At 46.8% G+C, this 72,089-nt stretch overlaps 1 long non-coding RNA gene across 1 annotated transcript; it reads left to right on the top strand.

The window, feature by feature from the left end:
• The first annotated feature begins 25,873 nt into the window (after positions 1-25,873).
• On the top strand, positions 25,874-40,205 carry LOC123775445 (uncharacterized). The gene is made up of 3 exons (XR_006775071.2): positions 25,874-26,369; positions 29,107-29,292; positions 37,008-40,205. It is a non-coding gene; the product is annotated as an uncharacterized LOC123775445 (long non-coding RNA).
• The last annotated feature ends 31,884 nt before the right edge of the window (positions 40,206-72,089 follow it).

Raw genomic sequence — 72,089 nt, 5'->3', positions numbered from 1 at the left:
TGGTGGTGATGGTGGCGGTGGTGACTGGGACACGTGGCCTGTCAGATGGGATCGCTGCCGGCTCCAGAGTTCTGTGACGCTACAGCAATCAGCGGGGAGTTTGGGGCGAGTGTACAGGAGGGTGGGCGTGTCGCAGGGAGAACACAGCGGGAAGAGGGAGAGAGGTCCAAGGCAGAAGCCGGAGCCCAGGACATGGCTCAGAAATGAAGAACGGAGGGAAACCAGTGATGAGCGCAGCTGGGTTGTTGGTAAGAGCAGATGCTGCGTGTGTTTACGGGAATCTGTAGTTGGAGGACGGCCGTGTGGACAACTTTGTGCGGCAACTGGACATCCGAGAAGGGTCACTCTGGAGATTCTGCCTCCGAACTGTTTTGTGCAGGATCATCCCTGGAAGCAGAAAACCGGGTGTTAGTCGCTCAGATCACGAAGCATCTGACTCTGAAGACAGTTCGATAGGCCTCTACACACAGGGGACGTTCGTTCAGCCACAGGGAAGTCAGATATTAAAAACACATTTTAAATCTTAAAAAAAAAGAAGAAGCTGTGGTCCATATATACAATGGAATATTACTCAGCTATCAGAAAGAACGAGTTCTCAACATTTGCTGCAACATGGACGGCACTGGAGGAGATAATGCTAAGTGAAATAAGTCAAGCAGAGAAAGACAATTATCATATGATTTCTCTCATCTATGGAACATAAGAACTAAGATGATCGGTAGGAGAAGAAAGGGATAAAGAAAGGGGGGTAATCAAAAGGGGGAATGAAACATGAGAGACTATGGACTATGAGAAACAAACTGAGGGCTACAGAGGGGAGGGAGGTGGGGGAATGAGATAGACCGGTGATGGGTAGTAAGGAGGGCACGTATTGCATGGTGCACTGGGTGTTATACGCAACTAATGAATCATCGAGCCTTACATCGGAAACCAGGGATGTACTGTATGGTGACTAACATAATATAATAAAAACATTATTATTAAAAAAAAAAGTAGTGATTTGTACCCAGACCTCAGAGAGCACGAGGAGTTCAAATCTGAGTCCCCAGACCCTGCCCATCAGAAAACATTGTTTCGGTTTGGCGGCATATATTTTTGTTACTTTTATGTCAACGGTATCTGGAGAGGTACCTGGGATGTCTGAGAAATGTCGGAATTAATCTCAAGCTGCAGCTGCGGCGTGCAAGGTCCTGTGGGGAAGGCGCGGGTGCCGGCTCTCCGTGCGGGCGGGGATCGCCGTCCCATCCCCTCAAGTGCAGAACCAGGGCCCGGCTCGAGCAGGCAGACGGGCACCCTGACACACGGCAACGGGAGGAGACACTGGAACAGCACGCTCGGAATTGGCCGCGCCGCGGAGGAGGGGAGAGGCGGCAGGGAGCCGAGGGGCACGTGGAGCGGGGACCCAGCTGGGGGACGTTTGGGCGCAGCTGCGTGACCCAGGAGATGGCCCCCGAGGCACAGAAGGGACTGTGGCACTGTCACCCCGTCTGAGGAAGCCTCATGTGGCGCAAAACTCACTCAGTGATAATGGCTTTTGTTCCTTACAACCAGTTTCCAAAAATTTGCAGGTAAGTCTCATTTTTGGCTTCGTGGCCCAAGCCTCTCTCTCCCCTCAGGAGCCAGGGAGTGACCCGCGTGCACAGCGAGGCTGGCACGTCAGATTCACTTGGGAGGGGGACATTCGGTCCTGGTACCGTCGACTTGGGGAGAATGCGTGCTCAGTGAGCCGCGCCAACACCGAAGCCAGGTTTCTCTTGGAGCCCAAGACCCGTCTTCACAGCTCGTGAGCCGCAGATTGCATTTGTCCAAAAAGAAACGTTTGAAAGACTCCTGAATCCAGAACGAGGTCCATCCCCTTGGGTGTCGTCATCCCTGAGCGAGGGGGCCTCTCCCGGGACCTGGGGGCACCATCTGACGGCTCGGACCTGGCCGAGGAAGTAAACCTGGGGCGCACCCCCACGATCCATGAGTGAGCTTGGTAGCCCCTCTCAGGGCCACACTCAAGTGGAATGATGCAACTGGCCAGTTTTGTGCAGCTGCTGGTGTCCCTGCAGGGGGCTGGAGAGCCAGAGCCCGCAGTCCCAACCCCTAGCACTGGTTCAGGGTCTTTCTCTGTTTACACAGACGTATCGGGGACCCCAACAGTATCAACAGTACTGACAACTCATAGTAGTAATGGGGCAAAGTAGTGGAAAATCCACCAATCTATTTAACTGGCCTCATTCAAATTCACCAATTTGTTTGATTTCAAAGCATCCTCTGAACTAGGTGTCCTTTTCTATATTTTGAAGACGAGAATATGAAGATTCCGAGTTTGACTTCACAAAGGGCACGTGGCAGCAGGATCTGCGTGCTGTCCCTGAAAGTACAGGATTGTGTCCACATCACACAACCACCTTCTTCGCCAACTTCCAGAATGGTGTAATTTAAAACATCACAAAACCATCGCAATGAAAAGTTAAATTTATGGTAGGTAGAACAAGAACAGAGAGGCCAATGGAACAGAAGAGAGAGCCGAGGACCACAGCTGGCTCGTGCAGCACAGTAAGAATTCTGTAGCAACGCCATCTTACGGTCATCCCCAACTAGGCTCTCACACGCGGTTACTGGCATGGGCGCAGACACAACACACCGCTGAAAGGCACACACGTGTGCACACCCACACCCACACCCACGTGCACACACATGCTCGTGCGCACACATGCACACACGTGCTCGCACAAGTGTGCACACACGCTCACACGCGCGTGCAGGTACACACACACACACACACACACACATCCATAAACACAGCTGCACCGTCTAAGGACTCGGTGGCGGAATGAACAGACGACCGCAGAGGCAGCTCATACTCTCTTCGTGGGCTTCCAACGTGTTATTTCTCATCCTAGAAACGTTACCTTCTGCAGGGTTGGTTCTAAGCCTGACTTTGGAACCAGATGGTCTGGGTTTGAATCCTGACTCTTATACTCTCATTGTGACCTCAGGAAAGTTAATCTCCCTGTGTTTAATGTCTCATGTCTCGAAATACATTAAAAAAATAATCGTATTAGCTCCCAGGGGTTTGTGAGGATTAAACAAGCAAGTACTTAGAACAATGTCTCGAATATGTGTTAGCGGTCATATCTTGTCCTGACGAAACCTGAAAGTTCTCAAAGAAACTTAGAATTTAGACAGCAGGGGAATTAAGGGTACAGGTGTTAACTAGAATTGAGTCCTAACCACGAATTCTACTCACTTTAGTTTTTAACCATATTTAATGGTACAGGTTAGTGGCATTAAGTACGTTCACATTATCGTGTAACTCTCACCACCATTTACTTCCAGAACTTTTTCGTCATCCCAAAGTGAAACTCTGCCCATTAAACGATAATTCCATTGCCCCTCCTCCCAGCCCCTGGTAATCACTGCTGGATTTTTTTTGTCTTTATGAATCTGACTATTCTAGATACCACATATAAATTGAATAATTTGGTATTTGCCCTTTTGTATCTAGCTTGTTTCACTTAGTATAATGTCTTCAACGTCCATCCATGTTGTAGCATGTGTCAGAATTTCCTTCCTTTTAGAGCTGAATAATATTCCATTATATGTATATATATACTGCATTTTGTCTGTCCATTCAGCCATTCATCCATGGACACTTGGATTGTTTCCATCTTGGGCTGTGAACAAGACTGCAGGGAACGCCGGCACACAAGTATCTATTGGAGGGCTTGTTTTCGGTTCATCTGGATAAGTACTGAAGAGTGGAATTGCTCAGTCATATGGCTACTCTGTGTTTTTTCTGGAACGCAACCATTTTCCGCAGCAGCATCTCACATTTCCAGCAGCAGTGAATGAGGGCTCCACTTTCCCCACACTGTCTCCAACACTATTTTTTCACTTACAGCCATCCTAGCCAGGTGTGAAGTGGTATCTCATTGTGGCTGATTTGCATTTCTCTAATGACTAATGATGTTCACATATTTATTGGTCCTCTGTATAACTTCTTTGGAGAAATATCTAATCGAATTCTTTGCCCATTTTTCAATTGAATTGTTTGTCTTTTTGCTTTTAAGTTGGATTTCTTTATATATTCTGGATATCAACCTTTAATTAGACATTTGATTTGCAAATATTTTCTCCCATTCTGTAGCTTGTCATTTCACTTTCTTGATAATGTCCTTTGATGTACAAAACTTTTTTTAATTTTGGGAGAGGTAAGTCCCTCCTCATCAGTAATTACTTTATTTTTTTATTATGTTCAGTTAGCCACTTTACAGTACATCATTAGTTGTTGATGTAGTGTTCAATGATTCATTAATTACATATAACACCCAGTGCTCATCACAACATGTGTCCTCCTTAATACCCATCACCCTGTAACCACTTTCCCCCACACCCTCCCTCGGAAACCCTATTTGTTTCCTGGGGTCCATAGTCCTTCGTGGTTCGTGTCCCTCTCTGATTTCTCCCCTTCAAGTGTCCCTCCCTTCCGCTACGGGCCTCCATGCTATTGCTTATGTTCCACATACAGCAAAGGAAACAGTCAACAAAATGAAGAGGCAGCCCACGGAATGGGAGAAGATATTTGCAAATGACATTACAAATAAAGGACTGGTATCCAAGATCTATAAAGAACTTCTCAAACTCAACACTGAAAAAGCAAATAACCCAGTCAAAAAATGGGAAGAAGACATGAATAGATACTTCTCCAGAGAAGACGTACAAATGGCTAACAGACACATGAAAAAACGTTCAACATCATTAACCATCAGGGAAGTACTAATCAAAATCATAATGAGATACCACCTTACGCCAGTTAGAATGGCAAAAATTGACAAGGCAAGAAACAACAAATGTTGGCGAGGATGTGGAGAAAGGGGATCCCTCTTAACACTGTTGGTGGGAATGCAAGCTGGTACAGCCACTCTGGAAAACAGTATGGAAGTTCCTCAAGTTGTTAAAAATAGAGCTACCCTATGACCCACAATTGGACTGCTATACAGATGTAGTGAAGAGAAGGGCCATATGCACCCTAATGTTCATAGCAGCATTGTCCGCAATAGCCAAAGTGTGGAAGGAGAGCTGAGATGCCCTTCAACAGACGGATAGATAAAGAAGATGTGGTTCATACATACAATGGACTATTACTCAGCCATCAGAAAGGATGAATACCCACCATTTGTATGGACATGGATGGAACTGGAGGGGATTATGCTAAGTGAAGTAAGTCAAGCAGAGAAAGACAATTATCATACGGTTTTTACTCACTTTAAACACATCAGTAAGTCTTTCTGAGCCTAGTTTTCTCTGATATAAAGAAAAAAGATTTTGGGGCGTCTGGGTGGCTCAGTCAGGTAAGCATCTGCCTTCGCCTCAGGTCATGATCCCAGGGTCCTGAGATCGCGTCCTGCATTGGCCTCCTTGCTCAGCAGGTAGTCTGCTTCTCCCTCTCCTTCTGCCCCTCCCCACCTCATGTGCATGCACCCTCTCTCTCCCTCTCTCTTTCTCAAATAAATAAATATTTTTTAAAAAAACAAAGAGTTTAATCACCTCATTTTGTCATAAAATTTATAATGTAAGAGTATTCACAAAAAGACTTTTAAAGGTCCATGTGTGTTCTGTATCCTTTTAGTTGATTTTATCAGCTTGTTGTAAATCTAGAGAAAAATCTTAATGATATCTGTCCATTTGCACTCCATAAAATGGTCGACGATCACTTTTTTTTTAAAGATATATTTATTCGTTTTGGAGAAAGAGCTTGTGAGCAAGGGGAGGGGCAGAAGGAGAGAGACAGAGAGAGAGAAGCAGACTCCCTGCCAAGTGCACATGGAGGCTGATGTGGGGCTCGGTCACATGACCCTGAGATCACGACTTGAGCAAAAATCAAAAGTCAGACACTTAACCAACTGAGCCACACAGGCACCCCAACAACCAAGTTTTAGAAAATGGATTTGGGGGCGCCTGGGTGGTACAGTCGTTAAGCGTCTGCCTTTGGCTCAGGGCGTGATCCCAGCGTTACGGGATCGAGCCCCACATCAGGCTCCTCTGCTAGGAGCCTGCTTCTTCTTCTCCCACTCCCCCTGCTTGTGTTCCCTCTCTCGCTGGCTGTCTCTGTCAAATAAATAAATAAAATATTAGAAAAAATAAAGAAAATGGATTTGGCCACTAATAAGAAAGCATGAATTTCAGTGGGACTTTCTCAAAGATAAGACAAATGTATGTACTAAATGTGTGGCTGAGCTCACACTCCATCTAAGATGAGAGTCAAGGGCCAGGAAGAGAGTACTTTAGTGTTTTCTACCATTAAAAGGAAGCCAAATCTTACTTAATTTTGTCATGTATTATAGAATATTCAAGGATCTTTTCAGGGCACAGTCTAGTCAAGCACTTACCAGAATTTGGACTATTGTGTTGAATGTGCAGGAAAGTGGCTCCACTCCTCTTGAGGTGCCACTGAGTCCCTGGAGTCAGAGCCATTTCTGAAAAGTTCCTTACAGGTGTTCTGTTCCCAAGAGGAAGACCCGAATGTGAACAGACTTCCCCAGACAATGGTCAAACCCACCTGCACTCTCTGCCCCTTATGAGCAGCCTTGCTGCTAAGGTTGAGTGAATGCCATTGCCAAGGATAACATCCACATGCAGCTCCCATTATCTGCTTTCTCCATGGGACAAAGCCAGGCATGAAGTAGATACTCCGTAGTATTTACTGCAAGAACCAAATGGTGAAGCTAGAGTGGAAAGCATAGAAGAGGAGAGAAAGAGTGTGGAGGTGTCGCCCACCCTCGTAGGGATATCCAGACATGACACAGTGAATTGGAGACCCCCTGAGTGTAGGAAAATGGAAATTAGTACCATATCTACTGAACCAAATGGAAAAATGTGTTCAGTGATGCAGAAAATCTGACATAATTTACTTTGTTTTGAATGAAAGTAAGATGAATGGCATTGTTTTGTCAAATAATGAATATAAATCATTGGCAAACTTCAAAATGATGTCATGGTGCCCTTAACTTTGTCTCTTTAAAAAATTCCTCTTTCCTGGTTCAGGTCGCATGTCTGATAGAGGTGGAGACTCTAAATTTCAGCTATTTTTGTGTTGTTAATACCTTTTATCCAGCCCACTGTCTGTCATGCTTCCACGTTCCTGCCAGAGATCTGCACGCAGTTCACAGAGCACTGTTCCGCCCCAGGATCCCAAACTCAATACGTGGTTTTCTCACTCTGCAGTCTACACCCTACGTGATGTTATCCGTTTGCAAGGTCTCAGCTGCGACCCGTGTACACCCTGATCTCCCCAGTCTAGCTCTACTGCGATCCCCTCCCAGAATTTCGGAATGCAGAGCTACATCTAACTTTTCTCTGATGTAAAATCGGCTTAATATTATCCATCTCCGAGAGTTTCCTCAAGATTAAATCAGTTCCTCTCTGTAAACTACTGGGAAAAGCACCTGGCACATTATTAACAACAGCAGCTCACAACTTGGATGCTCCGGGAGCATCTCGCACTCAATATATCCCAAATTAAATTCCTCACTATCCTCCAGTGGTTGCATACCTACTGGATTATCCGGCTCAGTTGGCCATGACCCCATCCCTAGTATGACCCCGACTCCACACTCGCGAGCTATCATTGGCTAGTCCCCTACTCTGCATAGGCAATAAATTACCAAATCCTGTTAGTTTTTGTATTACATGTACTTGAATTTGTCTCTCCATCTCCATCCTTACTACCACTCGGGTTTCTTCATAATCTTCTAGACTCTCAACAACCTTCCAGTGAGTCTCCTTAACCCAATCTAGTCTCTCTCTCATTGCATTTTTACAGACACAGAGCCACGATCTGTGAGAATGTCTGATCCACTTACTTTCTTCCACACTTTTTGACAATTTCCCACGATCTTCTGGATAAAGTAACAGCTCACTGACATGGCTAAAGGGTCGCTCACAGCCTGCTACCTCCAGGGCCTTGACCCTTAACCTACCACTTCTCATTTCCACCCATGGTTCCACCCACCCAATCTGCTCATGGGTCTTTTTTTTTTTTTTAAGGTTTCATTTATTTATGAGAGAGAGAGAGAAAGAGAGCAGGCTCGCGTGCAACAGAGAACACAAGCATGGGGGTAGGGCAGAAGGAGAGAGAGAATCAGGCTCCCCTCTGAGCAGGGAGACTGCCCAGGAGCTGGATCCTAGGACTCTGGATCATGACCTGAGCCAAAGGCAGAGGCTTAACCGACTGAGCCACCCAGGCGCCCCTGCTCATGGGTCTTTAGCTTTTTACATTTGATGCTCCTATCTATAACATGCCTCTGGTCTCTTCCCTAGCCTTGCTAGATTCCTACCACGGTCTATTTCCTCGTAATGCCTATTCATTACAGATCCAAAAGTGGGGGGTGTATTGCTGCCCAGCTAAGCAGAGCATTAACACTGGAACTTTATTATAGAATAACAGACATCTTTGCTCTTAAAAGTAAATGTTTTCTAATGTTCTCTTCTACTTGGAATGTGTCTTCCAGCTGCGTACGGAGATCCTTTGCCTTTTAGCCTCTGCCAACACCCTTGTCCCACTGCTTAAACTTCTACTTTTCCCTTATGCAGAGCATTCTAGCCACCAGTTCATTTGATACAGGCTCCAGGAAATACTCAGAAAACCTCACAGTCTTAACCAAATACAGCAATCACAGAACATTTTTTTTAAAAAATCAGTTACTTTCCTTAAATACATTCATAAATCATTCCCTTCTCTTTTCCAAGATATAGGAAAATATATTATTTTATTTTATCTCCTGGTATGATGGGATTCACTGAATTATCTAAGGAAGATTACAGGTAGAGCTAGTCCAAAACGCAGCTCCTCTCCCGAAGATTCAGGCGGGACAGGTTTTATGAAACAGGTGAACAAAGTGGCAAAGCCATTTCAGAAATAACTGTGATATGGGACTAGAATGGGGTCATCTATCACACTCACATTCTACAAAAATAAAACAAAATCAAGTTAAGTGACATCAAAAATAACACAAAACAAAAATCTCAGAGAAAAAAGAAAGCCGGAGAGACTGAGAAAGGAAAACAGCTCGGTGGGAAAATGTCCAATTGTAGATAAGAGTCTCAGTTTTGATTCTCATTGTAAATTCCAGTCTCAGTTTTGAATGAAACTCTTGGGAGGTGGGTCTGATCTTCTCTTTGGAACCAGAGCCATTTTTAAAAAATCGCCTATTCTAATGAATGAACTTTCGCAAATATTTCACATCTAAAGCACACAGTCATCTTTCAAAGTTGAAGTTTGGGAATATTTCTAACTATGTCTATATAGTATTTTTTTTCTTTTCTTGTCATGGTAGTCTTAGTAAACTAATTAGGAAAGGACTTTTTAAATTTTATTTAGAGGCGTGTGTGTGTGTGTCTAAAGGAGAGAGCGAGAACATCCTCCTAGGAAGTTTCTGGAAATGTACCAGAATTTGGGCTCTTCGTTCAAAATCTGTGTGTACCACGTAGCTACTTCAAAGATGCCAAAAATGAAACAGAAAGTTCATCCTTATATTCACTTCTTTCTGAACATAATAGGAATACTAAACTTCTGTCATAGTTCGTTAAAACAAGATTCAGTTCGGATTCAGTTCTGAAACGTCTGGTAGCACCCTAGTTCACATTAGTAAACTAGCTTGTAAGTTATAATACCTTTATCTTGGCACCAATATTCTCTTGTTTATCCTAATTAAGTAACAGCTCAGCTATCACTTTAAAATAATTCTTCAAAGATTAATGAGTAATTAATCATAAGTATATGTATTTAGAGAAACAATATCAGTTCAACAACTATGTGATGAAGATCAAGTACGCATTAAGCCCCTGCATTCTTTATACAAATGAGATTTAACTCTACGGAGAAGATGCTGCTGTGGGTGCAAGTGCTGTCTCTGTGTCACTGGCGTGGACCCTCACCAACGGTCCTGTGCTGCTGCTATTTTATGTACAACTGGAGTCTTGAAGGATGAGTTAGAACTCGACAGAAAAATGTCAGTTTGTGTAAAGACATGGGTGCAGGAAGGCACAATTCACAGATGGATTCGTGCTGGTCCATCTACGTTCTATCACCCGGTGTGTCAAGCAGAAGGGCAGCCAGGATCATGGGAAGGAGGGGGATTCATCTCTGACCTCAAAGCAAAGTGAAGCTAATTGGCCACACGTGGTAGAACCATAACCGGACCTTATCACCATGGTGACAGCCGATTGAGTTAGCTGGCCACAGCTGTTCTGGTAAATACTGACACACTCATAGTCATCCACGATTATTTAAAGTCTATTTTAATAGCAACCACACACTCTATGCTGTCACCCACCAACCTCGCAGAGTGTCTAGGGTTAGTAACATTGTACAGACCAGGAGATTAAAAGTGCATTCCTTCTTGCTCAGAATATTAAACATAAAACAGATGGTTAAAGGCATGGCCTATCTCCATAAATGGACAATTTTATTACATAAAATATTTAATGTTAGCGTAGACTGTTGCATTCCTTATTGATATTTTAAAATAACACACACTGATAATACTTGATAATGGAAGTAACAAAGAACATTAAAGAAGAATGGATACAGAAAGAGCCATGCTTATGGGTGAGAACTTCCATGAGCGGTGGATACTGGAAGACGTTGTTGTACTGACACAGAGGAGAGGGCCCTTCGCAGGTGGTCAGAGAGCCATGGAGACTCCCTGGGGACAGAGCCCAGGTTTCCCAGTCATGGCAGCAGCAGGAGGAAGCAGCTCCTCAAAGAACATCGGACTCTTCAAGGTCAAGGTGAGTTCAGCCAAGCTATTAGCAATGGTGGAGATGGTGGAATGAATCGGAGTCTGGAAGAGCACCAAGAAAAACGATAAGTGCTTATCCTGAAAATTATCCCAGGCCAAACCCTAACTTTCTGGGAAAAAAAAAAGGAAAGGAAAGGAAAAGGCAATGACGTAGAGGCTGAGAAACAGAATTCACACAGTTTCCTTCATTCTCATGGATCCCGGGATTGAGAGCCCCAAGACAGCTGAATCGAACCTCCTTGTAGACCCAACACACAGATGGTAAAGCTGGACTGCCCCCCTCTGCTGTGGCCGGAGGTGTGGGTCACTGGAAGTCAGCCTAACGGGGGACCAGCTCACTGCTATTTAAGACGGAATGGTCCCAGTTCAATAGGACATTCAGTAAAATACGATCACTTGATCATTTAATCAGCAGACACAGACAAAAAAGAGCTCACATTCTCTGGAAACAAACAAGTCAAAGTAAAACATGAGGCTGTTTCATATACCAATGGCCTTTCATAAGTAATGTTTCATATGCCATCAAGAATCGTGAGATATCCGGAGTACCATGAGGCTTACAAACAAGGGGAACATCGCTCAGTGGTTTGCTGGTTCTGGGACTGGAGCTAGTGAACAGGGCTTTACAAACTGCCATTATGAAAATCTTTGAGGACTTATAGGGAAGAAGGAGAGAGTGTGGAGGACGAGGTAAGAGGGCAGAGAAAGGCAAGTCAGAAAAAGGAACCAAATGGAAATTCAACATCACAAGATTATGATATCTGAATTAAAAATATAATTGGACAGTCTCAACAACAGAAGGTGGAATGCTGCGGAAAGATGAGTAAACTTGAACAGAGATCTCTAGATAGAAACTCTCTAAACTGAAGCCCAGAAAACACAGATGGACACAAGCTGGCCGTGTGACATATCAGGAGGTCTAACGCACATGTACTCAGAACATCAGAAGGAGAGAAGAAGGACAGGAGCACAGTCATTTCAAGAAAAAATGGGCAAAATGTCCCAAATTTGATGAAAAACAACCTATGCATATAAGACACTCAACAAATCCAAGTGGAGGATATGCAAAGAAATGCACACCTATGCACACCATGAACTGTACAAGATAAAGGAGAAGTAGGAAACTGTACAGACAGCCAGAGGAAAAGCCCTTACATACATAAGACCAATGGTGAGCAGGACAACTGAGAGAAAATGTCTCTAAGGATCCACCACCGGCCTATCCCATTCCCCACCCCCCTCCCCTCTGAAGCCCTCAGTTTGTTTCCCAGAGTCCATAGTCTCTCATGGTTCATTCCCCCTTCTGTTTACCCCCCCTTTCTTCTTCCCTTTCTTCTCCTACTAATCTTCCTACTTCTTATGTTCCACAAATGAGTGAAACCATATGATAATTGTCTTTCTCTGCTTGACTTATTTCACTTAGCATTATCTCCTCCAGTCCCGTCCGTGTTGCTGCAAATGTTGAGAACTCGTTCTTTCTGATAGCTGAGTAATATTCCATTGTATATATGGATCACAACTTCTTAATCCAGTCATCTGTTGAAGGGCATCTCGGCTCCTTCCACAATTTTGCTATTGTGGACAATGTTGCTATGAACATTAGGGTGCATATGGCCCTTCTCTTCACTACATCTGTATCTTAAGGAGGGCACGTGTTGCATGGTGCACTGGGTGTTATACGCAAGTAATGAATCATGGAACTTTACATCAAAAACTAGGGACGTACTGTATGGTGACTAACATAATATAATAAAAAATTATTGTTAAAAAAAAAGAACAGAGGAATACCACCTGGGAAGCAGTAGGTGCCAGGGATGGAGGCCAAGGTGCCTATTAGCAGGAGAGGAGCGTGGGGTCCATAGATGTCCTGCCACTGTCCCAGCCTGGGGCTCTGACCGAAGAAGCTCTGTAAAGGCCTGAGATAAAAGGAAGCCACTTCTGACTTTGTGTGCACAAAGAGAAAACTGTGTTCTTGTGAACTTTCGTGGCTCTGATTTCTGACACTAAATGGATTTCTGTGCCTTGCACTAACAGATGGCTGAAAGCTGCAGCCGGAGAGCCTGGGCTCTGGAGCGAGGTTGCTGGCATCTCCAAAGGTCACACAAGTGGTTGGCTTTGTCGAAACACAAGTGGGGTCCCTGCCTGATTGTGTCAGATTTCACGGGTGAGAGGAGGGACGTGCGCGCACTGAGTCAGAATGCTCCGCTGCTATTTGAAGACATAACAACGCAGCACTCGACAGCAGTGACTGTTCTTCACCCGCTTCCGGGAATCTGTAGGCGTGGGCCCCCTCTCCAGGTCTGCTTCCCCGCCTGCCCTAAGCAAAGCCACCTCAGCCTCGGTCTGAAGTGTCCTGATGTGTGAAGTCCTTTCAGGAGACGTAAGGGACTGGAAGAATGGGAACCACCGGAGGCCAGGCACTGTTGTTTCATGGTGAGATCCACAACGCTGGGGACAGCCCCCAGCACACAGTAGGACGGCAGGTCCCCTGAGTGCTTCTCACCCGGCAAATGACTGCTGTGTACATGTGTGGTCTTCCCTGGGCAGTGAGGCTGGGACCCGGCAAGGCCGTCCTCATCCTTGACCTGACTCGGTGTTAAAGGCTTACAAAACGGGCCGGTTCTCTGTGTCGACACTTACTGAAGGCAGCGCGCATCGCCAAGCCCGAGCACCTTGTAGTTTCTTGTTACTGTTTGAACAACTGGGGGACTTAAAAATACAGATTTTCCACCGACGGCCAGATTGTTTCGGACCTCACCGTGGACACTCGGCTCGGGTGTAGACGAGTGGGTGAATTTAGAAGCACATCTACAAATGCACTTTGCAGAGGAGTCTTTACTGGGGGAGCAGGGGTGTTTGCTGACCGGCTCCGGCACGCGCACGATCAAGCGCCCGCGCCTGAGAAGGGAGTGTGCGGGTGTGTCCTCGCCGGCAGTCACCCCTCCGGCCCGGTCTTGCGACGACAAGCTTGCTATTGGCTCTCGACAAACAGCAGCACACTCATCCGAAACGATCCCCTCGAATACACTCGAAAAGTACAAACCACCCAACTCTTCTCCCAGCGGCCTTGAGCGGCTTATTTGACGGTGCACGGTGTTTGTCTCAAGCCCGTGTTCACTGTGCGTTCTCTGCTGTCATCGTGAAGGTGCCACGGGCTGAATCGAGAGAACATTCCACCCGGGAGGGTCAGAGTCTCGTGGAGAGCTCGACCCTTCTGGAAGACACGAGGGCGGCGATGTTCCATTCTGCAGGGCGAGCGCTCATCCAGATGGCAGGTCCTCCTCAGTGTAAGCCAAAATGACACATCCAATTCCCTACCCCAACTCCTGAGTTTTTCCAGGGAAAAATGTGGTTTTGCCCTGCTTTTAGCAAGTTAGAGTTTCAGTGCTCTTGCTTTGCTAGTGCATCTGAAAACATATGGACATTTTTGGCAAAAAAGAAAAAAAGAAGAAAAAAGCCATTTCTGATTCATTTGGCTAAAGCATGAATTTTTCCAAATACAGTAAAAACTCTTTTATGAAATTCTTTCTTCTACCATGGATTTCATTCCACCACGGAGGAAGCTTTTTCTCTGGGTGCACAGGGTTTATTCCTGACCCCGTGCTGTGATCTGTTCCTCTGGCGGGAGAGTTCATCTCCCACTGCCTGGAAGGAACCTCTGACCTTCCCAAGAAGGACCCTGCCCTCTCCTCCCGGGCGGACAGAGGCCCAGGAGTAGGAGAGCTCAGGATGGATCAGGAAAGACGTCTGCCGCCCTAAGGGCTGTTCAGCAGAGGTTGAGGGATGGCAAGTGTGTAGGAAGGAGGGGCGAGCTTCCAACCCAAACTGTCCTGTGTCAAACTGGGCGGTGTTTATGGAGCAGTAACTAGGGACTCGCTGGGGACACCTAAGAAGGAATAGGGTGACAGTTGGTGCGTGGCAAGCAAGGCCATTCCTGTTTTGTGTCTGCTGAAACCGGGCAGGCCCCCACGGGATCCAGGGAGAGGCGTGTGGTCTCCAGAAAGATGGTTTGAATCAAAATGCTGAAGCCTATCAGAAGTGAAGCCTGTTAATCCTACGAGGACCGTATGGAGAGCTGGAGATGTGACAGGTTTGGACTCGGGCTGCAAACACCGGCCTCTCGGCCGTGAAGACCAGCTGAGGTCTCCACACCCAGCTCGTCCTGGTCCGTGGATGCCGCTGTGTCTGGCTAAGTCAACCCACTTCTCCAGTCTCCCTCAGCCTGATTGCAGAGACGGTGCCTCTGTGTTCTCACCAAAGGAGCCCAGAAGTAAAGAGCTCAAGTCACTTTGGGTTAAAAACATGTGGAGACACACAGACAATCCAAAGAGAAGTGGCTCCTTCAGACCGGACACCAGCTGTAAACCAGGGACCCGTAGGCCTTTCCCCCGGAGGGTCAGAAGCAGGGTGACTAGCCTCAGGATGTGTGGCTCCGGGCCAAGCTCACGGACCCACAGCAGCTCAGAGATGTCCCCAGTGGGCACCAGAGGCTTCGTGGCTGCGCATTAGGGATGCATGGAGCAGCAGCAGTGTGGCTGGCCTGTCTGTGCGCTCTGCCTCCTCAGGTGGCCTGTCTGCTGGGTGGCTGCAGGAGCGTGTGACCTGGTGGGGGAGGAGGACGTCCGTGCAAGGACGTGCCAGTGTAGGCGTCAGGGTCAGGCATTTGGACACGGGTCTCCACACCAGGGGGCTGCCGCCCAAGGAACAGACGGGGGACCTGGGGCTTGAGGGGGTGAGGAGGGGGTTCATGTGGGGACAGAGTAGAAGCCACACGGAGACCGAAAGCATAATGGGTACACACATCAGAGGAAGCAGCTATGGACACAGAAACCAGGAGGGGAAGAATCCAGAAGGAGCCCTGGGCGAGCGTCCGCGTGAGCTCAGAGATTTCAGTGACACTCGCGAGCAGGTATGCACGCACCTGCGTGTGCATTTACAGACGTACGTGTGTGCACACATTAAATCCTCTCTGGATGGAAAAGCCGGGAGCAGCCACGTGCCGGTGGACGTGAGCGCAGTGGCCCGTGACCTGCACTTCTGCAGCCAGCCTTCGAGAGAAAGAGGCAGGGCGTCCAGAGCGGGGACTCCAGCCCTGAGGAAGGAAGGGGCCAGGAAACAAGAACACGCTCACACGGGGATGAATGAGACACACTACGGTCCCTGGACGTCCACCTCGGGCCTGGACATTGCTTCCCCCTGGCTGAAGAAGAAAGGCACAAAACGCACGAAACTAGGGTGTTTAAGACCCTGAAAATGAGGCCACACAGGAGAAGCGTCCCACAGAGACGGAGCTGCTTGCCTGACAGCTTCCCGGCCAGGCCGGACTCGGTCCCAGGCCGCGCCCTCCGAGCCAGGCGTCGGTGGGAGAGGAGGCGGCCCAGTCCGCTGGCGGAGGGCAGCGAGGGGGGCGCCGCACAGAGACCCCAGCTCCGCGGGCTGCCGAGCAGGGAGACGGTGGCATCGCGGGGCCCATCCAGCAAAGGTCAAAAGCAAAAGCCTTGAGAGGACCAGATGGAGGGAAGCTCAGTCACATTGTTGTATTTACAAGAATATTTAAAACAGAAAGTAACTTGTTGTAGGGCTTTTCAGTAGGTGAAATGTTTGATCACGATTATGTGGTGTAGATAAGGAAAAGACACACCTTATGCTGGGCAGGAAGGGCCCCTCCCCGGAAGGCAGGTGCTGTTAGCTCAAGATAAACCCCAGCAACCATCACGTGACGCCACGAACACTTAAAAACGAAAAGGTAAATAAGGAACAAATGGAACAAGGAGAAAAAACGTTGTAAGAGGATAGATTGAAGGCCAAACCTATAAACCATCACAGTAAATTCAGTTTAAATGCTTTAAACACACCAAGTAAAAGGCAAAGGTGGTCGGATCAGGTATATTTAAAAACTCAGGTCCAGCTATCTGCTGCTGCAGGAAACCCACTATAACCATAATGACCCAGGGGGTGCCTGGGTGGCTCAGTCGGTTAAGCTACTGGCTCTTGATTTTGGCTCAGGCCCTGAGATCGTGACCTGGGCTGAAATCAGGAGTCAGTCTGGTGTTGGGCTCCGCACTCGGGGAGGCGTCCGCTTGAGTCTCTCCCTCCCTCTGCCCCTCCCCCCACGCTCTCTCTCAAATAAATAAATAAACCTGTAGGCGTAAAGACGCAGTGCACGGGGAGTAGGAGGGTTAACCGCGCTCGCCGCGCTGCCCTCAGTGGGAGGACGCTGGAGGACAGCGGTAACGAGCACGAGGATGCTCAGAGTTCGCGCCTTAGCGGGCTGAAGGGCCGGGCAGAGCGAGCAAGCGGGGTGAGCAGCCACGCATGGAAGGGGCCCGGGCACCGTGCCAGCCGCTGGGCCTCGAGGGCCTGCCCGAGTCGCTGCGCCACGGCCGCTCCCGCCGGGCCCTGTACCCAGGCCGACCGCCGCCAACAGGTCCGATGTCCATGAGCTTGGGGAGCTTCGAAGCCTCCGCACTTGCTCTCCGCAGGAAGACAACCGGATTAACCCAGGCCTTCCTGGCAGAAAACAGGATCAGAAGGGTACCTAGAAGGCGAGTTGGATAATTCTCAGTAATTCTAAATCCCCCGCGCGGCGAAGAATTGATCCAGCGGTGGACAGGAAGTGCTCCCACCCGAGCGACGGCACAGCAAGCCCAGCTCCACCGGCCGCGACGGACAGGCCAGCGCCCAGCGCCTGGACGCAAATCGAGGACGTCGGCTGCCGGGTTAGCAGTCTAGAAAAGCAGCTGGAGCTGAAGTAGACTGAGGAAGGCAACGCAGACCGGAGTGGAGATTGCTGTCACAGAAAAGCAAAAGCAATGGAGATGCTAAATGACACCCAGAGCTGGTTCCCCGAGGACTTCGGTGAGACCGATCCACCTCCAGGGCGGCTGAGACCCGAAACAGGAGAGAAGACACGGCTCACCCATACTGGGAGTGACGGAGAGCTGATGGGAATTCGATAGGTAGCAGAGACGACTATAACCAACGTTATGCAGTAGAGTCAACAATCCAATGAGGTAAAACCATTCCTGAGACATACTGCTGAACATTCAGGGAGAAACAGACGCCCCCATCCAAGAATTTACATGCATCTTAACAACCCTCCTACAAAGGAGATTTCTGGCCAGGTGGCCTCACTGGAGAGTCCTGCCACACACTTGGGGAAGAGCACACCTTTCCACAGACGCTTGCAGAGACCTGAGGGGAAGCGGGACTCCCCAGTTCATCCCGTGCGGCCAGCGTCGCTCTGCCACCAAACCACCGCAGGGAAAGAACTCACAGACCAACGCTCTTCATCCAGACACATGCAACCTCTGAGCACGGTCGCAGCAATATGAAAGTACGGTCGTGCCAGGGTGAGGGTTAGTCCAGGAACACAAGGCTGTTTAACACCTATCAATACAAGTCCCCTTAGAAACAGAGAGAATAGAATAAATGGAATATAATAAATAATTATCTCAATAGATGCAGAGAAAGCATTTGAAAGCATTTATTCTAATGAACACTCTCAGCAAACGAGAGAGGAAAGCACACCCTCCCTGTGGAGGGACACCTCCGTAGAACCCACAGCAGCGGCGTCCCGAGTGACTGAAGGCCGAGCGCCTCCCCGAGGCTCAGAACAGCGGCGAGGACAGCTCCCTTCATCACTGTACCGAACGTCCCGGTGGCTGGTCAGGTAGGAGGAGAGGTAAGTGGCACCCAGACTGGAAAGGAAAAAGTAAAATTCTCTGTATTTACAAATAAGATGATTATCTCTGCAGATATCCTATGGAATCCACCGAAATGCACCTATAATACATGAGTATGAAATAGGTGAAGGATGTAAAATAAATACATACAATTATACGCTAGCGATGGACAGCCGGAAACTGAAGTCGAACACACATATGTACTGTTATACTTTATGACAACACTGCAGGATAAACACTCCGGGACACATCCGTGAGCAGATGTGCAAGACCTGTGTGCTTGCTGAGGAAATTAAAGAACAAATAAATGAAAAACCCAACACATTAATGATGCTGAGACTCAATATTGCTAAATTCTTCCCAAATTAGCCTATAAGTTCAAGTCAATGCAATTTCAATCAAAATCCTGGATGGCTTTTTTTTTTTTGGTAGAAATTGAAAACTTATCTTAAACTTTATTTGGAAATGCAAAGTATCCAAATTAGCCACATAGCTTTAAAGAAGGACAACATAAATGCAAGATTTAGCCTGCTTAATTTCAAGGCTTGCTATAGAGATCTGGTAAAGAAAACCGCGTGATGTCGTCGCAGGGTAAATAGAATACACACAGTCCAGGAATAGAACCACATATATGCTGTCTACAGATTTTCTAAGATGCAAAGATAAGGTAGTGAAGAAAAAAAGAGCCTTGCAACCAATGTTGCTGGAACAATTTATCTCCTGCAAAAATTAATGTGCATCCATGTCTCACACTACGCAAAAAAAATACCTCAAAATAGATTGTAGCCATAACGTAAAATACAAGACTATAAAAGTTCTAGTAAAAAAATCACTGGAGAAAATCTTTGTGACCTTGAGTTAGGTAAAGGTATCTAAAATTTGAGAGCAGAAGCAGGATCCATAAAAGACAAGAATTCAGTTCGTTCAGTCGGACGCCGTCACAATGAAGAGTGTGCTTGTCGAGACAGCAGACGTCACAGACCGGGAGAGAACATTTGCAGATCACATCTCTGAGCAAAGGCTTACACGGTCAATGAAAAAAGGACTCCCAAAGGCATTAGTAAGAAGTCAAACAACCAAATGCCAAGTGGGCGAAAGGTTTGAACAGATGAGCCACCAAAGAAGAGAGATAGGTGGAAATGGAGCGCACGAGAAACGACGTGGTCAGGCTCGGAGGGAGCGGAATGAGGACCCCTGCAGGTCTGCCGACCGGCTGCAGCAGAAAGCCTGACCACACCAAGTGCTGGTGAGGACAAGTGGAAGGACGCCCACGTGCAGGTGCTGCCGCCAAGCCCGCCTGGCTCCGGGACAGTGGTCTTCAGCGGACAAGCAGCCCTACCTAAACACCGTGAACGGGACAAGAGCCACTGCACTCCGCCGAGCTATGATTTGCAGAGAAGGGGCACTCTGCTGTGTCCACGTCCATTTGAGGAGCAGGACTGCTTGTTAAGTAAGGAAAACATCCATCCTTCCTTTTCAAACTAACTTCTCAGCTTCGTGCCCGAAAGCGTCGCATTGCAACAGTAGAGACTGGGGAACTTCCCTAAGTCGTGGGCTTCTGAAGCCTTGGAACGGCTCGTTCAGGGGATGGACAGATGCAGGACCTTCTCCATTAACTGCTACATGAGAGGCTGGAGCTCGCATTAGCAGCTCGCTGTGCCGAAACGAGAGTTAATTATGACTTGTGGCTCCTCCACGCGAGATGGAAACCATATGTGCTTACGGTTTCTTGTTGAAGTTGCAGGTGAGAAATTTAAAATCTCCTTTTCTTAAGCTGCCTCTGTCTCGGAGAGCAGCAGGCCTGGGAGGGACGTCAAGGGCCCTGCATGGAGGGTTCACGGCAAGCCAGGCCTCGCCTAGGAATTCACCGCACTAATTAGTCATCACAAGAGGCCTGCAAGTCCTCAACCGCTGCCTCTATTTCATAAATGAGGAATTTGAGGGTCAGAGACCTCAAGCCACTTGTCCAAGATTCAAGAGTGAATCTGAAGATTAAACCAATATTTTCTGATGTGCGTCAGAACATTCCCCACACTCCTGTGGTTCTATATTTAGACTGCGTGAAAGAGGTCTGGGAAATGCGTTAACCCATTTGGAGACAAGTTTGGTACGTTCTCACTTGTCCTAGAGGGTCAGGGAACAACCACAAGACGTGGAATTGCGGGGTGGGGGGAGCACCAGGAAACCCGTAGCCTCCTTGTAACCCCTTCATCCTCTTTAATTTCTCCTACTGGTATTTCTATAAAGTTTGTTTCCCCAGTAAAACTGTAATTCTTAGGACATGCATGGATTTAAACATTTTGTCTCCTAAAGAAAAATCTGCTTCCCGTGCGTGTACTTCATAAATATTCTCATGTATCCTCTTCAAGATGCTCTGTGAGGAGCATTTATGCCCTTTTATGTGTGATCAGGAATTGCTTCTCCTAATAAGCGCCTTCTCTTTCTCACCACGTGAGAGTGTAAGCTAGTGTCTCTCTATCCCGTGTTACTTCTCCGTTAGGCATTTTCGCTTCCAGCAATTGGGCTTTTCAAAGAGATTTTATTTATGGACAAATTCTTTTCAGATGCTGTGTATTATTCTTTCTGATAATAGTAACTTGAGACTTTTCTTAAAAAGTATTTCAAAGGTTTCATGAATTCAGTCAGTAACATGCTTAGGGCAAATACAAAGTTTGGAAAGATTTTTTAAACAATCAGTCCAATGCAGACAAAGGAGCTATGATTCAGGCTATAAACGTGGGCGAGCCTTGAGAACATGACGCTAAGTGAGAGAGGCCAGCAACAGAGACCGTGGATTGTAAGATGACATTTGTATGAAATGCTCAGAGTAGACAGATCTGCAGAGATGCAGAATAGATTAGTGGTCGTAGGGGCTGGAGGGGAGGGCTCTGGGGGGAGTGGAACGGATGATCATGGGTATTGGCTCTTTAAGAATAAAAATGTTCTGAAGTTACATTGTGGTTGTGGTTGCAGAAGCCCGAGCACATGCTAAAAACATTGACTTGGATGGCGTGTGCATGATAGCTCAATGCTGCTATTAAAATATTGATGTGTGGTATGTGCAGTGTATCTCAGTACTGCTATTAAGTACTCAGTTACCAAAAAAGACATTGCTCCATGTAATTTCAGTATTTTTGGATCTACTGGAAGTTCCTGAATGAGATCTAATCAGTAAGGTCTATTCAATACATTTCCATTGAATTTGAGTTTTACATAAATTTGAGTTAAATTTATAAATTCTTTTCAAATTTTGTCAGGTCTTCAAAAGGTGTGAATTCTAGTTCTTCAACTAATTGTGTGTCCTTGAGCAAGTTATTTACCCTTTCAAGCCTTATATTCTTCATCTGCAAAGGAGGCTAATCCCTCCACCGCCCCGCCCGTCACACGGATACGCCAACGCACACGCTCACAGGACCAACGCACGGAGCTTTCAGGGAAAGGCTCGTCAGGAAGACAGAAAAGAGAAACCTGCTTTTGCATATAACACACAATGACTGTGAGACGTGTACACACATGTATGCTATGAGAAGTAATCAATAAAAGAAAACAATAAAAAATGTTTATTGTAGCTTCTTAAGAATCTTTGGGATTTAAGGTTTCTCCAGGGATGGTCAGAACACCCGGAACTCCACGACGCTTCTCTCTATAGAGATGGGTCTCAGAAGAAGCAAAATCATAATGGAGGGGATAAAAATAAAAAGCGACCCAATCCATGCCGTGAAAATCACCTTAATTAACAGTTTTGTGAGAATTATGTGTCGATTATCACTTCCACACAAGATGACAAATTTTTGATCAAGCAAAGCTGAGTTTATCTGATTTACTGTCCCAAGGAGAGATACCACCTGGCAGAGTCTTAGTTTACGGTGTCAGAAGGAGAAAGACCCTATCGGTTGCAGTGACTGGGGCTGGACAGTTTGCGCTGTGCTAACTTGGCGCTGGTGACACACTGAAGCAAGAGTCGTGAGAGGGTCTTCGTGTGAACGCTGCTACTTGACAAATGACTGCCTTGCCCATGCTGGCGACTTTAGTTCAAATGAGCAAACTGTTTCTCTTGATAAACTGGTTTACAGGAATTTCTTAAAACAATCACTAATGCTGCATCTAAAATATCACTGCAGGGCTGAGCGGAGATACGCTGGAAACCTACGGGTTTCATTACCAGACACCAGAAGAGTCTGGATGGCACCCGAGGGAAGTGAGAATAAACCTGAGTTGTTTAGATCGAAGGAATCAACTGAACTATGAGACTGTTTAAACCAGAAAGCAGACCCATAACAAGAAGTGACGGGATGAGAAAGGCATATTACCGACAAGAACGTTAGCAGGCATCATCGTTGAGAGGTAACTAGTGTCTGTTAACAATACAGAATCTTGCACAAGCAAAAAGTAATGAAAATCCACACAAAAATTGAGATTAAAAGCATGCAGATTAAAACATGACAATCTTTAGATCCAGCCTTCTGGAAAATATTCAGTGGATCCTGGTTGGAAACTATTTACTTCTTACAAACTTATTCTACATCTGAAGGTCTTGGGGGTAAGGTGTCTTCTCCCCAAAATCATCTGTTCCACCCTAAAATTTCCTTGGGAAGGTGATCCAAGGGATTCAGGACCAAACCCTCTGGCTCTTCATCTGGAAGACAAGTGCCAGGGGTCTAGGCTCTGGAGTCCAACTGCTCTGCTTGCGATCGTTGGCAACTGACAAAGTTGTTTCCAGCTTGGGTTCAAGTCCTGTTCTTTTCTTTTCACTCGTTTGAAAAGACAAGATCTCCAAGTTCTAGTTAGTAGAAGCTTCTTTGGAGCATATGGGAGAAAAGGCAGACTGTAACCATTGGCTAGCAGACTGAGTATAACACACAGAACTCTTTGAAGGACTTTGCTTTGTTTGCCTGAAGTAAGGTCAAGTTGAAAATTGGGAGGTGAACCCCTTACATGATAGGGAAACCTGGACGAGCTCCTATGGTGAGAGCTCACGGCTGCCGGAGGGTCATGAGCCTGACCGTTCTCCATCGAGGAGACTGAAGAGCACCGAGTACGCAGGTGGTGTGAACTCTGCAGGCTGGTGGGCACATCTAGCCAAGGAGGGTGGTGGGCATCCGCGTGGCAGGTCGCATTCAGAGCTCTGTAATGACAATCCAGCAACCATGGGGAGATTGACTTGTTCTGCACGTAGCGAAACAATACGATCACATGTACTCACGTTGTTGCCTTTTTTAATGACAGTCCGTAGATCTCTGACAAGTCAAAGTTCCAATCAGTCCGAGAAAAATCAATGACCAGGATGTCGTCCAACCTCGTAATCCAGAGTGATTCTACGCGACCCTCAAAGGAGCCCTGGGGCCCGGGCTCTGGTGCATTTCCCATTTTCTCAGTTTTGCTACTAATCCACTCTCAGCAAGTTTAGTAAAATGTCCTCACCCGTGCTGCCCGAGTGGCCCATCCATCCAGGTAATAGGTAATTTCATGTGTGTCTGCAGGATTTCGCCTGAGATCCTCTGGCGCCACCACGCGGCTGACCTGACAGCCCCTCAGGTTGTCGTGACCTAATTTGCTGCCAGACTCTTCCCACCATCTCTTCCAGAGTTCCGCAGCCAACGCTGTGAGCTGGGTTATCATTTGTAATACAGTTAGATTCGTCTGTCAGAGTCTGCTTTCCATCTTGGCTCCCTTCAAGTCCTGACGGATTTTTTTTAACTTTGCATGCAATAAATTTTACTTGTGCATTTCTACGGCATTTGACGAATAGGTAGTCATGTACCCAGCACCCAGCACCACAGGGACGATTCCACTGCTCCAAGCATTTCCCTGCTTGGCCTGTCTGTACTTAACGCCTTCCCAAACCCTGAGAAACCACTGATCTCCTTTCCATCCCTATATTTTTCACCTCCTCCAGAATGTCATATAAATGGAAAAATACAGTCTGTAGTCCTGGGGTCTGGCTTCTCTCGCTCACCAAAACGGAGCTGAGGCTCACGCAGCTTCCTGAATCAACTGCTCACTCCTTTTCAGTGCCTTGTTCTGCCGGGCGAGCAGACCGCTGCTTATCCAATCTCTGTTAAAGGACAACTTGGCTGTTTCCCATCTGAGGTGTTATAAAGTAGATAGAAAGGTTTATAAACAGCTTTTTGTGGGAATGTAAGTTTTCCATGCACTTAGGTGACGAGGCAGCTCTGGGCTCTCCGGACCGTGCGGTGAGCCCGCGTTGGTCGTCACAGGAAAGAGCAATCTGTTGTCCAGGCTGGCGTTACTGCTTCCGCTGTCCCGCCAGCACAGACCTAGAGTGCCTGCGGCCCCACACCCGCGCCAGCATTTGGCATTGGCACTTTGACGAAAGTGGATTTTAGCAATACTTATTGCTGGGGGGTGCGGGGGAGAGGGAGAGGAAGGCAGAGAGGGAGGGAGAGGGACAGAGTTCTGGATACAAGTCCTTTATTAGATTTGTAATTGGCAAATCGTTTTTCCAAGTCCCAGGCTTATCTTTTCGTGATATTTACAGTGTCTTTTGCAAAGCAAAAGTTTAAAAAAAAAATTTTTTATTAAGTCAAATTTAGCAAAATTTTCTTTTATGGTTCATGCTTTTGCTATGACACATATCTACAAACTCATCCCCAAAACCAAGGCCATGCAGATTTCCTCTGGTGCTTTGTTTTGGGACTTTTGTAATTTTTCATTTTACATTAGGTCTATCCTGTGGCTTGGCTTGATTTTTGACATGACTGTGGGAGTGCAAAGTCTCTACCTGGTAGTGTTTGCACAACTCAAACATTTTATTTTTGGGGAGATTTGTTTTTCAGGAGCAACATTTCTTCCAGGAGCCGGAGAAGTCGCTGGAATAAAATGACCCTCGTCTCCCCCACCCAGCCTCTAATCCCAGCAGCACCTGTGCAGCGACACCCTCCAGGAGGATAGACCTAGCGGGAGGATGGGGCAGGGCTGGCCACCCCCTGTGAGCCTGACACGGGGACTGTCCCCAGAGCCGTCCCTCACCTGCTGTACCTCAGAGCCCGCATGGAGCTTGTGGTGAGCTCTTCTGCGTGTCCAGAGGTCCTTAGCTGTGTGCCAGCTGCTGTAGGACTGAGCTGTAAGGACGTATGTTTTCCCACACAACGCAATTCCACTGGAATCAGCAACAGAAGGCAACTAAAGTAATTGCACCTCACCCTCTGTCATTACTGAGAAGCAGAAGCACAGTGGAAATCAGAAAATATTTGCAATTGAAAAATAATCAAAACATGGCCCATCACAGCTGGTGGACGCTGCTGAGCATTGCTGGGAGAAATCGGTGTAACACTGTCGCGTAGATGACAGAAGCAGGACAGTTGCAGATAGAGGATCTCAGCTCCCAGTCCCGGAAGTTAGAAAAAGAACAGCAAGTGAGCTCACAGGGGAAGGAAGGGAAATGTGAGCTAAGATGAGAAATGAGCAGATAGGAGTTTCCAGGGGCACCATTTTCCTAATTAAAGACCAACCAGCTCTTTTTTTGACTCTGGCACTTCAGTGTTCCAGGCACTGGTACAGCTCTGAACACAAGGTGCACAGTCCACCGGGGCGTTAGACCAGCGCATCAGTAATTCAGCACAAGCACAGGAGAGCAACACTTTCAGGAGGGCAACAGTTTTCAGAAGGCTGACAATGCAGCAAGTCACGTGTGAGCCGCCCGCCGGTCCGGCAGGTTTCGTGAGCGGGCATCGGGGAGCAGGTGCAGGGCCTCGCTCCGTGTGCGCGCCTGACACTGGGCTGCGCGCCGGCGTGATGCCTGCACCACAAGTCCGCGGACCCCTTCCCATCTTCAAGAGCCAATGTGCGGTCGTGCGGTCTTCCCGTGACCACCCCGGCCCCACGCCCCCCGGCCCAGGAAGCTGTGCAAGCGCAGATGCAGACAGGGGAGGTGAGTAGCGGTCCGTGGCGGGTAGTTAGCACCGCGGGTGCAGTGCGGGCCTGCTCCTGCCGCCACCGCCGTGAGTACCCGGGGTTCGGAAGGGGTCGGGAAGCCGCTGGAGATTCCTGTCTTGGGCCTGACCTGAGAGCGGCTGGGTGCTTGGGGAGGGACGGTCCCGCACGCGGAGCAGCTATACAACTCAGGCAGGACAGGAGTCCGAGGCACGGGGGCTCCTCCTTCACACCTGACATCCCAAGTCGCGCACAGAGCATTGTTTTCTTTTGACACCATTGCTCATCCGGTAACAGTCTCCGATTGGGCTGCCTACACTTGCAGGACCGCTGCGAACTTAGCAGGTGCGGGGCGGGCAGGGCGGGCAGACCCCCCCCCCCCCCGCCCCATGCGGGGCCTGCGGGCCTGTGGCGGTGTGAGCTCCCCTCGCTCGGAGCCCACCACGGGGCAGGGGAGCGTCCAGCCTGCTTCCAGGGGGCGAGGCCTTCCTCCCCGGCTCCGAGCGGCAGCGGCAGGGAGCCAGGGCTAACCCAGCTCCGCGGCTGTTGTGAAATGCAAAGGCTCGGTTTTAGAATGTTTTTCAACATAAAGTCATGGGAATGGAAGTTCAAGCACCAAAACAAAGTTATATAAGAGGAATAATAAATTAAAGATGTCCAGCGGCAGCTGCAGGAGGAAAACAGGCCCACGCAGGCTCCCCACCCCCTGGTGGGGGCCACAGTCCGCCGAGGGTCGGTGAGCGCCTGCCTCCCGGACCTCGCAAATCACCGCTGAAGCGTTTGGACAAGAGTTTAGATAAGCAGAGAGAATGAACTGTTTTAGCTCATTTTTTCACAATTGGCTCAGCAAACAAAAGAAAAACACTGCGAGCGTTTGCGGCCAAGGCTGTAGTGACCAGGGCAGTGATAACACTCCCCATTGCCTCAGCTCTCGTGACTCAGGGAGGTCGCAGCACGAAAGCACCCAGGGCCAACTCCAAAGAATGTGTGTTCAATTCCGTCCCCTCCCGTGCTCCAATGTACGAAACTTATAGCTGCTTTGAAGAGATGACACACTTCGGTTGTATGTTTCATGACATTTTAAAGGAGTGAGTTTTTCCAGTCCCTGCCCCGCCGCTGTGGACTCCTTGAGTCTCGGCAGTTTGCTCTCGCAGCTTTTGTTTACTCGTTTCTAAAGGGAAATAAAAATAGTGCCTACCTCACAGGAATGGCATGCATATTTATGGAAATAATGCATCAAAAACATCTGGGTATGGTGCTTTCTAGTTGAAAGATCTTGGTAGACTGAGCTTTCTTGCAGGTTACGGCAGTGTCGAGCAAGTCACTCACTTTTAAGTTGTAGGTTGAGGTCTAATAAGCCAGGATACAGGGGAGCAAGAGTGTTGGGGTGGGAAGGGGGTATTGCAACTTTAAATACAGTGATTCAAACCTGGGACTGAAGGTGTCCCTGATGGTTGTGCTTGGAAAGTGCAGGGAGTGGTCCATGCAGATGCTGGCTGGTCTGGGCAGAGAGCAGATGCGCGGTATTGAGGTGAGAGCATACGAGTAGGAAAGGGACTACCTGGCCAAAGCAGAGAGAACAAGGGACACAGTAGGGAACAAGGGGCCCCCGCTAACTAGCTAACTGACCACTAACAACAATGGCATATTCTATGAAGGTGTGGTCAGATCCAAGGTGAATCACCCTGTGTCAAGGTCTGAAGGGGGGAGGGGAAGGCACAGTTACTAACCAATGAGACCCAGGCTCCTGATGAATCACTGGGCATCAGTAAAAACAGGTCCTGCCAACCCCCGATGGAGAGAAAGAAAGGACAGTAGCCCACCTTTGCTCTTCTCCTCATCCTATTTCTGGTATCACCCATTTTAACCAAGCCAGAGGGAAAGGGACCCTATAGATACAGGTCATAAAGGTCAGCCTCCTGGGCACAAAAGGGCGAAGGGTGGGGAGTTGAACAAGATGGACAAGCAGAAAATATCCAACATTAGGAACATGAGAGGTTTTTTGGGGGGGGAGGGGAGAGTACATAAAGTCTTGCAGATACTGCAATGGATTTTCCTCAGAGAAGGGGAAGTCAGAGGAGCCCGAGTCGGGGAAGTGAGTATGTCTGACTTAACTTCCAGCAAGGTCATTCTGGCTCCCGTGTCAACAAGGTCAGAGGACGAGGCAGGGAGAGCAGTCAGGGGCCATCACACTAGTTAAATGTTAGACAATTATGAGACGTTCAGGATGGCTTGGAGTAGGTTGTCAGCACTGAAAATTCAGAGATGTGGTCAGATTCTTGAAATGCTCTAGTCGCAGCACAGCTGGATTTGTTGATGGACTGGATCTGGGTGATGAGGGAGAGAGGGGCCAGACGATGGCTCTGGGAGAGTGACCTGAGCACCTGGAAGGCAGCTGTGCTCACTCACAAATGCGAGATGTCCCCAGGAGGGTTGGCTTGGTTTGGGGAGAAGATCACAGGTAGGTTTGGACGTATTCAGTTTGGACTATATCTATGTCCAAGCAGGGGTTTCAGTGAAGAATTTCCATACAATCCTGGGATTTAAGGAAAAGGTTGGGTCTTGAGATATGAATCCTGGAATAATCAGTGAGATGGAAACTAAATCCCTAAGAGCTGGAAGAGCAGGTGGATTTGTATGTAAGAGCGTATGCATAGTGTACAGCTGGCACCTTATAAGTTGTCAATATCGTTCTTATTCTTAATTCTTTCTTTTCCTTCATTTTTCTGTTTTAGGATTTGTCCATTCTATTCCTTTGCTGAATTTTACCTTGACTTTGTGTAAGACTGTAGCTTAAACTATATCTTGGACAGAACTTCTGATCTGGAGAAAATGGTATAGACTTGTTTCTTCCTGCTCTTGCCATGAAGGACAACTGGAAACCCTGGAAGTCATGCAGGAAGTGACCAGAGAACTTTGAGGTATGGCTAGAGAAAGGGAGGGTGGTTTGTTACCCCAGGACTGGAGGAAGAGAACAGCATAGGGCATCTTATATACCCACACTGATCTGAAGAATTTCCAGACCCCAAGCCTAACACCACAACAAAGTCAAGAGAGGCTAGTTCTTCCCCTGGTTCTGACAGCATTTCCTCCCCATGACATGCCAGGTGAGCATGGCTCTGCCAGTGGCAAGGAGGATAGACTCAGAACCCTGCCAACAGCCAGAGCCACCCTACCTCCTCACTGCCTGACGTTCCCCTCTCCTACCAAGAATACAGGGCAGTATTGAGCCACTGGCAAGAGAGGCCTGCCATGCCAAGTGGCTCAGTCCTGGATCCCCTAAGTCTCCAGGGCCTAAAGCTTTCCCCTCCTCACCAAGAGACAGAGGGGATCCAAGGGACACCAGCACCGGGGTCCTGTCACAACTAACACCCAGCTAGAAAAGTAACTTTGTTCCAGTGGATCTGAGGATTCTCATTATCTCTGACATGCAAGTGGCAAACATCATCATTCCAGGAACCAGGACAACTCAGCTTGAATATGAAGGCAATCAATGGATGCTGAGACCGAGATGAGTCAGATTTTGGAATCATCTGACAAAGATCTTAAAGCATCTGTCATTTTTAAAAAATGCTTCAGAAAACTATTACAAATTCTCTTAAAACAAATGAAAAAAGAGAAAATGCCAGCAATGGGAGTTTTAGGCCTTCAGTCTTGATGTCTGTTACTAAGCTGCATCTATAAACTTCATAGGTATCAAGGCTATAATTCTCTGAACTTTTTGGCAGCAGAACCCTCTCCTCTATTTTTAATATAAAATCTTGCATAGAATTTTAGGATATAAGAAAGATAAGACTGGTGCTCTCTTTGGTTGAAGAGGATGAACAGACCCCCTTCTGTCTGTTTTTCTTGAGCTCCACCTGGGCACCTGCATAGTCTCTTCTCTGGTACACAAAATTCTGTATATAATAAGAAATTATCTCAACTTGGTTTTATTCACATAGTGCTGAATTAGTAAACATTCCAAAAAGATTTTAAAGTGAAGGTAGTCAGAAGCAGCACGGTTGGTTCTATGATTTAATATTGAGTTAGTGGCTGGCTTATTATAGCATGAACTCATACATGATAGACATTCTGTACGAATAAATAATTGTAGCTGGATATAAAGAAAAGACAAGATAAAGTTGTCTCAGCAGAGACATAGAAGTTATACAACAGATCCAAATGGAAATTATAGAACTGACAAAACATAATGACAGAAATTAGAAACAAAAATCACTGGATGGGCAATAGTTGAGTGGCAATGACAGAGGATAGATTCAGGGATCTCAGGACAGAGAAATAGAATTCACCATCTGAACAGAGAAAAAAAGACTGAACAAAAAGTGAGTAAATGAGTAGTCTAGGGACCTGTGGGACTCCAATGGAAGATCCAATGCTTGCATCATTAGCGTCCCAGAGGGGGAAGAGAGCAGGGCTGAAGGAGTACCCAAGAAATAATGACATCCCAAATATGGCCAAAAAACCAAGACAAACAAAACAAAAACACAAACTTACAGATTCAAGAGATTGAAAAATTCCAACAGAATAAAACCAAAGAAATCCACACCAAAACAAATAATTAAAATTCTGAAAACTAAAGACAAAATATCTTGAAAGCAGCCAGAGAGAAACAACACATTGCTTATAGGAAAACACCAATTCAAATGACTGGATTTCTCCTCTGAAACAATGGAGGACAGAGGGAAATAGTATAATACCCTTCCCTTTCCTCCCCTCTCATTTCCTCCCCTCCCGCCTTCCTTTCTTTCTTTCTTTCTTTCTTTCTTTCTTTCTTTCTTTCTTTCTTTCTTTCTTTCTTTCTTTCTTTCTTTCCTCCCTCCCTCCCTCCCTCCCTCCCTCCCTCCCTCCTTTCTTTCTTTCTTTCTTTCTTTCTTTCTTTCTTTCTTTCTTTCTTTCTTTCTTTCTTTCTTTCTTTCTTTCTTTCTTTCTCCCCTTCCTTCCTTCCTTCCTTCCTTCCTTCCTTCCTTCCTTCCTTCTTTCTTATTTTTAGCACAACACTTTTAAGTGATGAAGAAAAAGAACTATTAACTGCAAATTCTGTATCTGAAAAAAGAACTTTGAGAAATTACGTGGAAATACATATTCAGATGAAGGCAAAGTGAAAAGAATTTATCACTAGCAAGTCTGTGCTTAAATTCTGGCTACAGGAAAGTTTTTAATTTTAAAGAAAATAATAAAAGAAAACAGGATGGAAGAAGAAGCAACAGAAAGATCAGGAATACAGGCATAGGCATCTATATTAAACTCATATTCTCATGAATTCTTTAAGTTAAATTGATAATTACAACACAAAGTATAACTCCATCTGATAAACAAGACAATAATATTTAAAAGCAGGGAAGGGAAAGTCACATAAGTAAAAGCGAAGTTTCCACATTTACTCAAAGTGGTAAAGTGTTGATACCAGTAGAGTGTGATAAGCCATCTGCACATATTGTAACATCCAGAGCAGCCACTATGAAAAGTGTACAAAGAGATTCATTCAAAAATACTATAAATAAATTAAAATGGAATGCAAAATAATGTTCGAGTAACACAAATAAGGAAGAAAAACATTAATAGGAATAAGAAACAACAACAACAACAACAAATGGAAGCCAAAGCATAAAATGACAGCGATAAGTTGAAATAATCACATTAAATATAAATGGCCTAAATACACCAATAAAGACAAAGATTGGCAGAGTGGATAAAGAAATCACCCAACTATATGCACTTAATAAGAAATTCACTTCAATTTCAACATAGCTAGTTTGATAGTAGAAAGATGGAAAAAGATATTCATCAAACCATCAATTTAAAAAAAGCAGAGTGGCTATATTAATCATCTGAAAAAGGAGGCTTTAGAGTGAAGAAAATTACTATAAATAAAGAGGAACATTATATAAAAGATCAAGAAATCAATCCACCAAGAAATCATAATGATCCAAAATATGTATGCATCAAACAACAGAGTCTCAAAACACACAAATCAACAATTATAAGACAAATAATTACAGCATAATGATCTAATATACAGCCTGGTGACTACAGTTAATAATTATATGCTTGAAATTTGCTAAAAGAATAGATTTTAAGCATTCTCACTACAAAAAGAAATAGGTAACTATGTGAGGTGGTGGATATGTTAATTATCCTGATTGTGGAAATCATTTCACAAAATAGATGTATATGAAATCATCACATTGTACACTTTAAATATATACAGTTTTATCTGTCAGTTATACTTCATGAAAGCTGGAAAAACAGATTAAAGAAAACAACTGAGAGAGCTGAAAGGAGAAATGGTCAGGTCCATAGTTACAATTGGAGATTCCAATATTCCCTCTAAGCAACTAACAGAACTAATAGAGAAACAGCTAGGATATATAGATCTGAACAACATAATGAATCAACAGGATCTGATTGACATATATAGAACACAGCACCCAACAACAATATAATTGTTTTTTACAAATACCATGAAATATTCATCAGGATAGACTATATCCTGGGCCATAAAAGAAGCCTCAAGAATTGAAAATAATAGACGTCAAACAGATTATGTCTCTGGCATAATGGAAGCAAACTAGAAACAATAACTGAAAGTTGACAGGAAAATCTCTAAATACAAGAAAATTAAACAACAGGTTTCTAAATAACCCATGGGTCTAAAAGGAAGTCTCAAAAGAAAACTTAAAAATAAATAGATCTGAATGGAAATGAAAATAAAACATGTAAAAGTATGTGAGATATCCCTGAAGTGTTGCTGAAACGAAAATGTATAACACAAATTGTTTATATTAGAAAATAGTAAAGGTCTCAAATCAATAATGTAAGTTCCTACCTAAATGAACCAGAGGAAAAAAGAGCAAAATAAATCAAAAGCAAGTGGGTGAAATGAAATAATAAAGAACAGAGATCAATGAAGTTGAAAATAGAAATTCAATAAAAAAATCAATAAAACCAAAAGCTAGTTCTTTGAAAAATCAATGAAATTTATTGTGTAGCATGACTTATGAAAAGAGAGAATTGTTGGAGAGGATGTGGAGAAAGGGGATCCCTCCTACATTGTTGGTGGGAATGCAAGTTGGTACAGCCACTCTGGAAAACCGTGTGGAGGTCCCTTAAAAAGTTAAAAATTGAGCTACCCTATGATCCAGCCATTGCACTACTGGGTGTTTACCCCAAAGATACAGACGTAGTGAAGAGAAGCGCCATATGCACCCCAATGTTCATAGCAGCAATGTCCACAATAGCTAAATCGTGGAAGGAGCCGAGATGCCCTGCAACAGATGACTGGATTAAGAAGTTGTGGTCCATATATACAATGGAATATTACTCAGCAATCAGAAAGAATGAGTTCTCAACATTTGCTACAACATGGACAGCACTGGAGGAGATAATGCTTAGTGAAATAAGTCAAGCAGAGAAAGACAACTATCATGATTTCTCTCATCTATGGAACATAAGAACTAGAATGATCAGTAGGGGAAGAAAGGGATAAAGAAAGGGGGGGTAATCAGAAGGGGGAATGAAACATGAGAGACTATGGACTATGAGAAACAAACTGAGGGCTACAGAGGGGAGGGGGGTGGGGGAATGGGATAGACCGGTGATGGGTAGTAAGGAGGGCACATATTGCATGGTGCACTGGGTGTTATACACAACTAATGAATCATCGAGCCTTACATCGAAAACCGGGGATGTACTGTATGGTGACTAACATAATATAATAAAAAATCATTATTAATAAAAAAAAAAAAAAGAAAGAAAAGAGAGAAAACACCAATTAGCAACATGAGGAATAAAATAAAGTCCATCATTATAGATCCTACAGCTATTAAAAGGAAAATAAGGGAATGTAATAACCAATTTATGCCCATAAATTCCACAACCTGGAAGACATGAACCAATTCCTTGAAAATTACAAAATACAAAATCTCAACAAAGATGAAATACATCATTTGAATAGTACTACAACAATTAAAGACTTTTAATTTGTAACTAAAAAGCTCTCCAAATAGAAAAATCTCCAGGCTGATTTCACTGGAGTTCTACCAAACATTGGAGAAGAATTAGCACCAATTGTACACAACCTCTTTCAGAAAATGAAAGAGGGAGGGATACGTCCCAACATATTTAAAAGGCCAGACATCTCCTGATACCAAAACCAGAAGACAGTACAAAAAAAAGAAAACTGTAGCTTAAGGTTTCACAAGAGGAATCCTGAAGCTTAGCAGCAGAATGTTTTAACATCTTTTACCCTTCCCAATTTATATGCAATTGTTTCTGTGTACTCTAGTTTTTACTTATTTTATTTTCTCTAATCCCAAGAACATTATTATTTTATTATGTTTACCATATGTTTGCTGACATTTACCCACATAAATTATCATTCTTTTTCCTCTTTATTCTTTTTTTTTTCTTCATTCAGTGATTATTTTTTCTTCTTGGGTGTGTCATTTAGCACTATCTTTAACAATATTCTACTCAGAAGTGACTTTTGTTGGTCTTAAGTGTCTTTATATTGTCCTTGTTCTTCAATCTAACTTTGGTGGGCACACTATTCTCAGTTGACAGTTCTTTTCTTTTGGAACTTTGAAAATTTTATTCTTCGGTCTTCTAAATTTCATAGTTTCTATTTAGAAGAGTCTTCTGATAGTCTAAGTTACTATTTCTTTTAAGATGCTGTTTTGTCTCCCTAGCCACGTTTAAGATCTTCTCTTCGTGTTTGGTGCCCTGAAACTTTATTAGACTATAGCTAGGGGTCTTTTTTGTTGTTGTTGTCGTGCTTGGTATATATTCGGCTATTAACTCTTCCAACACATTGCTTCTATTCCATGTTTTTTATTCTTCTGCCTTGCACTCAGTTTAGATGTACGTTAGAATTCTTCAGTCTAGGGGCGCCTGGGTGGCACAGCGGTTAAGCGTCTGCCTTCAGCTCAGGGCGTGATCCCGGCATTGTGGGATCGAGCCCCACATCAGGCTCCTCCGCTATGAGCCTGCTTCTTCCTCTCCCACTCCCCCTGCTTGTGTTCCCTCTCTTGCTGGCTGTCTCTGTCTCTGTCGAATAAATAAATAAAATCTTTAAAAAAAAAAAAAAGAATTCTTCAGTCTACTTTTCATATCTTTCAACCTCTCTTTCACACTCGCCATCTCACTCTAGCTCTGGCTACTTCTTGTGCGAATTCTGCAGAGCCGTCTTCCATTTTACTAATCTCTCATTCATTTTAACTAATCACCGAGTTTTTAATTATAATGATTTTATATTTCATGTCTGAAAGTTTTATATTTTTAATTATGTCTGGTTATTTTTTATAGTCTTTTCTCCTTGGTCTCAGTGTTGTTCTGGCTCCTGTGACTCTCTTTCATGGTGGTAATTTTTTTTCAGCGGGTTTGGTTAAGTTTTAATTGTGAGCTTGTATGTGTGGTTCAACTTAATAATACATAGGGACACTAAATGGGCTGATGAAATGCTCTCCTTTAAGATTTTATTTATTTATCAGAGACAGAAAGAGAGATCACAAGCAGGGGGGGAGGGGGAGAGGAAGAAGCAGGCTCCCCTCTAAGCAGGGAGCCTGATGTGGGACTCAATCCCGGGTCCCTGGGATCATGACCTGAGCCAAAGGCAGATGCTTAATCAACTAAGCCACCCAGGCACCTGAAATGCTCTCCTTAAAGAAGATTTGCATTTACTCTTGTTAGGAGCCAGGGAACACTGTCGGTTTAGGAACAGGCTTGGAGGTTCAAATTTTAATGTAGAATTTATCCTTTAGAGCCAACCCATGAGATCACTGTGGGCAAGGCCCAGCTTCATATATGTGCCTGCTGGTCACTGATACTTCAGGACCAACTTTACATATGTCACATTTTTCTTACTACTGATGTTTAGTTTCCAAAAACTAAGTACCATGACTACAAGAGCATGCTTAAAAAATGGCAGCCATTCCTTCTTGAAAAAGCCAGGAGACTAGAAGCCTAGTGAAGTGAGCCTTGTTCTACCTTCTGTGTTCTAGGGTTCTGGGGGCACTGTGATGACAGCTTCAGGGTCCTGAGGGGAGAACTGGGTGTCTGTTGTACGTGGAGTCAATTATAAATTTGCATGGGATCGATATTGTCTTACCTCCTCTATTAGTGAGAAATAGTTAATAAGTGGCCTTTGTTAAAACATAACACATTTTCTGGGAATAAAAATCCTTTTTAGAATCCTGACAAGTTCCGAGGAGCATTACAAAGAGCACATGAAGCGTGCTGTTTCAAGTCTTCACGCTAATGATGTTTGCACGCCTTGGTTCTAAGTAATGACACATGTCGTCTGTGTCCACTTGCAGTTTGAAAAAACTTACTGTAAGCTAAGAAGACTATTAAAAGATGGAGAAAACCAGATGGTTTTATTTATATAACTTTACATGAAAAAAAAACTAAGAATAGATTTTTTTGTCATTTGGATATTTGTTTGTGCCTCTCCCCGGTTTTTCCTAATAATAATTTTATGATTGATGGGTCAGTGTTAATGGAGGATTTTGTGTCTGGGTCTTGCCAAAGCAAAAGAACCTTGCATACCTGACAACAAGGAATCTGGTTCACCAGTTTCCCTTCCATATAAGCAGGAACCTTGGTACTTACTTCCTATCCCCCTCCTCTCTGGCAGAGACCACTGGGGGTATTGATTACAGTTCGGGCTACATTCGCACTGACCCAGGAACTCTGGAACAAGCCTGTGGTGCTTGCATATGCAGTGTCGTGGTGATCCTAATTGAGCACCATCTGGGATTCAGACACAATTGACCATATCTGGAAAAGTGATGGGATGAGCCTGCTAAAACCCGTCTTGGAAGAGTGTGAGTACCTCCTGGGAGAGAACTGAACCGAAGGAAGTGAAACCAGGCATGAAAACTGAGTCCCAGTGAACAGGTCTAAGTAGCTAGGGCAGGCGGTCCCCAGGTGTGAAAGCTCGGTTATGGTGTGTTTCCCTTGGTCCAGCTCACTTGCACTCGCACCTGCCTTTGTGGGAGCAGAAGTGCTCCATGAACGAAGATGGAGACAGCTGGGACAGAGATTGCAGGCAGATGTGCTTTGAATATGCCTTTAAATCTAGCCCCTTGGCCTTCCACCTAGAAATCCAATCACTGCAACAGTTACCACCCCAAAGCAAAAGGGGCACCCGCATCCTCTCTAGCAAGACAGCATGCTGTGCAGAGAAGACCCCAGATGACTTTCTGTGGCGTAAAGAAAGCCATTTCTGCCCCCAGTCAAAGCTTAGCGTGTGGTGGCAGAAATGTGATCTTGTGGCTTAGACAGGAGTCAGCAAACTTTCTGCAAAGGGCCAGGAACATGTATTTTAGGCTTTGCAAGCCATATGGTTTTGGTTGCGACTACTCAGCTCTGCTGCTGTAGCTGGAAAGCAGCCACAGACAGCACGTAAGGAAACGGGTGTGGCCGCACCGCAGCGGAACCCAGAGCGCAGTGCCAACCCCTAGCCTCCAGGACAGATTCTGGAGCTACCGATCCCGGCACTGTCAGCGGTGGGTGGCTGTGGGTGGGTTTCTGTCTGTAAAGTCTGCTCCATCACTGACCGTGTCTCAGTGTCCTGTGAGGTTTGAATGACGGGCAGGATGGGGTGGTGGGGAATGTCACTCCCGAGGTCTGAGATCGTAAGCGGCTCTGTGACTTCTCAGTATTCCGTGTCCTTGACTGTATAATTGAGATGATGAAGATAGCAGCACTCACTATCTGAGAATTTGTTGTGGGAGAAATGAACTGGAGTATTTAATGCCACGCCTGGTTTCTGTCATGAAAGACGGTAAGTAGAAGAGAGGGAACATGGCAGGGAAGGTCTCTTCTGGCCTGGAGAGGACCTATGTGAGTGTTAGTTTAGGGAAACAATCAGAGCAGGATGGGGAGGCGGATGGCTTATGACCCATCAGGGGCTTTGAGAGCCATGCCAGCCCAGGTGAAAGGCAGTGTGTCCTGCTTGACAGGAGGACACTTAGCTTGGCACTCGCGAGTCCCTCTGATGCCATGTGTGTGGGACTCTGCCGTCAAGAGAAACAACCTCTCCTGCCAACTGCCTTGTGCCCCCACAGCAAGACCAGCCGGCCCCGCAGCATAGCTGCTGGGTCCCTGCTGAGCCAAGGTGCTGGGTGGAGAGCACGGGCAGAAAATCGGAAGGAGGTGTGGCCAGTAGGAGCCGGAGGAGGGATGGAGTCGGCAAAACATGTGTCTTGAGCAGTCCTTAAGCCAAGAGAAGGCACCCCCTGCTTTCACACTAAATGCCAGCAGAGTATTAGGCAGATGAGAGGAAAAGGCCACTGCTTGAGAATCAAAGGGCACAGCTGGGGTGCCCCCACCTGCCTCCGCCCCAGGTGCTGCTTACCTCGAGCATCTGTGGGAGCCACTCTTGGCGGCGGGAGGAAGGGGGGACGGCGACTGTCTAGGTGGGTCCCCGGAGAGACTAAACTATTGGGTTACATTGTAAGCTGGATAGAAGGACAAGACTGTCGAAGCTTCCGTTTCTAATCCCAGCTTCCTAATCCCAAGGCTTATGAGGAAGATGGAATCAGTCTTGAGCCTAGTAAAGGGGCTACATACTCTCAGTTTATTCAATCTGAGTAAATTTTTTGTTTCTTCTTCACGACTTACACTTACACTAACATAAGTTTAGGGTACAAACGGCAAGGCTGTGGGACTCTCCTGAGAGTGACTAACACAGAACAGGGAAGAAGGCGTTTCCATTAGGACTTGGCAACAAAGCCGCCTTAGGCTCTAGACCTCCAGGGCTTCTGAGCTCCAGTGCGTAGGGGGAAACTTACCGTGTAGACACAACCTTGCCCTGAAACATGGTCAGAAGTTAGGGTGGCATTGTGTGGTTTAAAGATGGTTGGTCCAAACTGTTTCCAACCTCCTATGAAAGAGACATGTTTGCAAGATTCCTTAACTCCAGTAAAATTTGTGCTTTGATTGTCACCATGACCATGTCTCCATTCACAGATTAGCAAGGCATCATGTGTTATTCTGATGCTATGATCTTGTAATCATACACATGGTGTGTGATGCTGGCCCTCCCCTTCTCTCTTCAGTGGTTCCTGGAGGGACCATGTGTGATGTAGAGGGTTCCTTGGCCGTTGATGGAAACCATGACTCTGGTGTGTGTTATCCATGGTTGGTCAGAGGGACTAAAGGTTCTATAGAAAACACCACAGCATTCATGCCACCGCCCAAGTGGGATCTGCTCGGAGCCTCAACTCTAAACATAAAGTGAATCTTCTCCTCGGAGAGGGTGTGAATTGCCATCTCCGTAATCACAAACACATGAGAATTCCACAAAGAGAACTCGCAACTCAAAAAGACCCATTTACTAAGCCAAAGACACAGAAAACTGGAACAAGACAGAGCCACCATCTTGAAGAGCAAATTATAAAGAAGGAAAGACCCACTCAAGTCACCTGACTAACAAGCTACTATATAAAGGCTGCACTCGGAATAAATATATGGACAGTAGCCGAGAACTTTCTGTCATTTCTACGAAGAGAACCCAGGCTGAAATGGTCAAAACCATGAGTGCCCCACACATGCCGTCACCGTTACTGAAGAACCCAAGGTCACCAGACACATGAGTCCATCACTTAAACATGCACAGTGCAGAGGGACATACAAGCCTTTGGGTGCGGGATGCACTCTCATTAGATTATCTAGAATCAGGCAGATCCGGGCTTACAGAAACCTTCTACGGATTTTTCTTGAGAAACTAGACTGAGTGGATTATCCCTGAATATTACAAATGCATTTTTAATGGAGAAATGTGTAAATGCAATAACACAAAGCTGAGTAGTCCTCCGTCATTGTTTGTTGTTACAGGTTCGGTCTACATCAGGGAACGCATCCAGGATCACCAGTGTGAGTGACAGAGGAGTAGACCACACATGCATGCCTAGCAGGCTGTCTCTTGCTGGTGTGAATGTTCGTTTTCAAAGGAAATTTCCCATGGCTTTCCTTATACTCCAGGAGAATAGAGCCGTGTCTCCCCTCCTTACACAACGGCACACCCTGCTCCTGCTGGAGGGGATGTAGCAGGACGTACTCAGTAAATGTTTGTTGATCGAACAACGGAGAAGAGGAGCTGCCTCATAGACATGGGTCATAGGTTAGGCTTTGTAATTCAAAATTTGTACAAGTGAACTTTTAATGGAAATTTTGGAGCCTCTCCTGAAAGAAAGTGGTGAAAGCTTGAATCCACAAAGATTTTGGTCCAAGTCAGATAACACAATGAGCCCCAAGCTTGGGGGTCCATGATGGGCAGTGCTCCTCTGGGGTGACGGTCAGAGACAAATGACACAATGACAGAAACATGCTGAGTGTCCTTCCACAGACGGGCTCCACCAGCACTGAGCACTTAGTCCTCAAACGGTTCCCACACACCCACAGCCACCCATGCAGCCTGGCGCGGGGCAGGGTCCCTGCTCCAGACGAGGAGGTGTCTCCAGCCCGGCACCCTTGTCCTCAGCCCTCGGCCCCCGACCGTGGAGCCTGCAGAGTGACCGGCTCCCGGCTGATGGCTGGGCCTCCACGTCTTCTGCTCTAACTGCCATTATGGGAGTTTAGATGAAAAGGAAAATTTCAAGCAGAAAAAGAGGTTAGAAAACCTTCCCAGGGTTGACTGATTTTGCTCTGGGCTTTATCAAAGGGGGCTCAGTGCCAGACCATGTCATCCCCTGGAACGCCATCCAAAGTCTTTACGAACTGCAAACAGAAGAGGGGAACAACGCACACTTTGTTCAGGTCATTTTAAATTCGCTTCAAGTGAACAGAGCATCCTGCTTTTTGGCAAGGAACACTTGCCAAATTTGTAACTCGCCAGAGCTCACCAGAGTGAAATGTGACTTGTGTCTCTCGGCGCCCTGGCATCTGGGCATAAATCCGTGAGCATCTCCGAATTTCGCCTTGCTCCTTCTGATGGGGTTGATGAGCATGAGTGAAGAACACTGGTGACATGAGTGTGATGAATGCATCAGCAAGGAGGGGCCTTCCAACGCCCGGCACACGTGTGCTACCCAGGGTGGCACGGGACCATGGAAGTGACCTCCAGGTCACTCAGCAGAGTTGGCACAAATCCCGGGTTCAGTTCTCAGCAGGCTGGCGACCAGTTGTGGACTCTCCCTTTCCCCCAACCAACCAGATAGTGTTGAGTCATAGGATTACAAGATCTGCTAAGACTTCCAAGCAATTATATCAGAACTTCATAACTGAATGGATTATGAAATAATCCATCTCAAAGCACAGAAGTTTTCTTTTCTTAATACAGAAGATTGAAATTCTATTTTATTTAGTGGTTGTAAAGGATTTCCGCTCCTGGCTTTCTTTTAGGAAGCATTTATTCTGTGGTAGAAAGCATACTAGCTCACACACCAGAGGAACCTGATGAAGTGTGCTGGGGACTTAGTTTACCACTTGTGAGGTAACAGAAAAGTATACATATATTGGTCTCTGACCCTCAGTTCCTGGCACAGAGCTCCTGAAATCCTGCAAGTTCCTAAGGGGTAAGAGAACTGGGAGCACCTCTTGTTCTAATGAGGTGACTTGGGGGGAGGGGCCCCTGGACGCGGCGTGGTCGCCAGGAAGAGCTGCCAGGTCAGAAGTTTCTAGCCCCACCCCAGCCTCCAGAGAGGGGAGGGGGCCGGGAATGCTGTTAATGATCGATCGCCTGCGTAAAGAAGCCTCTGTAAAGTCCCACAAGTACGGGGTTCAGGACCCTCCCGGTTGGTGAACACGGTTCCAGTCCACACCGGGTGAACACGGTCCCAGTCCACACCGGGAGGGTGACCCTCCCCGACCTCACCATATGTACCTCTCCATCTGGTGCCCGTCTGTGTCCTTTATCACATCCTTTAACAGACGGGTCAACTGGGGGCGCCTGGGTGGCTCAGTCCGTGAAGCGTCCGACTCTTGGTTTCGGCTCAGGTCACGACCTCAGGGTCCTGAGACCAAGCCCCACGTTGGGCCCCCAGCTCAGCACGCTCAGCAGGGAGTCTGCTGGAGAGTCTCCCTCTGCCTCTGCCCCCCACGCTCCTGCACGCGCTCTCTCTCTCTCAAGTAAATAAGTAAATCTTTTTAAAAAACCAGACTGGTAAACTGGTAAATAAGCGTTTCCCTGAGGTCTGCACGTCGCTCTAGCAAATCAGGGGGTGTGGGCCCCTCCAGTCTGCAGCCAGCTTGCACAGAACCGGGGTAACCGGCAGACCCACTTCTGTGGTTGGCGTGTGAAGGGGGCGCCCTCTCCTGGGACTCGGCCCCTCACCTGTGGGTGAGATCACAGGACACCCCGCTGGCGCGCTGGAGAGCTGCCCGGTGTGGGGGGCACCCCACGTGTGCGGTGACCCGAAGTGTCAGAGGCGAGGTGCTCCATGTGAAGGGAAAGGACACTCACACGGGAGCGAGAAGGGATGTTGTTTTCCTGACACAGGTGGGAAGATTAAGATTTTTTCAATACAAGACCCAATTCCAGTCTCCCCATGTGTGCAAGGAAATAAGAAAGCTCAGACACTGCTCATGCTCTAAGCAGATACTCCATTTAACGAGAATGCAGGATCCAGAACAACCGTAAATCAGAGCTCAGAATGGCCTCAGAATTACCTGGGTTGCTTGAGAAAATGCAGATTCCTGGATTTCCTTACAAGTCGTAGTTTTTAAAGGGGAAACTAATACAAGTAATTTCTCAAATAAATACATTTATAAAGAAATGTTGATTCTCATTGCCATTCAATGAAAGTTGCAACGATGTTAGGTTAACCGTTTTTTTGTTTTTGTTTTTGTTTTTGTTTTGTTTTGTTTTGTTTTGTTTTTTATAATTTACTGAACTATAGTAACCAACACCATTGAGATTTCGTGGACTAAGTCCCTCCAATGATTTCAGTAAATCCGAGGGAGGAGCTCTCCTGATCGCCTCCAGCATTTAACTTGCGCCGAGTCTGTCCCGAGCCCAGAGAGCAGTGTCCCGGGGTGACAGGGAGCTGGCGCTCCGTGTGCCCGCCCGGCCGCAGGGAGAATGCGCCGGACCCCACAAGCAGGGGGCAGGTGGCAGCTGGCAGCGATCACGTCACCCAGTCAGGTTAAGGCCGAAGCCCCCGTCCCGCCAGAGAGCCCAGCCTGCTCTCCCGGCCACGGCTGAGACTCACCACTTCCTGAGGATGAGAAGCTGACAAACGCAAGTGACCCCCACCCACAGCTTAGAAGTTTGCCTCTAAATTTACACGGCAGTTGTCAGGAGTCTGGAGATGAGATTTCCAAGTAGAAATCTCATCTTTTTCCGAACTTCTGAGTCCCAGAAAATCACTGTATTTCTTATTTCTGTTACAGGACCATCCTGGTTGCAGTCTTTTCATATCTTCTGAGATGTCTGGGCCACTCTGGGGTTGTCACTATTAGTCACAACAAGTAGAGGAAGTTTTCAATCCGCGCGTCAAAGCACGGATCAGTATTTACAAATGTTAATTAAACACCATAAATACCCTGAGAAAAAGGGAAGAATACAGATCTAGAAAAATAAAGGTTCTCTACTAAGAAATCTGCACTTCAAGTGAAGGAATTTGTGCATGTGACTTCTGTGTGGGCCTTTGCACACGCGTGTGGCCAGGCCTCACATGGACACAGTGTGCACAGTGCTGGCCCAGACCACTGAGCCCTGAAAGAAAATAAAACTGGGCATTGGCCCTGTTTCCCTCTGCTGTTAATTACAGGCTTTACTCTGGTTTTGAAATACTTCCCTTTGCTGTTGAGTTTCTGTCAGCACGTTCCTCACGCGGACGTTCCTCATGCGGGATTGCACACTCGTCAGGAATCTGGTTTCATCTGGATCATTTCTTTCCTTCTTTATTCCGTAGACTTTGCATCTGATAAATATTCATTGAACACTTACTGTGTTTGGTTATTGCTTTAGGTATTAAACACAAAAATAAAATAGATATAAATCCTGCCTGCAAGAAATTTCCAGGAGAGTAAAAGGAGACATAGAAAAAAAGTGCTACATGACAGAAGAGCAAAACAGAGCAGCGGGTACTCCAGATGGTACTTCAGATGGTACCCAGATTGTACCCAGATGGTACCCAGATGGTACCCAGGTGGTACTCCGGATGGTACTCCAGATGGTACTCCAGATGGTACCCAGATGGTACCCAGGTGGTACTCTGGATGGTACCACGGATGGTACTCTGGGTGGTACCCGGGATGGTACTCCAGATGGTACTCCAGAAGGTACTCCAGAAGGTGCAGGAAGGCAGCTGCTGTAGAGTTGGGTCCTGATGAGGGTTGAGACTGATGTGGAATGAACAGCATGAACCTGGTTAGCCGTGTGGGATGGATGGTGTGGGTTCACAGGTAAGGACTTGGGGGCCAGCTTAAGGGGCTAAGCATCAGCTGCATTCCATGAGCCAGCAGTGACAGACTCCGGGCAAGCAGACAGCAGATTTTATTTGTATTTTTAAAAAGTCAATTAAGCATGTAGGGGAATAGGTCTGCAGTGGTTCATTTTACGTGTCCACTTAGCTGGGCAAAAGCAGAGACTAGATGAATAATGAGGTATGCATTCCTGCAATGATATACAACAGGGAAGATAAATACCCCCTCTCCATACACTCAATGTGAATCAATCTCACAAGTGTTTAATATAGAAAGCAAGTTATAAAAACATGTAGTGTAAGATTCTGCTTATATATATTTTAAAGCATATAAGTCAATATCAAATATGGTGTAAGACTCCACACGTGTCGCAAAATAGGAATAAATGTTTGGGAAGGATCGTCAGTTCAGGTGACGCTCACTTCTGCACTGGGGAAGGAGGCCTTGCTCTCATGGTGTTGGCGATGATTTATTTCTTCAGCTGGGAGCGAAGTCCGGGAGCATCCATTATCTGATTAGTTATACATTCTTCACAATATTCCATCACGCCTGTGAAGTAGTCAGTCACAGGGTCAAGAGGCTCCGCTATGGGGGAAACACTAATAAATGAGAAATACATAGAAACAGGTGATACCATCTTAAATGAAAAAACATGGGCTACTCTTTTTAATGTATGCACAAATATAACACTATCTCAAAGTATGTATTGGAAAAATGTTCAAAAATACCACAAAACTAAAAAACTATTGAGGGTTTTTTGTTTGTTTCTTTTGAATTTTAAAGAAAAGCAGATGGCTATAGGCAGCGCCTCTGGGTGCTCCTGGAGCCTCAGAAGTCTGACCACCCTACGTCCCCCTACAAATGGACCTTGAGGGCTTGTTTCGCGGTCCTAGCAGGGGAGCGTGGTCACTCATTACCCTTGACTGCAGAACGGTCCTTCTCCACGGAGAAATTCGTCCTCTTTGACCCTGTGCACAGCCTCCGGGGGGATGCACAGGGGTTGGTGGCGGGGGGGGGGGGACTCCTGCCTAGCTGCCAGATCAGCCACATCAACCCTGGCGATCAACAGAGTGACCGGTGTCACAGCCAGATCGCCCTCACATCCAACAGTGCTTTTATTTTTTTTAATTCTTTTTAAAGATTTATTTATTTATTTTAAAGCAGGGGAGGGGCAGAAGGAGGGAGAGAGAGTCTCAAGCAGACCCATGCTCAGCGCGGAGCCCAACGTGGGGCTCGATTGCATGACCCCGAAATCAGGACCTGAGCCGAAACCAAGTGTCAGACGCTTAACCCACTGCACCACCCAGGCGCCCCAACAGTGTTTTTAATATAGCACAATAATGGTCCTTTGTAGTTTCATTTTTATACCTTTTTATAACTGCACTTCTTAAATATAGTCTAGGTGAATTTTATGGAGTGTGAATTTTATCTCAATAAAACTATGACAAAAATTGAAAATACAGAATTGCCATGATTTTGACTAACACTGAGACATATTCTTATTATAGATGCTTTAAAAGCAAGAAAACATTTTGGAAGGCGTTTCAGTCTCGATGAGAATTAAAACCTCTAGACCCTGTAACATAAAATGGTCAACATCAAAATGTACTGTATGGTGACTAACATATCATAATAATATAAAAAAAAAGAATCAAACAACAACAACAACAAAAAAGAGCGAGAAAAAAATAATTAAATAGTTAAACTGGTAGAGGCATCCAGAAAGGGACAGACACATGAAGCTTCTTTCCCTAAATAAACGTTTTCTCTTTAAATAGTGAAAACCCATACCTGTCCTCTTTGTGATTGTTCGTTGGGGAGATGCACTATTACTTACTGCAGAAGAACTTCGTCAGTATTCACAGGCAGTATATTAACATATAATAAATAGCATGATACGTATGTGTGCACACACACACAGTTGGCATATGTGTGTATAGGTACATTTTGAATTGTTTAAACAAATTTAAAAAATCACATCTTTAGTTCATTAAATGCTGAATCCCTGCTAAATAGCTTCTTTAAAAATTTCAAAGCATTCTTTTAACATTATTTTTTACAAATTCCTTATTAATATCTGTGTTAATTCCCTTAGCATTCCACAGGCATTACGGCTTCTACAGCTGAAGCCTTCTGCAGCATTCAGGCACGAAGTCCAAGGGCTTCTCTCTACTCGCACGTAATGGAGAACAGAAATGTTCCAGTGCCTGGAACCCCACCCAGGTCACTAAAGCAGAAACCCTTGGGATGAGAGAAGGCAGAATGTTGGATCTGGCAATTCTGTCTCCACTCTCCAGGCTGCTGTATGGTTTCGCCTCAAGGTTCCACGGGACCTTCGGCCTTGGTATTTGTGGCATTCTGTATGCCCTGGGCCGTAGGGCGTCTGCATCTCTGGACTACAGTGCATGACAGCCAAGCTGACAATGTTTCAGTGCCATCAGAACGCTGAGCTCTTTCTCGCAGGTTCAGGGAAATTTTAGGCCTGGACTTGCAGAATCCTTACCTCCTGTGGGAAAACACGCACCAATGAGGGAGGTCATGACGGGACGGCTGGAGGTCACATGCTCACCTCACCACTCAGTGAGGACCTTGTCTGGGAAATCATTCAGTGGGAAACATATTTTTCAGCCAAAAGGCATCAATGCTGTGCTCTGCTGAAATGGTCTTCCTTTCCAAGCTATCCCACTGGCTCTCTAAGTAAGAAAGGGCTTAGTAGTCAAAAGCTTGGTTTGGAACATTTTCTGCTGTTTCCAGTCTTGGCAGTACCCACGAACCTGTCTCAACAAACGCACGGTAAGCATCTAAGATTTTGGCCAACAGAAAGAAGGAAGGAAACGAACAGTGTGAAGAAAAGATACTATAGGACAAACGCATCTGTGGCTGGCTGGGGTGATTCCCACACACCAAGGAGTTTCTCTCCTGTGAGACCCTCTGTATTCTCCCCTTTCCCATGGAAGCAGCCTGCAAGCTTCCCAAAGATGTCTCCCTGAAGTTGAAGGTTTTAGGATAACTTGAAAGTTTTGGAAGAGGTTAAAAGGAAGGGAAACAGAGTTTGAAAATTAGGTATTTGAAAAGAGTCTTGGCAATGCATGGGGTAGGAAAGAACCCTGGTCCATCGTGCTCCCCTGTGCGGGCAAGGGGAGGTCTAGAACTTGAAGCCAGCAGAACCAGTCCTTGGCTTCCTGGCATGAAATGAAGGAACATGAAGCAGGGTATGAGGTGTGTTTGGGAAAACAGGGCCGACAGCCACCTTCCCCAAAGAATTCCGGGTCCCAGCTTGCTGTTGCTGTAACAGGTAGCCAGAGGGTGACCTTAGAGAGGTCTGCTTCGAAGGGCAGCACAGGCCCGGCTCCGGTCAGACTCCACTACCCCAGCTTGCAGCTGTGCGGCCTCAGGCGAGTGAGGAACGGCTCTGTTCCCAAGCATCCTCGTTCATAAAACTACTCACTATGTTTACCATGAGCATTAATGAGTTACTATGGACAAAGCACCTGGAATGGTGCCCGAAACATGTGTAGGTTATATGAATGTTTGTTAAATAACCTGCTGTCACCGTGCAAGACCCCTAAACAGGCAGTGCTGGGGGCGTGGATCTCAAGAATGACTCGTTTGAATTGCCAGTTTTTTGGACCTGGAGCTGAGACAGGAAGTGGCAGTTGAGAGAATAAGGACGGTGATCCTTCGGGCGCCTCAACACACAGACTGAGATTTCCATGCGTGCAATACCACTGCATATAGGATGGCTTTCAAAATTGTTGATGCTCTTTAAATTATGCCCGGTCTTTCAGTCATGGGGTGTGTGTGTGTGCAAGAATGTTGCGTGTGCATGTGTGTATGTGCATATGTGTGTGTCTGGTCTCTGTGTGCTTGGTGCGTGCGCATGTGTGTACACACACGTGTGTGCAAGAATGTTGTTCGTGTGCTTGGTGCATGTGTGTATATGCATGTGTGTGTGTGCCTGCATTCTGTGTGTGCTTGGTGCGTGTGCATGTGTGTACACACACATGTGTGTGCAAGAATGTTGTTCGTGTGCTTGGTGCATGTGTGTATATGGATGTGTGTGTGTGTGCCTGCAGTCTGTGTGTGCTTGGTGCATGTGCATGTTCTCCAGGCGTGGGAAGTGGCAGAGAGGTGGCAGCCAGGCTCCTGACAGTGGTGATGGCATTGAGGCAGTGCTGGCTCCCTCGTGTCCATGGCCTGGAGGGCAGGTGGCCGGGAGAGAGGACGGGTAGGGGTCTGGGAGGGCGGAGCCCCTGAGGAGGGGGCAGGGAGGACAGAGGGCTGGGCCAGCTACTGAAGGACTGAGCCAACAGGGTGAGCCCCAGGCAGGACTTTCTAGTTACTAGAGACTGTGTTAGTAAAGCAAGAAGAAACAGACGATGTCAACTCTAACACCATGTCTTATTTAACCTAATACATCCCAAAGCCCACTATCCCGATGGGTAATGAATATGGAAATAATTACTGAGACATTGCACATTCTCTGTGTTTTCTTTTTTTTTTTTTTAATGATTTTTTATTATATTATGTTAGTCACCATACAGTACATCCCCGGTTTTCGATGTAAGGCTCGATGATTCATTAGTTGTGTATAACACCCAGTGCACCATGCAATATGTGCCCTCCTTACTACCCATCACCGGTCTATCCCATTCCCCCACCCCCCTCCCCTCTGTAGCCCTCAGTTTGTTTCTCATAGTCCATAGTCTCTCATGTTTCATTCCCCCTTCTGATTACCCCCCCTTTCTTTATCCCTTTCTTCCCCTACTGATCATTCTAGTTCTTATGTTCCATAGATGAGAGAAATCATATGATAGTTGTCTTTCTCTGCTTGACTTATTTCACTAAGCATTATCTCCTCCAGTGCTGTCCATGTTGTAGCAAATGTTGAGAACTCATTCTTTCTGATTGCTGAGTAATATTCCATTGTATATATGGACCACAACTTCTTAATCCAGTCATCTGTTGAAGGGCATCTCGGCTCCTTCCACGATTTAGCTATTGTGGACATTGCTGCTATGAACATTGGGGTGCATATGGCCCTTCTCTTCACTACGTCTGTATCTTCTGTGTTTTCATACTAAGTCTTCACAGTCTCGTGCATTCTATGCTCTCAGCACTTGTCCATTTTTTTTTTTAAGATTTTATTTATTTATTTGACAGAGAGACAGCCAGTGAGAGAGGGAACACAAGCAGGGGGAGTGGGAGAGGAAGAAGCAGGCTCATAGCGGAGGAGCCTGATGTGGGGCTCGATCCCATAACGCCAGGATCACGCCCTGAGCCGAAGGCAGACACTTAACCGCTGTGCCACCCAGGCGCCCCTGCACTTGTCCATTTGGACTAGCCTCGCTTGGAGTGCTCACCACGGCTGCCATGGGGACATTAAGACCTAGGTTTCCAGTGACTCAAATTCCAAAGTTGTCCTTAACCCATTCAGTGCCTGGAGTCAATAACAAGAGAAGAGTAAGAAATCACATGATCTGAAGTGGTAACGATGATCATTTACTTTAAAATATATTTCAGGGGCTCCTGGGTGGCTCAGTCAGTTAAGTGTCTGCCTTCCGCTCAGGTCATGATCTTGGGGTCTGGGATCCAACCTGCATTGGGCTCCCTGCTCAGTGGGAAGTCTGCTTCTCCTTGTCCATCTGCCTCTCCCCCAGCTTGTGCTCTCTCACTCTCTCTCACTCTCTCTCAAATAAATAAATACAATCTTTAAATATATATATATATTTTTAAATTTTCAAATGCTTTCACAAGTATGAGCTCATTTAATTTCTCCATCTACAAATGTAAATGGTAGTTCTAACAGCTTAGCTTTTTATAAACCTTAATATGCTGCTTTTGTTGTCTTATAGGCACAAAGGAAACCCTTCCTAAGTGTTCCCGTACTCAGAGTCTCACCAGTCTCCAAAGTATTGGACTCACACAGAGCAGGTCCTCTGACCACAGTGAAACAAAACAGAAATCACTACCAAAAGGATGGCTAGAAATATTCATATATTTGGAGATTAAACATTTTACTTCCAAATAACACATATGTTTAAGGAAAATAATCAGATCATCATGAAATTTAAAACTAGTATAGAATGAGTGACAGATCCACATGAAAACATAAAATCCGACGAAAGGTGTACTTAAAGGCTCATTTACAGCCTTGAATGTATACATTAGAAGAAAGAAAAATCAAGAAGTAAAATAACTCTTCCAAGAAAAAAAAAAGTTAGCACCAAGCAAAAAAGAAAAACAAAAAATATCAGAGTAGATTTATGTAAGAACTGCTATTCATCAAGACACCCACTAAAAGAGAGAAAAGGTAAAGCAGAGAAAGGAAGGATATTCATTTAATAAGCAAAGAACTCTTGTCCACACTGTATTAAGACCATCTACACACGTCAACACAGCAAAAGCAATCAACACTAAGGAAAACCACGCAAGTGACTTCAGCTTACAAACAAGGACATTGGAGGGGCCGGCGAATGCATGAAGAGGGTCTTCGTCTCAACAACTGCCAAGGGGTGCAAACTGATGAAGCGGCAGATGCAATCCCACGGCTGCTAGAATGGCAGAATCCGGGACTGTCCTTACGGGGCGCCCGCAAGAAAGCCCCTGGGGGAGCAGCGCTCGCACATTGTTGGGGGACATGAATCAGCACCGCCGCCCTCGAAATCATTTGAGTTCATCTCTGCAGCTGACAGCACGGGTACCTGTGCCCCAGGGGCTTGAGCACAGAGGCTGGCGCAAGGGGACTCGCAGCACAGCTACTGATATTGACCCCACACCGTGAGCAGCCTCCATCTTCTCCACAAGAGATTCTATGGAACGGACTAGTATCCAGCATCAAAGCCAAAGGGACCATAGTCCAAGCAGTAACAGGTGCATCTCACAGACAGAACATCGAGAGAAGACAAAGGACCGTACGTGGCATGATCGTGTTTCAACACTATTATATTTAGGGACGTATGCTTATGTGTTAAACTTTTTCAGAAAAGCAAATAAGTGATTAGCATTATAGACAGAAAAGTAGTGAACCTTGTGAGCAAGGAAAGGATCATGATTTGGAGCAGACAAGGGGGTCTTTCAATATCCTGCTCACCCTGGGCATGGACGTGGCAGTGGTTACATAGACGATAAGTAATTGAATAGGATATTTTTGTTTTTGTCTTTTTTTGGATATTTCACTATACTAAGAATATTTTTTAAAATAAAGTGAGCGATATTAAAAATCAGAGCTAAATTAAAAGATGAGATGGACACTTGCATGACGCTGGGACGGAGGGACTTTCACAGCAGGGCATTGAAGCTGAGGTGGCTGCCCCCCCCCCCCAGTACTCAGTCTGGATTCCTAAGTAGACTGAGAATTGCACATGCATGAAGAACTGAGGCCAGACTCATTGCTCATGGCAATGGGGAATCTTTCCGCCATTTTTTTTTTTTTAATATTGTGGGAAGGAGATCTGTTTTTCGCTGCGCCCTTCTGCCTGGAGCTAACAGCGTGAGGACTTGGTGCCTCTGGTCTGGCCGCTGTCTTCAGCCGTTGGGGTAAGGCCACGGACACTGCAGTCCCCGGCCCGGAGCTGTGCTGCCATTGGACCGCTGAAAGGACCTGGGTCACCAATCTTCAGTCTTCTTGAGTAAATTAAAACATGCCTCTGGATTTAAAAAAGATTGTTTTCACAAAGTCTCTGAACATTTTACTTTTTAATTTTTTCCAGAAAATTTTCCCACTTGAGAGGTTACTTACCGCGACAGCGGAACGCGGTTTGTAGTTGTGTAACTTCTGTTCAAATGAGCCAGTAGTCAAAAGAGGTTAATAAAACTTCTTACAACCGTGTTGACTGTGTTCGACCAAAAGCCTAGGTGGCTCTGCTGGAAACAAAACCACCATATCGTTAAAGTTAACACGTCACTAAAGGGCTGGGATCGAAGGCGAGGGAGTCTCAGGGTCAAGTTCAAGATGCTTGATGCTGAGGGTGGGGTTTCAACCTCCACTCCAAGCTTCCCGCCCGTGGGTTCGAGTCATATCTGCAACGCACTCTAACACATTTCTGTGGTTTAATTTCCTTTGGTTTTCTTTATAATCCTATTTTGAAGAAGTGGGTGAACTGATCTGAACTTGCTTTTTTTGAACAGTTTAAAGAAGGGATCTAAAATTTTCCAGCTACATTCGAAAGTTAGAAAAAATATGCCTTATAACTTTTTCTTTAACGTCAGCATTTTGGAGTCTCATTTGTCTTGGTTTAAATTTAAGCTAGAAAAAAAAATAGTGCAAATAGTCCTGCTATTTTGAGAATGACTCCCTGAAGAGACTTTTGGAAATACAGGTTGCCACATAAGTACACCCCACACCCCAGAACAGAGGGGTCTGCCTGCTCCAGCAAATCGTGGACCCCACCCTGTGCTTAAAGGTAGCTGGCCTGTCCTTTCTGGCTCTGCTGCGGGCAGCCCAGGGAAAGAAGTGGACATACCAGGTGAGTCTGTGGAATTTTCCTTCTTTCCCCTCAACCAACACCATCAAACTCAGTGATGGATGAAGAAGCCAGACGGGACCCTAGCTGATGGGCACCCTGCCTCCGGCTGCTGGAACGGATGTCTCCAGCCTTGTAATTTGACTAAAGAGAACATTGTGCCAACAACTGGACAAACCAACCAACCAAAAAAGAAAAGCAGGAGAAGGTCATGTGTCATTTCAGCCATAATTCTTATAATTAGGTAAAATGTAGTCTCCAAAAGGAAAAAAAAAATCTCATACACCTAAAATATTGTGATGAATGATTTTTATCGTGTTACTTAAGATGCCAATAGAGATATAAAATCTTTATTCTTTTAATTCTTATATGATTAAAAAACTACAAATTATAATACCAATTAAAATTGACAATGTTAATTCAACGTGACAATTGATGTTTAGCTAAAACCGGCCGGTTGAACAAGCCCTGTCCTGTGCAGCTTTTTGGATTGGCACGTGTGGACTCGTCCTGTTCAGCCACTCTTTCCAGTTGGACCCATAGGTCCACCCGCATCTGCTCCGTGCGCAGGACATCACGTAGCTGTCCCGCAACGGAACGCGTCCCGCGCGCACGGAAGGTCTCCGTCTCCGTCTCGCTCGCTGAGTTGCTACTCAAGTGATGTCGCTGACAATCTGATGACAAAACAAGGAACAGCACAAACCGAGCACCGATGCCAAGGCAGGAAGCGGACGTGAGTTGTCACGCAGGTGTTGTAGAATTTTATAGACTAATTCTATTAAATAATCTTAGAAATAAACTTAAAAATTCTTATAGAATCACCCCTGATGCAATATACTTGGATCTCAGTTTGAGAAATGTGGACTATTCAGGAATCAGCATATAGATGGTGTGGCTGTACCTTCAGCCTTTAGGATGGGCTGAGCTGTGCTCCAAGCACCAGCAGGCCACGGAGGACTACTTGGGGTGCAGATGGACTGGCCAGATAAAACACAGGACACCCAGCTGAATGTTACTTGTAGGCAAACAATACTTTTTTTGTTACTACAAGCATGTCCCAAAGCTTGCATGGGACATACTTATACTAAAAAGTTATCCATTGTTAATCGGTGCTCGAGTCGAATCCATTGAATCGGTGCCTGGTTTTGTATGTTGGTGTTTGCTTATCTGCTTGCTAAACCTGGCAGACCTAGAAGCAGAGTATCTCCAGGGTCAAAGTGGGACGCATCCGGGGGGTCATCTGACCAATAGTTTAACTTAAATGGAAAAATCCCTTAAGCCTTGAACATCAGTGTACCTCTTCCCCTGTTTTGAAGAGTAAATTCTTCAGCACTACGGGGGTCTCATTTAACGTATGCCGAAGCACTAAGAAAAAGAAGGAGCCGTGGCTGGGCATTGCGTAGTTGGTCCACAATTTATCTTCCCCACTCCTTCCATGGGCGTAAAATAAATGCCCCAACTCAGAAGTCTTTTGGAAGAGGTGGGAGTCAGGTGGTGGTTTTCCACGGCAGGTGGCTGATGCGTGCCAATGGCGTGCCGTGCAGCGAAGAAAAGCCTTCGCAGAAGCTATGCAAAGATGGGACTCTTCGTGTGAGCAGCCTCACGTTTGCTTGTGCAGAATTGTCACCATGGTCCAGGGAGAACCGTCCCCCCATTCTTGCTGATTAAGTAACAGAAGAGCAGCAGCTGAGGGGCCTGGAGCTGGTTGCAGACCCCATGCCTCGGAGCCCAACCTCACGATCCTTCCTGGCATTGGGCTGCACCTGTCCTATGGGGAAATTGTAAAATCTACTTTATTACATTAGTTTTTTTATTATTAAGTATGATTTTCTCATTCCATGGTCACATTTATTTCTAAATATACTCAACAGTAGAAGTTTCTGCATTAAATAAATTTCTCTGTAAGAATGAGGCATCATTTTAACAGCACACAGTCCCTGGTGCTGATTAACCACGGTGAGCACAGGAGTTCCTCAACACTGGGCCTGATTCTGGAATGAAACACACGTGTGTGCGTGGAAACACTACATAACTGTTTGCAAACTGTTGTCTTTATTTTTGAGGTTGAGAAATGATCCTTGGCTCTTTAGTGGTTGAAAGCAAAGGCCTGCTTGGTCACGAAACAAAGGAACAGGGAAGAGGCGTTCTCCAGCTCTCCGCCTGAAAGGCCGGGGTTCGCTGGGAGGGAGCGTGGCAGATAAGGCCGTCCCCAGGACTGGGCCTGCCCAGGGTGGTCACAATCCTCCCTGAGCTGACGAAGTCTAAACCACAGGACGTGAAGAAATTATGTTCTGAAAAATAATGTTAAGATGATTTATAAGGATAAAAAAGTATTCGAACAGTAACTTAGAAAAAACAGAAAGGCGAAAAGACACCTTTTGTCTGCTTAGAACCATTTACTGAATACCTGTTGGGACCCGGCTTTTGGGGGCAGCGAACATTTTCACGTGGATGTGGCATCTCTGCTGTTGATGTGGGTACGTCCCAGAAGAAACAGAAGGGCAATAAAATTTCTTACAACCGTATGCTGCATGAGGAGCAAAATGGGGCGAAGGGATCTTGAACGACTCAGCAGCCCCTGTCTGTGTGGTCAGAGAAGACCCTCCTGTGAAGGTCACATGGGGGTGGGCGGACAGGAGCCCGAGGCGAGGTGCGGGGAGGGTCTCGGAGCGTCTGAGAAAGAGCAAGGGGTCCGGCGAGAAAGAAAGTGGTAAAGGACACGTGCACTCCGGAAGGCTGGTTTCGGCAGCGGAACCTGCCGGCTGTAGAACAGGCAGAGGCCCACGGGGAGGGGAGAAGTCTCCGAAAGGCGTTTCTAAGCCAGCTTGGGAAGACAGTGACGCAGACAGCTGTGCACGGACTGGGTGAGGCCGGCCACGCCCCTCGTCTGCCAACGTCCCTGTCCCGTGCAGTCTGAGCGCCGACCCCTCGGAGTGCTGCTTCTCGGTGTCCTCGGGGTCCTGCTCGATGTCTTCCTGGGTTCGTCCCGCTCTGGGAAGGTGGGCATCACGCAGAGACGCTCCGCGCACGTGCTCCGGAAGCAGACCTCCTGTGCCAGCCCTGACTCCCCGCTTGCCGGCCATGTGATCTGGGACAAGGCGCATCCCTTCCGTAAGCCTCCGTGTCCTCTCCCCTGAGGGGCTCTGGTGTCTGAGCTGTCATGAGGAGTAAGTGAGAGGTTGCGCAGGAAGTGCCTCCTGTTTGTGGTGGCCCGGACGTTGGCCAGCGAAGCGAGGGCCAGCCCTCCCGCAGTTGGAGCAGAGTGTCCTGGGCTCCAGGATTCCGCTTGCCCTGTTAGCATTGGCTGGGCCGACCGACTGAGCTCCGTGCGTCCCAGCCTCCGCCTACAGCACACCTGCCAGCCCAGGAAAGGACCAATTCCAGCGTGAGCCGACTCCAGGTTTAAGAGTCAGCAGGTGGAGAAAACCGCTCTGAAATGCAACCACAGTGGAAACACAGGATGCGGGTCCAAGTCTCCCTCACTCTTCTCTTCCTCGGTGTGTGGGACTCTCCTCTCAGACCCTTAACTAGCGAATCACAGTTCTGGGACACTTACAGTCTGTGCTCTCCAGTATCAAGACCGAGCTGATCCATTGCTGGTTTCTCCCTGTGTGAGGTCAGTCATTTTGGTTTTCTCAAGAAAAGACTTTTTGTGAAGCTGCTTCTTTCCCTAACTTGAGCCTGCTCTGAAAGCCCTTCCTGCCTCCCCCTTCTCAGAGCGGTCCTTAGACCCTTCTGGAGGCCATTCCCTTTGTCCTCCCCGCAGGGGCCAAGCTGCAGGCTGTTCCAGCTGCACGGCCCTCAGAACTTCTGTATTCAATGTTCTTTCATTCCTACTACTGATGGCCTCTAAATATTAACCTGCAAACCATGTGTATGTATGTACACACACACGTGTGTGCATATATATTCATTATGCATAATGAATATACATGCACACATATTTTATGCACATATACACCTGCAAGTTTGCGAGGGACAACACAATATTTCTTACCAGCCCAGGAAAGGACTGACCCATAGTCCAGGCTCAAGACCTGCTTTCTGAAGGATGATTTCACGATTTGTTCAGCGGGAGACTGTTAGATAATCTTTACTGGCAAGTGGCACTTTCGAACCTCTGAGTTCTTGAGGACCCTTTCGTAACCAGGCTTCCACGAGAGAAGCAAGCCCTCCTGGGAATGATTTGCCACTGTGCTCTTAATTCTCATGAGTCTGGCTCTATTCTAGAGACTGAGAAGTTACTTAATTAAATCCCAGTGAAGCCTCAGGGCCTCAGGGCTTCGCCCTCGGGCAGGACTGGCGGAAGAGGGCTGCTCTACCTCGTATCACCGGGCTGGGAACCTGGGGACACTGACCGAAGTTCCTCACCAGCAGGGTGGACCCTGTGGGGACCTGCTGGTGAGGTGCACCCGCATGGCGTTGCAAAGGCTGACCCGACGACACCTGTCTTCCTCCTAAGCTCACGACGGCTAGGCACAAACGCTAACGTCAGCCCCACTTTCTGCTACCGCAGGCCTTCTTTCCTGTGCTTTTGCAGGGTCTTGTTCTTGTTGGAAGCCCACGTTTGTTGGAAATATAATCTGTAGTGAACCTTGAGTAAGACCTGGCACAGAAGCACGTCTAGGCCAGCCCGGCAGGTGACGTGGTTCCAACTGCATGGAAATGATGTGCTTACCCATTCGTTCCACATGGCAGATCTGCAGCTTCTTACGAAACAGGAATAAAATATTTCTTATTCCTCCAAAGGGCTTCCAGAATCGGACATAAGTTGAAAGAATTGAGTAGTTTTGTTTCACGTATTTTCACTCCCAACGAGTTCTGTGTCTCGGGGCAGGTGGGCTGTGGTCCCATTTTCTCTCTTTCATGTTCAGGCAGGTGTTCAGGTCTGGAGGACAAATCAGCCCGGCCCAACCTTGTCCCGAAGCCCAATGCTCTTTGCTGCTTCCCTCGGAGGAGAGTTTGGGCTTTGCTGCTGAAGTGAGCGGCTATCCTCCTGGTCGCCCCGGAAGTCCTGGGCACCAGCTCCCGTGTGTGCCCATGAGGACACAGTGCACATGGCAGCAGGTGTTCCCCTCCTGGGGTGTGGAGGGTCCAGAGGGCCCTGTATTCCCATTCTCGGTGTCTCTGATGTCTTGCCCTCGATCTCTGGGTGAGACCCTGCCGACGGGAGCCAGGGTGAGAATCTGCTTTCCCACGTAGAGAAGAAGTGTGATCGCTCTGGACCCCAACCCCGTGGACGATGAGAGCGGTGAGTGTGAGGTCTCATACCCGCAGGACTGAGGTTTGCGCCAGACCCTGGCCGCCGTGGTGGCTCATCTAGCGGCACGACACTCGTCCGTCCGTCTCCCTTCGCGTCCTCCCTGCCGTGGGCCCCTGGCACCTTGCGTGCCGCCGCTGGCTTAGAGCGCAGCGAGTGCACGTGTGATGACGGCCTGCCTGAATGTTGGGTCCCTTCCACGTGGTAAACTCTTCGTCGGCAGGTTTTGTGTCTTGTCCGCTTTGGCGCAGAGTAATGCCCAGGGGCGCTTGCGAAGGCACCGCTGAGTGGATCATCAGCCCCGCTTCCGCACCACAAAGCAAACACGAATGAGCGTGGTCACGCGCCGGGAGCGTCTCTCTGCAACGACGGATGCCCCGGAATGGACGTTGCTCCGTACTGGGGCCTTTTGAGAGGGAGGTCCCGGGAGGCAGGCCTGAGGGAAAGCCACCGAGACTGAAGAGCAAATAACCTTGATTCCACAGAGAGGGAATTTGCGGAAGATAAATGGAGAGGTGGCGTCAAGGAGGCTGTCCGCTCGGGAAAAGCTGTGGTCCCAGGAGACGTTCTGGGATGCGTGAAGTCCTGAGCTTTCAGAGGTGGCTTTCTCTGTTGTGCTTCAGGAGTCCGGACGGGAGGAGCTGGAGGAGAGCATGCCCCTTGCACGTCCCCACCAGGCCACGAGCTCTGTGAGGTCAGAGCCCTGGGCCGCGGCTGGCCCTCTGCAAACTTGTTAAATCCATCTGTGCATCCGTGGGTTAGAGCCGCCTCTGGGGACTAAGTCACAGGAGAGAAAGAAGGAAGGAAAGAGAGAGAAGGAGGACTCCCACGTCCTCAGGGGGTTCTCTGCTGCCCGTCCGCCAGGGACTCCCAGGGAAGTGAGAGCGCAGACCACTCTCTCTCCCAGCTCAGAGACCAGGAGGCATCATCCTGCCACAAACCTCCACCTGGCAGACTAGCCTGACCACGAGGACAAGAGGCAGGGAGGCTGGGGGCTGACCTCCCTGAGCGTGGGCCAGACTGAGAGCAGCCCCCGTTCTGTACCTCGGACACCAGCCAGTACCCTGCATGGAGCTGGGCTCCGTGGGAATGTCTGCAGCGTTCGAGCTGCTCCTGAGAACTCTACACTGATACCTTCGGACACGTGGGAACAGGAGCAGTGTCAGCGGGATGGACATTAGTTAGTACGCAAGCCTCGGTTCTGGGCAGAGTCTCTCCAGGTGAAAGGGGGGGGGGGATGCTCCGTGGCGTGCCCTCTGTCCTGGGTCAGAGGAAGCAGAATTATTGTCAGGCCCAGGCTTGCCTTTGCTCAAGTGCTGGAAGGAGAGGAACAGGTTGGATGACTAGAAATAGGGGAGGAGGACGAACAGTGGACTTTCTACCCAGCTGGTACGTTTCTGGGGTTTTCCATTGTGCAGCCCAGTTTAGGGATCTTAGGATCCTGCTGGCTTTAGGAACAGACGAGACAGACATCTGGGTGGAGGAGGGAGATCGTAGCAGAAGGAGGCCCAAGGATGTCCCAGAAGCAGACCGGGGAGGCCCCCTGCCCAGGAACCCGTCAGTGACAGAACGGACACACGTGGGAGAAGTGGGGTTGTGCGGATCACCGTGGAGACACCAAGGCAAGCCAGGGCTTCCTGGACAGGCTGTTTTAGTGCCCTGAGGGACCCTGGGTGGCCAGTGCCCATGTCATCGTCCACAGAAAGCCTCAGCCTCCCATGGAAGTCTGTAGACAGGAGGCCAGCAGTAAGCTCACTTTACAGAGCCGCGGGTACAAGGGCTGAGCTCATTCTCACTCCGAGGAGACGCGACGTTGTCTGTGGCTCCAGGTGGAGAGAGAAGCAGGAGACTGTTCGAGTGGGATGACCTCTGGACCAGAGGGCAGGAGGCCGCGCCCTGGAGCTCTGACCTGGCCGACACGAGCCAGTTCTCACGGGACCCCCAAGGCCGGCGCTCGAGCCTGCTGTGCTTTTGAGACAGGAAACTAAAGCTCATAGGATTTTAAGAGTTTGGCCACAATAATTCTGAATTAGGAGAACATACTTTAATAAAGATATTGTGAGGATGTGCGTTTTCTGTGAGGTGAGCAAATTAGCAAGAGGGAGACGAGAGGGACAAGGGGCAAGGAGTGTGCTGTGTGTCTGTGAGTGTGTGAGTGTCTGTGTGTCTGTGTGAGTGTGTCTGTGTGTTTCCACGTCTGTGTGTGTCTGTGTGTCTGTGTGAGTGTGTCTGTGTGTCTAACCGTCTGTGTGTCTGTGTGTGTATGAGTGTCTGTGTGTGTCTGTGTGTCTGTGTGTCTAACAGTCTCTGTGTCTGCGTGTCAGTGTGTCTGTCTGTGTGTCTGTGTGTCTGTGTGAGTGTCTGTGTGTGTGTCTGTGTGTCTAACTGTGTGTCTGTGTGTCTGCATATCTGTGTGTCTGTGAGTGTCTGCATGTCAGTGTGTCTGTCTGTATGTTTGTGTGTTTGTGTGTCTGTGTGTCTGTGTGTCTGTGTGAGTGTGTCTGTGTGTCTAACCGTCTGTGTGTCTGTGTGTGTATGAGTGTCTGTGTCAGTGTGTCTGTCTGCATATCTGTTTGTGTGTGTCTGTGTGTCTCTGTCTGTGTGTCTGTGTCAGTGTGTCTGTCCGCATGTCTGTGTGTCTGTGTGTCTGTATGTGTCAGTGTGTCTGTCCGCATGTCTGTCTGTGTGTCTGTATGTGTCAGTGTGTCTGTCTGCATATCTGTGTGTTTGTGTGTCTGTGTGTCTGTACGTGTCAGTGTGTCTGTCTGCATATCTGTGTGTTTGTGTGTCTGTGTGTGTCTGTGTGTTTTTGTCTGTGTGTCTGTATGTGTCAGTGTGTCTGTCCGCATGTCTGTCTGTGTGTCTGCATGTGTCAGTCTGCATATCTGTGTGTCTGTGTGTCTGTGACTGTATGTGTCAGTGCGTCTGTCCGCATGTCTGTATGTCTGTGTGTGTCTGTGTGTCTGTCCACATGTCTGTGTGTCTGTGTGTCTGTATGTGTCAGTGTGTCTGTCTGTATATTTGTGTGTTTGTGTGTCTGTGTGTCTCTGTCTGTCTGTATGTGTCAGTGTGTCTGTCTGTGTGTCTATGTGAGTGTGTGTGTGTCTGTGTGTCTGTCTGTGTGTCTGTATGTGTCAGTGTGTCTGTCCGCATGTCTGTGTGTCTGTATGTGTCAGTCTGTGGGTCTGTGTGAGTGTCTGTGTGAGTGTCTGTGTGTGTGTGTCTGCACATCTGTGTGTCTGTGAGTATCTGCGTGTCAGTGTGTCTGTCTGTATATTTGTGTGTTTGTGTGTCTGTGTGTCTGTGTGTCTCTGTGTGTCTGTATGTGTCAGTGTGTCTGTCCACATGTCTGTCTGTGTGTCTGTATGTGTCAGTGTGTCTGTCTGCATATCTGTGTGTCTGTGTGTGTCTGTGTGTCTGTGTCTGTATGTGTCAGTGCGTCTGTCCGCATGTCTGTGTGTCTGTGTGTCTGTGTGTCTGTATGTGTCAGTGTGTCTGTCTGCATATCTGTGTTTGTGTGTGTCTGTGTGTCTGTGTCTGTGTGTATGTGTCAGTGTGTCTGTCTGCATGTCTGTGTGTCTGTGTGTCTGTATGTGTCAGTGTGTCTGTCTGTGTGTCTGTGTGTCTGCACACCTGTGAAACACAGGAAGAGCAGGCACGAGAGACCACGACGCGGAGAGCACAGGGAGAGCACTCTCCTGTCCTCGGAGGACCGCTCACTACCCTGTGACTCACGCAGTCATAACAGGGACTATCCGTGTCTTTATTTTACAACAAAACAAAGACAGGAGGGTCTTCGGATTTATGTTTCATATGGAAATCCAGAATTCCACTTTCAGGAACAGGCTTAAAGACTAGTTGATTCATAGCCACTCACTGCTGTGGGGTCCTGGACAGGACCCTGGGACGGATGGTGACCATTAGGGGAAACCGAGGAAATCTGAAGCGCAGCGTCGGTGCAGGCTCACTAGTTTAGCGAAGGCACCATTCTAAGGATGTCAACGGGAGAAACGGGTGCGGGGGCGCCTGGGGCTCCTGCCCTGTGTTCTCAGTTTTTCTGTAAATCTAAAACGAAATACAGCTCCAGAGCTTCAGGCTACAGAAACCACACGGCTCGCAGGCACCGCAGACCTGCTAAGCGGCCCGGGGCGGCCGTCGGGGCTCTGAGGTGGGAAGGCACGGGCGCGCTGTGCTGCCGGAACCCCGCGCTCTGGCTCTGAGCTCCCCGAGGCAACAGAAACCACACTGGGTGTTCTTCTCACGTCGCAAATGCACCTGAAGGGTGATGACAGCTTTGTAAAGACCATAGCGCGACCCGCTTGCTCCCCTGAGGAAAAAGAATCTTTACAGCTAAGCCGTGTGGAAGCTGTGTGCATGCCGGCAGGTGACGCCATGGCTAATGGTCCCCAGTGCTGCACCCGAGATCCTTGCTGATGGGAGGGCATCTCCCCGTGTGAGTCACACAGTCGTGGAAGTACATGTGGCCGAGGGGCGAGTAGTGGAAAGGAGAGCAGACACTAGTAAGAGCAGTGTCACGTCCCTAACGCCCCCTCTCTCCTGGTGTTTGCACTGGTGCTGAGAGACATGGAGACTGTGACGGTTGTGGGAGCAGAGACGGCGCTGGCGGCCACCATTGTCCTTCTAGATGCTTCTTTCTGAGGAGCGATGGCTTGTTCTGCCACACGCACTGCCCCACCAAGTGCCTGGGAGGGAACAGGGTCAGCGAACCAGGTCCCATCCCTTGTGCCCCTCTCCCGGAGCCTCTCCATGTTTGCAGGAGGCTGGCCACTGCCTGCACACAGGTCCGGTCCACCCCCACCCCGCCCACCTGAATCCAACATGGAGCTTTGGAGACCTGACTGAGGGAGACTTTGGAAGGGAATAAAACATTATGTAATATGTAAACCATGTATATAATATATAATATATAATATGTCTGTTTTTGTGATGACGGGGTCTATGTAAACTGTCTTCTTACTGAGAATTTTCTCAGCACATTTCCTAAACATTATGGACCAGTAGTGGGGGAAGAAACAAAGTTTTTTTATTTTTGTTTTTGTTTTTCCCTTCGAACATCAGAAAAAATATTTGCAAAACCCATTCACAGTCATATAAGCAGGGTCCTGATACGTCTAGAAGGCAGTGTGCAAATGGCCTCATGGTCATTGATGCTTGTCACTCGGAGCTTGCTCAGTCCAAGAAGACCCAGCCTGTCCACGGGCTGGCGGCATGAGCCGGGGCCTTCCTGCTTTCCATCTCATCGCAGCCCGCAGGGACAAGTCGACGAGTAAGTCCTATGACACAGACCTTTGCCCCAGAAACACGGAGCATATGCTGTTAATCGGCTGCAGCTCGAATAAACATGTCCAACATTGCCAGGCCCTTCCCCTTCCAAGTAAAAATTTCCCCCGATTTCCCCTTCAGCAGAGCAACATCCGTGCATGTGCCTTACAGTTCATTCCTTTCTGTTGCATAAATATTTATGCATTTTTCTATTAAGTCTTTTTCAAAGAAAATCCCATTTTTCTTATGGGACTTTAATGCCCGTCAGCATTTGGGGGTCAGTATCAAATAACAAACTATAAAAAGGCTGAAGTGGGACTCCAGCGGAACACATCCCTGGAAGGCCTTCTGTTCAAGGCACGAGCCCGCGTGCCTCGAGGTGGCCCTGTTACCATGCGTCTGTGCAGGAGATACTCCGGAAATCGAGATTACAGAGTCTGGAGCGTCCTCACTCCTGCCTATACAACCAAGAAAGCAATTTCCTACAGGATGGATTCAATGATCCTACGTATGACACAGATGGGAATAAATTCAGGAACTTTGCCAGGCTTCACTCTCTTCAATTTCCTTTCTGTGATGCCCACCACAGCACAAGTGACTCTTCATCAAAACGTAAGGGTCGGAGCCAGTGGGTCTGATGACTCACAAGGTCGCTCCCAGCTGAGCACCACACGTACTAATTAGACTATATACGTGTTTCGGTTTTTTTGGCATTAAAAAATGTCTTCTAAAAGAAAAGTAATTTCTGGGTATACAGACTGAGGGAAATGTGGAAAAAGCAAAAATATACATGAGAAAGATATTTCACAATATTTTGTATTTTGTGTTATTTGAGGGTTCCACAGTGAAGTAAATATAGCAAAAAAAAAGCAATCCAAAGCAGTCAAAACTTCACTTATATGCAACTAATGAATCATCGAACTTTACATCAAAAACCAGGGATGTACTGTATGGTGACTAACAGAATGTAATAAAAAAATATTACTATAATAAAAAAAAACAAAAAACAAAACTCCACTTAAAAATTGGTTGTTTTTCTCATAACACAAGACTCCTTATTTCTCTCATTGCCGCATGCCTTCACCTTCACATATATAGAACCCTTTTAAAATAAAATCTGAATCCTTGGTATGGCGTCAAATCCACACGGGGGCCTCACCCTCACCAACCACCCTCCACCCCGCTGGCTCCTCCAGCCAGGCTCAGGCCAGAGTCCCCTGCAATCCCTTCCTGCTCTTCCCGAGACAGCTCCTTCTTGTCTCAGTAAATGACACTTCCTCAGAGCAGCCAACCTGCTCCCACCCCGGGGCTCATCCCCGTCTCCTCCTCGCACTGACCATGACCGGAACCACCCTACTGCTCACTTACTTGCTTATTCGTCAACTGCACTTTTTCACTAGGAAGTTAAAAAAATCTAGAGCATTTCAGTCTTCTTCACAGCTGATTTCCCAGAACCAAGCGTGTGGCTCATCAGAGTGGGAACGCAATTACTAATTTTTGAATGAAGAACTCAATGTTCTTACCACCTTCAAACATCAGGCAAAGTTTGGTGTTGGGAATCCTAAATTTTTTTTAAGGTTTTATTAATTTGAGAGAGAGAGAGAGAGAGAGAATGAGCAGGGGGGAGGGGAAGAGGGAGAGGGAGAAGCAGACTCCCTGCTGAGCTGGGAGTCCGATGGATGCGGGACTTGATCCCAGGACCCAGAGATCATGACCTGAGCCGAAGGCAGACACTCACCTGACTGAGCCACCCAAGTGCCCCAGGAATCCTAAATTCTAAAGAAGACTCTTAGGAAGAATATCAAGAGAAAAAGAAGGAAATTGACTATCCAAAAATATGCACCCAGATATCATTGCCTCCCAGGTTCCATCACAACAGCAAACTCACACCAGTTTCTGGGTCCCCCCAAACAGAGACCAGAGACATGGCAGAGGTGGAACTGGGGCAGCAAAGAGGCAGGTGTGAGAGCTACAAGAAGCCGTGGGGGGACTGGAGGGGCTGGGAGGTAAGGAAGAGTGCCCCCCAGGAGGACAGCAGGTGCCAGGAGTGGGGTTTCCGTAAGCAGCAGCTTACCAGGCCATTTTCTTCCAAAGACAGAAAGTGAGTGGGACCCTGGGTTATTAGAGCTCTGCTGAAGCCAGTAATGGGGGGTTTGTTTGTTTGGTTAGTTTTTGTATGTGCTGACTTTTAGATATTTGAGGGGGATTCAGTTGACATTTTCAAGGAAGCAGGTGAGATCTCCTGCAGGTACTTCTCTGAAAAGCATGTGGTTCATACAACCACATAGCTACAAGCATCCTCAAACTCTCCTGGCCCACAGTCCACTGTGTGGATGCCCCCACAACTCCCTTTCCCATTCCTCCATGGGTGACATTAGTTTGTTTCCATGCCTTGGCTATTGTGAATGTTGTGATGAACATGGGGGTACAGATTCCTATTTGAGACTCTGATTTCAATTCTTTTAGATATATACTCAGAAGTAGGATTACTGGATCATGTGGTGGTTCTATTTTTAATTTTTTGGGGAACCTCTGTATTGTTTTCCATAGGGGCTGTGCCATTTTACATTCCCACAAAGTGAAATAAGCCAATCGCGAAAGGACAAATACTGTACCGCTGAGAAATCTAGAACAGTCAAACTCAGAAGCAGAGACTAAAATGGTGGTTGGGAGGGGCTAAGGGGAAGAGACAGCAGTTTTTCTGGGTATAAAGTTTCTGTTATGCAAGATGAGTAAGTTCTAGAGATCTGCCTTACAACATGGTGCTTACGGTGCATACCATATTGCGCACTATGAAATATGTTAAGAATCTGTGCCTCATATTAAGTGTTCTTAACTCACACACATGCACACACAAGAAAACAAAAATACCACGGGAGAACACAGGGACATTTATGGAGGTGATGCTCGGTACCTTGGTTGTGGTGAGAGGACCGTGGATGTGCGCATTTGTCCGAACTCATCTAAATGCACTCATTAGATATCTGCATCTTTTGTGTATCAGATATGTTCCCAGTAAAGCTTAAAAAAAAAAAAAACAACTAGCTTTAAGCACAGTGGAAGCTCAGCAAAATCAATTTACTCTCGTCTTTCTTTTCCTGGGGCTATTTCCCAAGAAGGACCTTTATTAAAACCATGGATTTTAAGGTATGAGTTTTTCCAGTGGAAACTGGAACAAGGCATTTTTCCAAACCAATGATGACGTATTTCAAGAAGCAATGGGAAGGCAAATTCCAACACAGTCTAGTTTAGGTCACAGGAAAATTCTAGAATAGAATATTGCAGTCTCCAACAGTGTCAATAAAGACACATCAAATCCAAGTGCCTTAACATTTTGTGTTTGTCATAAACCTGAGGTCATGTTTTCATTAGGGGCACTCTGGTTTGCTTTGGGACATTACCCAAGGTTATAGCAGATACGTTGTGGACCAGTCTTATTTGCAGGTCCGTATACGTGGAAGATGAGAAGACGAGATTGTGGTAGATACGTTATGAAGCAGGATTTCAGATTGGTGGTTGGAATGCCAGAAAATCCTTTGAAGAAAAGAAAGGAATGCACCCAGCTGAGGTAAAGAGCATGTTCCAGGCTTAAAAGGAGCTCGGAGTCATGATGGGCAGTGAGGGGCCAAGGGACTAAGTGGCCTGAACTTGCTTCTGCAGCTTTCCCTTCTTCCTTCGCCAGCACAAGAATGCACCACGTGAGCCTTTTGAAGACCAGTTGGGTTTCATTCAGTGTGGCCACGTCCACCTGCTGGGAATGTTTAGTTAAAACTGGGACGGAGGCATAAAGCTTGAAGAGCTGAAAAACGTTATGCAAATCTAATCCCTTCTGGACTGTTTCCTGAGGTGCACTTATGTGGTGCAGACAGACAAAAACAACTTAGAAGCCAAATACTGCTTTCCTCCCATCTCATCCTGTGCCTCCCCCAGCGCCCGGCCGCTCTTCCTTTTCTAAATCTGTAATTCCGATGCTCCTCAATTTCCCATCACACAACATCTCCCTGGGTCCGCATTTCCCAAAATGGGATCCACGAACCAGGACCACCTAGGATTTTGGTTTAAAATGAAGATTTCCAGATCCTACTCAGTACCCACCATGCTGGTTTCCTAGGGCTGTCTGAGCAAACTGCACACATCGGGGGCTGAACAGGGGGAGCTATTGCCACCTTGTCTGGAGACTCCAAGATCAGGGTGTTGGCAGGCTGGCCTCCTGCTGGAGTCCGGGAGAGGGTTCCTTCCTGCCCCGCCTCCTAGGACCTGCCAGCACTCCTTGGCTTTTCTTGGCTCTGGTCTCTGTCTTACCACCCCCTTCACTTCTGTTGACTGTCCTTCACCCCTCTCCTATGAAGACGGCTGGGATGGCATTTAGGGCCCAGGGGGTAATCCAGGATGATCTCATCTCAAGATCCTGAACTTAATCACATCCATGAAGATCTTTGTTTCAAATAAGATCCCATTCATGGGTCCCAAAGATTAAGACCGGACATGTCTTCGGGGCCACCTTCAGTCTACTATACCTGGTGAATTACAAATGGGGTAAGAAGGAAGAAATGCCCAGAACTATGCATTAAATCAACAGAACCATTGCAGGGGGTTGGATTTCATGCATTCTCATGACTCTGAATCGCTCCTGCAGGCTGCTGCCTCCAAGCTTCTCCCCCAGCTTACAGCATGTTGCACAGCTCCCAAGCCATGGATATTCAGTCAGCTGTTTGACCTTTCCCGTTAAAAGGTCTCACCAGCACATCTCTGTGCTGTTCTTCTGCAGCCAATCCTCTCCCAAGTTTTGTTTCCAGGTCACCACGCTCTGTCATCCCCCCCACTCCAACCCGTCATCAGACCTTGTTGATTCTGGAGGGAATCATGAGGTTGTCCTGGAACAGAGAACAACTCCAGAGCCCAAGACCTCTTTCTCTTACCTGTTGGTTCCTTCTGTGCATTCACAGCGAGCAGTTTGTCTTCTACCTGAGCTTTACTTCAGGCGATCCATGTTGTCCTAGAGCACGGTTTCTCGTGATGCGATCCATTCCATCGCCCCGCTCTGGGAGCCACCCAAATGTCTCCCCTCACACAACCACTGCCTCTCGATGAGCCCTTGATTACACTGCTGTCCTAAGGGTTCTCTTTAATCCATTGGCAATTCAGGGGAAAGGGCTATCTTTTTATCTCATGAATTATATCAGATTAGTCCTGATTATAACATTTCCTTGTCCTTCCATCACAGTGTCTATAAAACCCAGGCCTTCTAGTCTGGTCTACCGTGCTCTCCACAGCCCACACCCTGCTTCTGCCCCTGTCCCCTTGGTATCACCCTCACACGGGAGTATTAAACTCCAACCACATGGACTTCTTTCCCTTATTGCGAGGTGCTGGAAAACCTTTTCCCATCCTAGGGAATTTAAGCATAGGCTTCTTCATGTCAGAATATTTATTTCTTAATTCTTCAGCTATTTTGTAATTAAGTTATTTTCATCCTTCAAATATCAGCTCCAACATTGCTTGCATGGCTGGACTTTTCATAAATACAGTCCCGGTGACTGTGTCTCTTATGGCTGTTACGTCACATTACTCCTTCACTTCAGACATACAAGTTCTAGTAATAGTTCTAGATACGCTGCTTCACTTGATTATTGCCTATCCAAGTAATCAATGTTTTATGAATGAATGAATGAATGAATGAAAGATGAATGTTCATCACTAGGAGTTAAGCTCAGTCTTCATGACCAAACCGTAAGAGTCTGATGGACAGCCGCTGGGACTGGAGAACTGTAAGTGTTTCCATTAGTCAGTGAGCTCTTTATGTGGACAACATGTGAGGAAAGTCCCTATCTATGGGCATAAATGTTTTTCAGTTTTCTAAATGATTAAGTATATAATTTTTATTTATTTACTTACTTATTTATTTATTTATTTATTTATCCTTTTTAAAAAAATTATGTTAGTCACCATACAGTACATCCCTAGTTTTTTTTTTTTAAAGATTTTATTTATTTATTTGACAGAGACAGAGACAGCCAGCGAGAGAGGGAACACAAGCAGGGGGAGTGGGAGAGGAAGAAGCAGGCTCCTAGTGGAGGAGACTGACGTGGGGCTCGATCCCATAACGCCGGGATCACTCCCTGAGCCGAAGGCCGACGCTTAACCGCTGTGCCACCCAGGCGCCCCCACATCCCTAGTTTTTGATGTAAAGTTCCATGATTCATTACTTGCATATAACGCCCAGTGCTCCGTGCAATACATGCCCTCCTTAATACCCATCACCGGTCTATCCCATTCACCACCCCCCAAGCCCTCAGTTTGTTTCCCAGAGTCCATAGTCTCTCATGCTTCATTCCCCCTTCCGATTACCCCCCCTTTCTTTATCCCTTTCTTCCCCTACCGATCTTCCTAGTTCTTATGTTCCATAGATGAGAGAAATCATATGATCGTTGTCTTTCTCTGCTTGACTTATTTCACTTAGCATTATCTCCTCCAGTGCCGTCCATGTTGCAGCAAATGTTGAGAACTCGTTCTTTCTGATAGCTGAGTAATATTCCATTGTATATATGGACCACATCTTCTTAATCCAGTCATCTGTTGAAGGGCATCTCGGCTCCTTCCACAATTTAGCTATTGTGGACATTGCTGCTATGAACATTGGGGTGCATATGGCCCTCTCTTCACTACATCTGTATCTTTGGGGTAAATACCCAGTAGTGCAATGGCTGAATCATAGGGTAGCTCAATTTTTAACTTTTTAAGGGCCCTCCACACTGTTTTCCGGAGTGGCTGTACCAACTTGCATTCCCACCAACAATGTAGGAGGGATCCCCTTTCTCCACATCGTCTTCAGCAATTGTTGTTTCCTGCCTTGTCATATTACTCAGCCATCAAAAAGAACGATTTCTCAACATTTGCTGCAACATGGACCAGACTGGAGGAGATAATGCTAAGCGAAATAAGTCAAGCAGAGAAAGACAATTATCATATGGTTTCACTCATTTATGGAACGTAAGAAGTAGAAAGATCGGTAGGAGAAGGAAGGGAAGAAGAAAGGGGGGTAATCAGAAGGGGGAATGAAGCATGAGAGACTATGGACTATGAGAAACAAACTGAGGGCTTCAGAGGGGAGGGGGTGGGGGAATGGGAGAGACTGGTGATGGGTAGTAAGGAGGGCCCATATTGCATGCTGCACTGGGTGTTATACGCAACTAATGAATCATCGAACTTTACATCAAAAACTAGGGACATACTGTATGGTGACTAACATAAAAAAAAAAAAAAAGGAACTGAAATGTGGGATCAGATGTTCCAAGAGACACATTGGGAGGTGGGATGGAGAGTCTTCAGACCCAACACAGGTCTGGCTCCTGCGCGAGGAGGAAGAGGGAAAGATGGTATGAAGAGGGCCAGCCTGTGTCTCCCAGGAGGGACCCGCCTCACTGCCCTCGCCCAGCTCAGCTGTTTGAATCGCAGACGGAGAGAAGGCCCGTTGCCTGCAAACGCAGGGCTGGGTCCACAGCAGCAGCAGGTGGGACTTCAGTCCACTGTGCTTCCCACGGCGGGAGATCAGAGCGTCCCGTTTTCACGACTGCTGCAGCGCTGACTTCCAGGTCATTTCTTCGGATTATCTCTAGCTCACCTGTTCTTCTGCTTCTTACACGTTCACTAAATGGAATCAGAGACTCCGTTTTGACTTATGGAAGTTTTGGTTGTTGTTGTTTTTTCCAAATCTGCCCATTCATTTTTCTTAGAGTTATTTTTTAGAGTTTCTTTATTACCTCTTTTGTCTCTAATTTTAAATAAACTTGTTTTAAGTCTTTATTCAATTTTTAATGTTCTGTGAAATAGAATCCTTATTGAATCAATTGGCTTTTGACTACGATGTATTGTTCCCTTGCGTGTTTATCAATGTTTATTGTGAGCTTTTTTCTTTTTCCAGATTTCTTTTTCCCTTTTTTTGTTTAAAGTGTAACATAGCATCAGGATTACCAATCAGTCTCCCAGAACATAACCACATGTGTTTTGTGGTTATGATGTTGCTACCTTACGACCAATTTTTGTGTTAACTTCTTTACCTGGGACACCAACAAGCAGGGGGATAAAATCAGATTCTGTGCCCCTGTAGACACAGGCTTGTGCTTCGGTTCCTCCTGCTCCCAGGCAGTGCGTCCGCCAGGGCGTTAGTGACACGTTCAGGTCAGAGACCTCAGCTCCCCACCTGCTCTGGGTTCCATGTCCACCTCACGTAGGCCTGGGCAGCAGGTATGTTCCCTGCCTCGCAAGGTAAACCCAAGGCTCTAGTTGTTCCTTGTCCCATAAACGGGGGATTCTGTATTTACTCAGTTGAGCCAGT

The sequence above is a fragment of the Ursus americanus genome, chromosome 11 (genome assembly GCF_024610735.1).
Source record: "Ursus americanus isolate L20-20 chromosome 11, mUrsAme1.1.p, whole genome shotgun sequence".
NCBI classification, from domain to species: domain Eukaryota; kingdom Metazoa; phylum Chordata; class Mammalia; order Carnivora; family Ursidae; genus Ursus; species Ursus americanus.
Note: the sequence above shows the minus strand (reverse complement) of the source record. Positions and strands in the feature narration are given on the sequence as shown.